The 71,321-nt window shown below is 33.7% G+C and overlaps 7 protein-coding genes across 13 annotated transcripts; 4 read left to right on the forward strand and 3 right to left on the reverse strand.

The window, feature by feature from the left end:
• Positions 1-4,269: 4,269 nt before the first annotated feature.
• Positions 4,270-6,046, reverse strand: LOC18595370 (putative UPF0481 protein At3g02645). Its single transcript, XM_018122757.2, has one exon. It carries the CDS (start codon positions 6,044-6,046, stop codon positions 4,376-4,378), a length of 1,671 nt encoding a protein of 556 aa, XP_017978246.2. The 3' UTR covers positions 4,270-4,375.
• A 3,417-nt stretch (positions 6,047-9,463) lies between these two features.
• On the reverse strand, positions 9,464-12,610 carry LOC18595371 (Pentatricopeptide repeat (PPR) superfamily protein). Of its 5 annotated transcripts, none has more exons than XM_088807042.1 (4): positions 10,691-12,610; positions 10,235-10,374; positions 9,972-10,093; positions 9,464-9,771 (listed from the first exon to the last, which is right to left on the reverse strand). In XM_088807042.1, exon 1 carries the CDS (start codon positions 12,550-12,552, stop codon positions 11,191-11,193), a length of 1,362 nt encoding a protein of 453 aa, XP_088663168.1. In that variant the 5' UTR covers positions 12,553-12,610; the 3' UTR covers positions 9,464-9,771; positions 9,972-10,093; positions 10,235-10,374; positions 10,691-11,190. The 5 variants fall into 5 exon arrangements, with proteins under 5 accessions (XP_088663168.1, XP_088663167.1, XP_088663166.1 ...); XM_088807041.1 differs by having other exon boundaries at positions 10,653-12,610; XM_088807040.1 differs by having other exon boundaries at positions 10,522-12,610.
• Positions 12,611-13,110: 500 nt separating this feature from the next.
• On the forward strand, positions 13,111-19,147 carry LOC18595372 (3-isopropylmalate dehydrogenase, chloroplastic-like). The gene is made up of 11 exons (XM_007023288.3): positions 13,111-13,471; positions 14,307-14,436; positions 14,547-14,658; positions 15,977-16,052; positions 16,154-16,242; positions 16,996-17,082; positions 17,704-17,820; positions 17,941-18,048; positions 18,139-18,192; positions 18,305-18,457; positions 18,907-19,147. The coding sequence occupies exons 1-11, from the start codon at positions 13,252-13,254 to the stop codon at positions 18,979-18,981; spliced, it is 1,221 nt and encodes a 406-aa protein (XP_007023350.1). The 5' UTR covers positions 13,111-13,251; the 3' UTR covers positions 18,982-19,147.
• A 419-nt stretch (positions 19,148-19,566) lies between these two features.
• BRIZ2 (zinc finger (C3HC4-type RING finger) family protein) lies at positions 19,567-24,515 on the forward strand. Of its 3 annotated transcripts, XR_016027056.1 has the most exons (13): positions 19,567-19,804; positions 19,932-20,047; positions 20,273-20,381; positions 20,500-20,623; positions 21,406-21,503; positions 21,662-21,768; positions 21,878-22,124; positions 22,209-22,262; positions 22,343-22,486; positions 22,616-22,680; positions 23,727-23,781; positions 23,890-24,094; positions 24,187-24,515. XR_016027056.1 is itself a non-coding variant. In XM_088807361.1 (12 exons), exons 1-12 carry the CDS (start codon positions 19,616-19,618, stop codon positions 24,040-24,042), a joined length of 1,461 nt encoding a protein of 486 aa, XP_088663487.1. In that variant the 5' UTR covers positions 19,567-19,615; the 3' UTR covers positions 24,043-24,515. The 3 variants fall into 3 exon arrangements, 2 of the variants coding, with proteins under 2 accessions (XP_088663487.1, XP_017979389.1); XM_088807361.1 differs by having other exon boundaries at positions 23,890-24,515; XM_018123900.2 differs by having other exon boundaries at positions 21,878-22,121; positions 23,890-24,515.
• A 1,221-nt stretch (positions 24,516-25,736) lies between these two features.
• WIN1 (HOPW1-1-interacting 1) lies at positions 25,737-28,654 on the forward strand. Its single transcript, XM_007023291.3, has 3 exons — positions 25,737-26,274; positions 26,799-27,233; positions 27,970-28,654. The coding sequence occupies exons 1-3, from the start codon at positions 25,885-25,887 to the stop codon at positions 28,498-28,500; spliced, it is 1,356 nt and encodes a 451-aa protein (XP_007023353.2). The 5' UTR covers positions 25,737-25,884; the 3' UTR covers positions 28,501-28,654.
• A 13,178-nt stretch (positions 28,655-41,832) lies between these two features.
• LOC18595375 (Integrase-type DNA-binding superfamily protein) lies at positions 41,833-42,777 on the forward strand. The gene has a single exon (XM_018122758.1). It carries the CDS (start codon positions 41,833-41,835, stop codon positions 42,775-42,777), a length of 945 nt encoding a protein of 314 aa, XP_017978247.1.
• Positions 42,778-64,959: 22,182 nt separating this feature from the next.
• Positions 64,960-70,074, reverse strand: LOC18595377 (uncharacterized). The gene is made up of 5 exons (XM_007023294.3): positions 69,517-70,074; positions 67,531-67,581; positions 66,995-67,057; positions 66,783-66,899; positions 64,960-65,601 (listed from the first exon to the last, which is right to left on the reverse strand). Exons 1-5 carry the CDS (start codon positions 69,853-69,855, stop codon positions 65,392-65,394), a joined length of 780 nt encoding a protein of 259 aa, XP_007023356.1. The 5' UTR covers positions 69,856-70,074; the 3' UTR covers positions 64,960-65,391.
• Positions 70,075-71,321: the final 1,247 nt, after the last annotated feature.

Consider the following 71,321-nt stretch of genomic DNA (forward strand, 5'->3'; position numbering starts at 1 on the left):
TCGTTCTCGTACGTTGAAGTATAAAGATACTTGGAACTAGCATGTGGGTGCTTTCCATAAGAGAGCGAGTTCACTGAACATCACCCGCCATGAGAAGTGCATTTGGTATTTCACTCAAGTGTCTATGCAATACTTCTCATATGTCAGTTGTGTAAATACTTCCTAGACTTGAGACACCAGGTTGCCTTATGTGTGGAGTGCTATGCTTTGATTTCATCCCTATGGGTGCCTAACCAAAGATGCCAAAACAGGATGCTTTTGGGTATAGCATGAAGCATGTGAAGGCAGATGGTGGTCAAGATAGGAATCATCACGCCAAGTGATTCAAAGGGAAATATCTCATTAGTTCTTGGTTGATATTAGCTTAATCAAATCCTTGACCAAGGTGATTAGGAGATTATGAAATGAGTTTCATAAGTCTCCATAAAGCTAATGATCTAACTGCAAGAACAAATATAAAGATCAATAAGAGTAGGCACTGCACCAAGCTCTTATCATCTTCAAGATATATGATGAGGGAATGAATTACACTAAAAGGTTGTCAAAGAATCCTTTGACTCTCCTAACAATTGGGTGGCCATGATGCATTGCTAGATGCCAATCATGGTCTATGGAATTGAATTAGTTAATTTAAAATTGAATATGGTTCATTTAAATTAATTAATTAATAATATTATAATTCAATTTCATTGCCAATATGTTAGGAACCTAATGGGTCACACACAAAGGTTGCAATTTGGATTAAATTGAGAGTGTGATGATTTAAGTTAGACTTAAATCAAATTCTAGGTTTTAACTATTAAGGACCTAATTAAAAAAATTTAATTAGGTATTGGTTAAATATTATAATTGATATAATATTAAGGACTTATTTTACAAATTTTAATAAGTTAAACCTAGATATAAATATCACATTATAGCCACTCTTTTTTTGTGGAGAAGGATTTGTCTCTTGAATGCTGCCACTCTTGAGACGTTTATTTTCTTTTGAAAACTTCTCCTTTGATTCTTTGTTGGAAATCAAAGAAGAAAATAGGACAAATCGTTGTCCACTTGCTAGCACAAACCCGTGGCATAAAGCTCTCTCCTTGAGAATGATCTGTTGCAATCGTGTGTGCATCATTGGAGGCCAAGCGATTGAGTGGCTGAGATTCTTTCACACCAAAGGTGTTCATGTTTTGTCACCAAAAGGAATTCATTTGATTACGATATCACTTGGAAAGGTACATTCTTTTTCTGATTTTATGTGGTACATAACTTTGCATTAAACAACCAAAGTGATCCAAAGGTAGGATGCATGGTTTTATTTTTATTTCAACCCTTTTTTATTTCGCTACATTGATGCTCTAATCATGCCGTTCCCAGCACATGGGCCTAGTCAGGCCAATAATGACTACAAGTTGGCATCTTTACAATCCAAAATTCCTGGCAGGAATCAAAATGTATGCAAATTGGTGTAATAATAGAGTATATGCAAATTTTAAGAGAAAGAGGAAAGCATACTGCACCTTGACTCTCAAATGTAGAGTTAATCATTATCATTAACTGAGTTAAATCCAAATTGCAGTTTTCTTAATTCAAACATGAAATCCAAGAGCCAAAATAATACAATTTCAACAATAATATTTAGGTAGAGCTTGATGCTTTCAATCATATGATCCAACCTAAGTTGCATTTCTTTTATATTAATCTCATAAATCTTGTCTTTCCCATCCGTAATTCAAATCTCATAAGTTTCATCTCTTCTGGCCATAATTCGAATCTAAAATTTCTAAATTATAATCTTAAATTTTAACAGATGAGATATTCTATCGAAAATAAATCATAATTCACTTTATCCACTCACCAAATCAATTTTCGATTAATTTAAGAACTGTTATATATACAAATTAAAGTCTCACTCCACGCAACAATATATTCAATAAAACAATCAATCAAAAATAAAAAATAAAAATAAAGATTATGGGTACTGCATCTTGGGAAAACTAGGGATTAAGGATAGAAATGCACCAAAGTAAGTCAATCAGAGGTCTGGATACGTAATATTCTGGAGCAGCTATAAATGGAGCAAAAGGCCTGGAATGTCATCAAGATTAGAAGCATAAATGCAGCTAGCTAGCAATGTCAGGAACTGCCAGGAACCATATACATAATGCTAAAAGAAGTTTCTGGCATTAACATCCCATCTGCAATTGTGATACCTGTTAACATCTTCAATCACCTTATCTAAGAACGGGACTTTGGTCAGTCTGATGGATTTACTCATCCCATCCCACAAGTCTGCAGCCTCTTGTCACTCTTTAAATGATTTAAAACTACGCCCCTTTCTCTCAGTAACTTGACATCTTCCATCAAATACTCACTTCTATTAAAAAGTATGCATTCAAACATCCAAATGGGATGTTGGGATTTTAAATCGAAACACATTAGATAAATTTTATTTTAAAAAAATTCAAAATGCATTAGTGTTCTTTCTGCACGTAGACACTGGTCATCATCTTAACGAATTTAACTGATGGCATGATATTTTAAAAAACTATTAAACCATTTAAGAAAATTGAAATAAGTTTTTATTATTTTATTATGTTCAATCAAATCGCTATATTTTTATTTTAAACTAAAGTACTCTCGTGATTAATTATTGATTAATTATTATTAGTTAAAACACCACTTGTCATTTCTTATACCCTTGTAGTGCTAACGTAGATAGTGAAAATGCATGTAGTCATTTCATTATATCATACAAACATGTCATGTCACCATCCATTATGATATATTAGCATGCTACGTAATATAAAATAATAAATGACAATTTGACTTGTAACAATTACTCAACCGATAGTAATAAAGGTCTATTAGACTTAAAATAAAAGTTACAGAACTAGATTGCATGCAAAAACAAAAGTTTATTTGAATTTTTGTGAATAATTTAAGAACTTTTTTAAGTATTGTGCCATAACTGATCTAGCTAAAATACGCTAGAAGTCCCTAATTAACCTTTTTGGACATTTTATTTTGATTCTTAACCTTTTGGTTGTTTCACCTTAATATAATTCAAATCTTTTTAAATTGTTTAATAATATCTTACCACTAATTAAATAACTCCATTAAAATAAATGGATGAAAATTAAGGGTCATTAGTGCATTTACTCTTATAAGTCTAGTTCAATTGAGAAAGTTCCATGTCAAAATACCAAAGTGAAACCATCACAAACCTGATGGTAATTGTCTTTTCCCTTTTGGAAATTTCATGATAGTTAAGCAAATTGTATTTGTACAAAGGCATTTTTAAAAGAGGAAGTAGTAATTGAAAAGGTTAATTACGTATTTGGTATCCGAATTATAATTAAATTGTGAATTCAATATACTTAAAATAAAAACATATGGATTTTGCTAACAAGTACATTTAAAATACTTTTTAATATTAATGTGACGAATTTCAATACATTGATAGAAGATATTACTTAAAATTAAATGAAGAACCAAGCAAAATCATGAATTTAATTGATGTTACAAATTAAAATTAGTCCTAGCAAAAGTGTAGCTAACTGTATTCAAGCAATGATGGAGCAATGTGGTCGATCAGATTTGGGAAGCAAGTTCTGTGTTTATAAGGGCAAGGGATACGATCTTAATTATAAGCTGAGTGAGTTGCTTTTTCAGCTTTAAGCTGGATCTTGTATGATTTAATCTTGCCATTAAACAACAACAAATGTTATCTGGCTCTCTCTTCTATCAATTAAGCTTATATTATTCTGCAATTATGACCCACAGAATATATAGGGAGGTTCCTCAGCAACATAAAGCTGGCAGTAAGGAATTATAATAAAATCCTTGATGATATTTATACTTTCAGAGTTGAGGTGAAAAGAGAAGGAATATATACTGGCAATTATAATAGAGAATAATGACTCCAAGTTGGCATCTTTACAATCCAAAATTCCTGGCAGGAAACAAAATGTGTGCAAAGTGGTATAATAATAGTGTAAATGCAAATGATACACTACTAAGTTTTGGCTAAAGAGAGAGGAAAGCACACAGCTCCTTGACTCTTAAATGTAGAGGTAATCATTTTCATTGACTGAGTTAAATCCAAGTTATTCCATCTCTTTTATCCGAAATTAGAATGTTAGACTTGTAAATTATAATACAAAATTTTAATGGTTGAGATATTTTAATGAAAATAAATCATAATTCACTTTATTCACACACCAAATCAATTTTCAATTAATTAATAACTGTTGTATACAAGTTAAAGTCTCACTCCAGACAACAATATACTCAACAAAACAATCAATCAAAAAAAATAAAAATAAGTATTATGGGTACTGCATCTTGGGCAAACTAAGGATATATATATACGCACCAAAGTAAGTCAATCAGAGGTCTGGGTACCTAATATTCTGAAGCAGCTATAAACGGTGCAAAAGGCCTGGAATGTCATCAAGATTAGTAGCATAATTGCAGCTAGCAATGTCAAAAACTGCCAGGAACCGTATACATAATGCTTAAAGAAGTTTCTGGCTTTAATATTCCATCTGCAATTATGATACCTGTTAACATCTTCAATCGCCTTATCTAAGAACGGGACTTTGGTCAGTCTGATGGACTTACTCATCCCATTCCACAAGTCTGCAGCCTCTTCATCACTCTTTAAATGATTTAAAACTACGCCACTTTCTCTCAGTAACTTGACATCTTCCTCGGTATCGATGATTCCATTCATCAATTCGGTATAGCGAGTGAAAATCAAAGGCCCTGATGCGTTTGATGCTTCATATGCGACCAAGTTCCTCAAGACCACCTCTGTATTAATATCTAAACTGATAGTAGGGAGATATAATGTAACAGTTTTGACATCAAAACTAATGTTTGAAATGCTGCCATTAGTGGGTGAAAAACGGACTCCTGATTTAGAAAGGTCAGCAACGGAGGGAATTGCAATCTCCTCTACCAGGGGTGGCTTGTTGAGGCCAGAACTGGTTTCTGATTTTTCTGCCTCCTTGTCTTGTGAAAAGAGCAGATATTCAATCGGTTGCTTCAGGATTGAAAATCCAGGGAGGTTAGAGAGGATTTTCCAGGGCAATTTAAGAATGACTCTAACAGGTCTGGATAGCAGCACTGCTTTGATGAGACGTAACGGACCTCTCTTTATTTTCGAAAGCAGATTCCAGACCTCACTCAGCAGTTGTTTCAAATAACTTGGATCTGTAGAATCGATGTCACTTTGTTTGTCTTCTGGGGCTTCTTTCTGATCCTCCGCTTCGTTTGTTATGGATGGTTCATCCACCTTCGGCACGATCATGTCGTACAGAAAGTCTAGAACATGAGCACACCTGGAGATATCAATCTTTGGCATGTTCTCCATCATTTTAAAAGGGGAGAGCTCCTGACATAACCCCCTTAACATCGAAAGTAACATATCATCAGCTGTTTCCATTGACGAGTATTGGACTTCTAGCACCTTTTGAAGAATGAACAGAGGAATTTGATTCTCAAGCATCACAATGTCTCTCAGAATTGCATTGTGAGCTGACTTCCTCCCTGTATAATCAACCAAATGTGACATCCTTGAGGAAACTCTTGACAGAGTCTTTCCTTCTTTGAGAGCGTAGATTTGAAGAAACTCAAGCAAGAATGAAGCATCAATGGCCATCATCCAAGCTAACGTTTCACCATTGAAATCCAGATAGCTGTGATAACATGCTCGAATCCGGGGTTCATGCTTTGCCAATTGGTCAACAAGAGTATGAAAATTAGGACTTTGCAGCTGCTTCTGAGTTCTTTTCGCTGCGGCCAATTTGTATCTTTCCATCTCATAAAGCTCCGGACGCCAATAATGGTAAGGACCCAGAGCCACCAATTGAGGGATGTAAGATTCAGGATTACTAGACATTAGTGTTTTGGGAACATTGAAAATGCAAACCGGAACTTCGATATCTCCTTCGACCTCTTCATCCAGGGATCGACGAATGTTGATAACCCATCGACGCTCATCAAAGTTGGATTTGGAAGTGGAGGACGTGGTAGCCTGGAGAGCAGACATGTTTGCTATCTCTGGGGAAAAGCTTTTGGAAGCCTGGCAGTTTAAGTTCTTGGTGTTGGGGTTATGAGAACGAAGCTTTTATGGGAGTATTTAACAGCAGAAACATCATCGCCATTAATGTAAAGTTTGATTCGGTTGCTTTAGCAAGTAGAAAGAAATGAGAAATGCGTTTCTCACGTCAAAATAATGTGTTTCTATGGATGCCATCGGCAAACCTTCGAGCCTCTTCTTTCTCTTATTTTTTGTGTTAATTTATTGAAGCAATCATTGATCAGAGTGCTTGAAAAGTATAGATCTAAGCTTATGTGTGCAAATCATTTTATCCATAAATATAAATTGAAGGTATGGTATCTCAATCAATTGAAAAATGCCTTGTTGGTGACCAATACGATGATTCAACAGTCTTATATGAAATCCCAAGTATACGAGGACATCACTTGTACATGTGAGAATTGAGATATGGAATTCAACACTCCCCATTTTCATTCATTAAACAATGTAACTTATAAGTATTTTTATTGTTTAAATCTCACATGTTCATAGTAAACCTATTTTGATAATCATTGTGTTATCTCGGAAAACACAACCCACAACTGCAGCTGTCGATCTTGATTCACCGATTGCTTATCAATTATAGGCAGTAACATTTCAAATGCATCTTTTTTTTCTTTTCAAATTGAGTTTTTCTCAATCAAAACAACAATTTCAAACTCAGTCTAAAGAGATTATGTTCAAAACAAAAGAGTTAGGAGGGGACTGGAAAGGACGGTATTCCTAAGAAGCCAAAGGAAAAATGGCTTGGAATCTTTCGATCAACTTGGGTTGCACATGGTAAATATAAGTTATTAGTAATACTATATATGGCATGCATGCCAATTGCCAACTCACATTTCAGCTGTTCAGCCAAAAGAAAAAGAACAAAAAAGGTACATTTCAGCTAACTTGTCTCTTTAATGACCCAAAAAAGTAATATCAAATCCTTCTCCTCTAACTTGCCCCCTATCTTTCGTTCAGAAAAATTATATCTTACCTATTTTTCCAAAAAATCCAATTGCTTCCATTACTTTTAAATTTTAATTTACATAATAATTTATTTGAAATAACTCTTCTGTAAAACAAACTTGGGATTGAATTTAAAAGGCTCGTGCTCCAATCCTATCTTGAAGATAAAAATAAAGTTTTCATTTCCATAAATAATAATAATAATAAAATTCTTCAAAAAAAAATTGAATTATTTAAAAAGGTTTAAATAAATTTTTTGTTATATTCGATTAAATTCTTATAATTTTATTTTAAGTCAAATAAGTCATTTTATCTGTTAAAACGTAATTTGTCTTTTCACATCATGCGATATTGACGTGACATGTTATTATAAATAGAAACGTGATATATTGGTGCAATATAATGACATGATCACATATCATTTTTTATTTTTTATTTCAACGTTATATTAATATAAAATAACAAATATTATTTTGATTAATAATAATTAATCAACTGTTAATTAAAAAAATTTATTTAATTCAAAATAAAAATATAGGGATTCGATTAAACGTAATATAAGATTAAACCAAAAACTTTTAAAGCATTACACTTAGAGGCAGAGAGGAGGGGGGCTAATAGGGGCCCTCGCCCCCTTAACAATTTTAAATTTTTTATAACTTATTTTTATTTTTTCTGAAATCTTATAATTTCGTCTTTACAAAACTTTTAAAATTTTTCTAATATATTTTTATTTTTTCAAAATTTTATAATTTTGTCTTTACAATAATTTTTTATTTGATGAGATGTCCACAACAATTAATTAACAATTAATTTTAATAAAATTAAAATAAAACCTATTACAATAGAATTATTCTTAAATTCTTACTCCAAAATTTCACAACTACCATCTCTTATTCTCTTTTCTTTTTACCAAATACTGTAGAAACAAAAAAAAATCATGTTTTACACTTTTTTACTTACCAGCATTCTTTGTGTAGAAAATCTCTAGTCACTAACTCAATTTTTATGTCATAATAATTGATAAGTTTGATTTATTTACTTATTTTATTTTTAATATTTTCAATTTTAAATTTTGAATTAGGATTTATCATCTTAATCCTTTTTTTGTTGAAAGCAACAAAATAAGAATTTGATTAAGCACCAAAAGTTAGTCCTTACTTATTTATTTAGAGATTGCTAAATTGTTTTCCTATGAATTCGTTGTTTTTTTTTTTCTTAACTTTTTCTGAAAATTTAAGTTTTTCATTTTAGATTGCTTCCTCATTGAATTGTTTATTGATATTGTATTTAATTTTTGTAATTAATTTTAGGGAATTGCTTCCTCATTGAATTATTTATTAATAGCCTTTAATATTTTTTAAGCAATTACTTCCCATTGAGATTTTTGTTATTAAATTTGTTAATTTTTGTTATTGTTAAGTTTATCTAGAAATTGATATTATTATCATCATCAAATTAGTAATGATTATACTAATTAATTCTTTTAAGTAAATTATTAAGATTGATTTCTTTAAATAATTTTTAAATTTTATTTATATAATTTTCATATGAACTTTTTTTGTATGAATTGTATTATATTTTTATCAAACACGAAATCCTAATTCTGCCACTAATTATACTAATAATAATTTATTTGAAGAAAAAAAAAGGTTTGGATATTGAAAAAGATGAGCAGGCAACACCCATTGAATAACTCTCCAAAAAGTTTTTAACAGGCGGAGGAAAAAGAAAGGCAGCGAAGGAAAGACAAGAGTTACGCTTGTAAACTAAGAAAGAACGTTACTGGTATTCGGTGGCCTTCAAATTTTACGTTCCAAAGAGCTAAAATGTTCCTAACCAAGGAAAATAAACGAGGAAAACCAAAACAATGGCGCAGTATTTAATAGTCAATGAAGAGCCGATTATACTGACTTTATGCATTCATGCTTTGGTTACAATTACCGCCAATGGAAAGACTAAAACCCTATTCATTTTGCAATAAAAAACAGTGACTACTAACCTATCATTCCCATATAATTAGAGTTGTTGTCAATTACGGTCTCAAGATTTCGCATGAAGAGTGACTAAAGAGTAGTCATACAAGATCATGGATTGAATCAAAAGAGTAGTCATACAAGATTATGGATTGAATCAATAATTCAATTCGGAGCAAAAATTAAAAACTGAAGGTTGACTGCCGCCAACCCACCACCACCTTCAGTCCACCTCTAGTTGTCACGCCGTCCACTTTTCCAATTAGTATAAACCTCAAGCCAAATCTGATATTACACATTTACAATTGATTTTCAGATGTTTTTGCATAGACAAGCTCATATATTAAGGATGAGGGTTGTAAGAGAAAAACCCAGCTAAGGTTATTTCTAGACAAAATCTAGCTACAACCAGTCTGAGCTAATGAAGACCGGACAAGAATTTATTATAACTTAATATGAAAATTCATTAAATGAGTTAAGACTTACATTCTTTTTCAAGATTTTTCATCAATAACCATTACACAATTGTTCAACAAAGGAGGATTGCAACAGAATTTCCACCACACAAACCGCTAGAGAGTTGCTGATTATACAAAAAATGTAAAGCATTTACAGAATGAACCTGCAGATGGATGGGGTTGCCAGAGGAGATCTCAAGAGAGAAGAGGAAGACTTCACACAAGAAAAGCTTCCACGATAAAAGTGCCATTTACATTCTTCTTTCAGACAAGAAAATTGCAGATTCAACTGTGGAGTAATAGTGAGAAAAGCATGTTATTTTACAGAGTATAAAAAGAAGCCCTCAGAAAGGCTATTGTCACATTCATATGCCCTCATACAGGCAGCTGGAAACACAAATGCAAATTTTTTTGAAAGGCACAAATGCAAATTAATATAACATGTTATTTAAAATTGCAAACAGTGTTCAGAAGATATCATACTTATACCTGAAGAACATGACTCAGCGCAAAGAATAAGCCAGTATCTTCTAGTATCCTTCAATTTTTTGGTTGTGCTGTATAGCTTGGAAAACACTGTTGTTTGTGCCAGTGTGTCTTGTATGATGCACCTATGTAAGTCACAATCTCAACAATGAGTTGTTTATGATTACTCAAGTGCAAATATTCTTTTAGAATATTTATACTACTGAAAAAAAATTAAAACAAAAAAGACATAAATATGATTAAGGCAGAGGTAGAAAGGAAAATACCTGAGATGTTTAAATCTCCGTGTATTGAGGAAATTGTTGGAAAAGTAGGTACAATCACACTTATCCTGGTGAGCAGAGTTGAGATGTTGATAAACCAAAAGAGGGTGAAAACTAGAGGGAAGTGCTCGAGACGTCTACATCTTCATGAAAAAGAGGGAAATTTCAGAAAACAAAGCAGAATTACTATGATTTTGGAGATGCAGGACTTGCAGAGCTCCAGATGTTTGTCTGAGCAAGTAGACTAGCAAAAGCGTGAATGCAAGATATTTGATCTGATTAGCACTTACAGATAGGATAGCAGGAGAATGGGGGATAGAGTGATCAAAGAATTATTATAGAGCTAAAAGGAAGAAGGAAAGAGATAGAGAGAAGAGAGACAGTCATTGCAAGGTGATCTAAAGAAGTAAGAACATGCTACCAAATAGAAACTCATGGAACATTTCAAATGCTGGAAACCTATTCCTGGCAGGCTTCAGCCTTTGCGAATCCAACAATTGATAGGAGTTCTTTATACTTCAAGCAGATTTAGAGTTGCCGCTGAAACATGATACTTTCTAGTTTAAAAAGAACTCTCTTTTTCTGAACCATCAACCGTCAGCATTTCTTGTACCAGCTTCATTCCTGCTGTTCTCAGAGCTTAGATGAAAGCATGCAGGCACCATCAGATTCACTTCACCTGGGCATTCAGCGATCCTTTGTCTAGCCAAAAACAAGCTCGCATGCCCTCAAGAGAACATAAGTATAATTTGATACGATAATCCCACATTATTGCCCATCAACTGCTCCACCCTAGCCAACAGCCTCCAGCTAGAAAAACTTGTTATAATTTTTCAACATATCTACAGGCACTTCCCACAGAGCACAATCTAGACTGACAAGCCAACATCCTTCTTTCTGACAACAGAATTTCAGTGGAAACTGCCTCATTTTCAAACTAATTTATAAGCATTGAGCTATCAAGTATCTTCTCCGCCTTGCACCAACTTTGTTCCCAATTCTTCCCTTGGCTTAGATGAAAGGCCCTTTTCTAACATTTCCTCATCATACTTCCTAGCCATATCTAACATGCCCTTTTGAATCAAAGCATCAATCAGAGCATTGTAAGCAAACTCATTTGGACTACTTCCAAGTTCTTCCATCTTCTTCCAGACCATGAAAACCGGTCGAAGAAATCCCCATCTTCCAAACTTCCTCATAAGCATGACATAGGTGTCCATCCTTGGTTGGATCCCATTCATAATCATCAAATCAAACAGCTTAAGAATCTCTCTCGGCTTCTCAAGACACCCAAAGAAACAATGATACGTAATCACATCAGGTGCACAATCCTTCTTTAGCATTTGATCAAGCACCGCGTAAGCTTGCCTCACCCTCCCATTCTCACATAAAAGCTTTATGACCGTATTATAAGTCACAACATTTGGCTCACAACCTAAATCCCTCATCTCCCTAAACAACCCAACACCAAAATCCGCACCTTCTGAAATACCAATAGCACGAATAACTGTATTGTATGCCACAACATCCAACTTCATCCCTTTCTTCTTCATCTCCTTATACAACTTCACCGCCTTCCACGGCTTCCCACTCTTGCACATTATATCCATATAAATAGAATAGGAATGCAAATCTTTTTTAACACCCTTCTTATCCATTTCCTTCCAAAATTCCCTACATTTACTCCACCACCCCATTTTAAACCACCCACGAAGAATCATATTATGAATCTTTGTATCATTCACACTCAAACCAATTTCCTTAATTTTACCAAAAAAACACAATTCTTGCGCCTCAATCACATGCTTATACTCACAAAGTGCATCAACAAGATTACAGAATGAAATTTCATCTTTCAAATTGAACTCTTCTAATCTATCAAAAGTACTTATAGCTTCTTTAACAAGATGAGCAGTAATATAACGCTTAAACATGATGCGAAACGTGGCGTGATCGGGTATCGAACAAGGTTTGTTTTTCATTCTATCAATCAAATCCCACGAAAGATCGAACTCGAAAGACTTACCCAAAATGTCTAACATTTTGTTGAAGGTTTCAGTGGTGTGGGGGAATTGGCATTGGGTTTCGACCCAGTTGAAGAACTCCAACGCACGTTTCCAGTCGTTGGAGTAGCAAGAAAGGGTTTTGCGGACAGTTTGGTGGTCGAAGTTGGGTTGGTCTGGGAGGGGATTTGGGGGTTGAGAGTGGAAATGGGAAGTGGGGTTTAGGAATAAAGAGCGGGAAGTGGAGGAAAAGAGCAGACGAATTGGTGAAAGGAGAGAAAAGGGGGTGAGGCGTTTTGAGGAGATTGAAGAAAGCATTCTTGCGCATGAGTATTCTGCTGAAAAGCTAATTCAGAGCTTTTAGCTGTTGCCGTAAAGTTTGCTCAAATCACCAAAGGAGAGTGAAAGTTTTAGATAAAAATAAATTCATAATATCTCAAAAAACTCTAAAATTATTTTATAAAAAATTAAATAAATATTTATTTTTTATTATATTTAATTAAATTTTTATATTTTTATTTTAAATTAAATAAATTTTTATAATTAATAATTAATTAAAATTTCACTTATTATTTTATTTACATAAACTTGATGTGTTGATAATTATATAATTCGTGAGTTTAAAATGATAAATGATATTTTAATTAATTATAATTAATTAATTATTAATTATAAAAAAATAAAATATATGTATTAAGAGAAAATATTCTTAATTTTTTTCATATAGGAACTATTAAATCAAATTCTTTAAAACATTTTAAATATAAAAATAACTTATAAACTCAATCACTTATTATTATGAGTTACTCTCGCTTCCGATGTGAAATAGTTATTACAGCTTATTTTTGTTCTGTAACATATCGCATGAAATAGACGTTCTGTGTTTGTTGACACAAATCTTCAAAAAATAATATTTAGCCAAGCAAACAAACTCGTCACGACCAAACTATGTAACCCGTACACTCAAAATTGACTGCTCTGCAAGAGAGCTCTCTCTATTCTTATTTTCTCCACCAAATGGCGGCTTCTATTCAGCTTAATGTCCGGTCCATCAAAGCTCCGTTCAACCTAACACCCGTTCCCAAACAGTGCCCGAAACCGAGCAGGATCAGTTGCGCCGCCGCAGCCGCCACACCAACCAAACGCTACAGCATCACTCTCCTTCCCGGCGATGGCATCGGCCCTGAAATCATCTTCGTTACCAAAAATGTCCTCAAACTCGCTGGCTCTCTCGAAGGTTCCCTTTCTTTTCTCCCTTTCTCTCTTATCCGTTTCTATTTGCTTTCTGTTTGGTTACTGAGAAAGTGAATCAAAATTACGGAAAAGAAAAAGGCAATGGTTATGGTATTATAGCAGTATCAAAGTTTCTGCTTTTTGAAATGCCTTTAGCGGTTGTTGCTTTGGAATTAATATTTGTTGAATATTTCAAAATTTAACTAATAATTATTTTTGAATGTGTATTACTAAATTTCAGTTATTTATTATTTTTAATCAAATATAATTTTTTCTTGTGGTGGAGCGTTGTTGTACAATTGCTCGCAGATGTGGCAAACTGAAATTCTCGATAAAATATGGATTTGAACTGTGAATTGAACTAAGACAATGAAATCTAAGCAAAAGATTACTGATAGGCCCAAAACTCAGAAATACACTTATATTGGTTTAGATATATAACAGTATAAGTATTTGAGTGTTTGTGCTGGCCAAGAAAATGAAAAGTTTATTGATTATGATTTTTCTTTTTTTATAAATGCAATATATAATATGAATAACAGCTGATTTTTAGTAGTAGTAGTTAATTTTGTTTCATGATGTTTAGATTTATCAGTAATTGAAGAAATACTATGTCGTTGTTTTTCTTTCCTTCTGCTCTCATCTATTCCATTGCTGATAAAATAGAGGCCGAATAAAACATAAATAAGTTTTTACCTAATATTCTCCCAATTAAGTTGCTTGATTTAGTTTTTTTTTTTTTTCCAATAGTTTCTGAGTTTGTGTATTTATTAAGAAAAGATTTTGATTTGATAAGGTGGACTTTCTTCATTAACTATATTTGTTTTGGCATGTATTAGGGATTGAATTTAGCTTCCAAGAGATGCCCATGGGTGGAGCTGCTTTGGATTTGACTGGTGTTCCGCTGCCAGAGGAAACCCTTTCAGCAGCAAAAAAGGCTGATGCCATTCTCCTGGGAGCCATTGGAGGGTATACCTGTATAAAATATATTATCAATTATTTTCTGGTGTTTATTTGGCCTTCTCTTCTTGCTGCAATTTCTTTCAATTAATTAACTTGTTAATTCATTTGGCTTTAAGGTATAAGTGGGATAAAAATGAAAAACACTTGAAGCCTGAGACTGGTCTTCTTCAGCTTCGAGAAGGGCTTAAAGTCTTTGCAAATTTGAGACCAGCTACTGTTTTACCACAGGTAATGGTGTTTTAGTTTATTTTTCTGAATTTGTCTTTATACAGCGCATAATCACTTCATTTTTTTTCATACTTAATGAGTTTAATAAAATTTTGGGATAGAACTTGCAATTTTCCATCAAAAAATATATTCTTCACTTGTATGATGCAGCATATATATATATATATTTATATTTGTCTTTGTTGAAATTCCACTCATTTGCCTTCTATTTTTGGCCTTCATGCTAAGAGCTTTTAATTATTCTGTACAAGTGGCTCCTTGTTCAATTGTTCCCAAAGTGTTATTTGTAAGCCAAGTCTCCATGATTAGTCTGCACTCTCTTTTCTGGAGCTATATAAGTTAGTAGCAAAAATTTAGACAATCCCTTAGCCAAGCAACTATTATTATCTTTTGAAAGAGTCATCTTCAACAGTTGGCTCCTGGAATTTTGTGAGTTCATAACGGTTATTCATGAGCATAAAAAATGCTATTGATACATGCTGTGCATGAAACAGAAAAGTTAACGTAATTAAAATGGCTACTTAACAACTCCTTATAGTGTGTTTTGAAGTTTGATGGGAAAAAATGAGTATAGTAAACAAGTGAAGAGATGAGTAGAGTAGAGTAAACATCTCTCTTCTACCTTGTCTGGTTGCGCAAAGGAGTGTAATGTAATGAGTGTGGATGCTATTACCATTACATCCCATTTAAGACCAAAGTGGAATACTCTGCTCTTAAATCCCCCTGATTTGAGGAAATGTAAAAAGTGAGGTCTTAAGGGGTTTGTTTTACCGGCAACCCTGCTCCCATCCCTTTAAAAGAATCCCAAACATGATGCAGTTAACCTTTACCCTACACTCTTTCTACTCCCCTTCCATCCAAAAACACCATTAGTGACATAGCATAAATCCAGTTTCCCTCAAGTTTTTCCAAATATACTCTTTTCTCGATATGGTGAATGTTATAGCATTTAATCCCCACCACACATTTTTTATGGGAATGAAGTGTATACTTTTAGCGGGTTCAAAGGGGAAAGTGATTTTTTTTTTTTATGAATTTGGAAGAAATTTTAATTATAGGATGTTAATAGGGGACTTGATACATTTACCCCAATAAAAATGACACTATGGGTTGATTCAAGAGAAACATGCACAAAACCTATTGTAATTGTTTCATTCTGTGCTTTTATACAGTGCAGAATGAAATGCTTATTTCCAAGAAAAAGTCATTGCTCTTTCTAAATTTCTGTGCATGCATGGAAGCTGGTGTAGCACATGTTTCTTTAATTTGAAAACTATGGATGATGAAATTTCTCCTTCCATGTTATTTGCTATTTTAGTTAGTGGACTCTTCAACTTTGAAGAAAGATGTTGCTGAAGGTGTTGACTTAATGGTTGTAAGGGAGCTTACTGGAGGTCAGTAAATAAAATCAAGCAAGTTGCTTTTATTCCGTTTTTTCTGCTGCCCCTCCTATTTTCTATGTCAATAATTAGCATTAATATTCTGCTGCAATCAGGTATTTATTTTGGAAAACCAAGGGGATTTGGTATTAATGAAAAGGGTGAGGATATTGGCTTCAATACTGAGGTGTATGCTACTCATGAGGTAGAATTTCAACAAGCAATTGATCTCTTTTATTGTCCCTTTCTTTATTTAGTTTTTGCAAAATGGTATACATCCTTCAGTTGTGATGTCTTGAGTTTTGGTGATTGAGAAGATTAAATTAAACATCATTCTTTCAACTACAGATTGAATGGTGGATGGAATTGTGATCATTTAGTGAAGATAATCTTAAATGCTCATATTCTTGAAGGACTTTATAGATAATAATTCTCCAATTTGTTGTCTTTTTTTCATTTCCTTTTTTTCTAAAAAATATTTCCCTGATATTGGGATCAGATTAAACATCCACTCAATGGATAGTTTGATGACATGCATGTATGTTTATACTTTCATGTATAATTGATCATCGACTGAAAAATAAAAGAATTCTAAATCTGCTTTTAGGCTTGCATTTACTTAGTAATACCCAAAATTTGTTTGGTTGAAGAGTGATAATGGTAATTAAAACTTTATAATAATCTTCTGTAATAACATATAGTTTGAGATTGAATGGATAAGGAGCACTATGATCTACCTTTTATGGTTATAATCTAGAAGAAGCTGAAAATTGTCATATCATTTTTTTTATCAATAGAATGTAAGATTATAACATATTATCTAGTTGTTTAGTTTATCTGCAAATCCTAGGTTTGACTTGTGGAGTGCCTGTTATGTCCTTTTCATTAAGTTTGTTCCTATGATTTTCTTTTCCATGTAAGTAGTTATTAAATGTTGAAATAAACAAATGGATGCCAGATTGATCGTATTGCTCGTGTTGCGTTTGAGATTGCTCGGAAGCGGCGTGGACAACTCTGTTCTGTTGACAAAGCTAATGTTTTGGAGGTTTGTTGTGTTGATAACTGTTTTTCACTGTGTTTCCTTTTATCAATCTTGGCTATTGCATCTTCTTGTACAAAAAAAGGAAAAGACGCTAACTCTTGGCTATTGCATCATAATGTGCCGTTTGGTATCTATAGGTTTTTAGTGTTATTGTCAAGTTTTACTGTATTTTTTAACTGTTTATATCTGATAAATTATTTGAGGGATTGTGGATATCTCATTCTTTTAACTCATAAGATGCACTGCAACCTGCCTTAATTTTAATGAATGGAACATATCTCCTTTCATGGGCTTACTGCAGTTTAGTATAGGCACCAAGTATCATGAGGAAACTGCTGCCAAGCTAGTATGGAAAAGATCATTATTGCATTTTTTGGATGGAAATTGAAGTTTTCCTAAATTAGGGTGCTGTGAGCATATTTCAACTTAATCCTTGGCAGTGATGAACTTCTAAGGCAGTATGAATTTTGCTGTAGCTGTAAATCCAGCTTATGCAGGGACTTGGGTGATTCTGGCCTTATGATGTAAACCAATATGCAGAAAGTGAAGTTTATCTGTGAATTATAGTTGCATTGTCCTTTTCTCTTGTAACATACCTGTCAATTTTTCTGCTCCATTGGCTAGGCATCAATGTTATGGAGGAAAAGAGTTACAGCGATAGCTTCTGAATATCCTGATGTTGAGCTCTCACACATGTATGTTGACAATGCAGCAATGCAGCTTGTTCGTTACCCAAAACAGGTTTGTTTTGAAAAGAAAAAGACATAATCTTCCATTTCACTTGTGAGGCCCAAGAAAAGCTGTATAGCCCCATTGTTTATACTGCAAGAGCTTACAATACTTGAAAATGAAATGGTGCAGTTCGACACAATTGTGACCAACAACATATTCGGTGATATTTTGTCCGATGAGGCGTCAATGATCACTGGAAGCATTGGGATGCTTCCATCTGCTAGTCTTGGTGAATCAGTATGACGACTCAATAGTCTCTTTGCAGATTGGTCTGAGAATATTGGTGTTTGTATATATTTGAATGTATCGGTATTTCCATTTGCACAGGGACCTGGACTTTTTGAACCTATACATGGTTCTGCTCCTGATATCGCTGGACAGGTTGGAATTACTTTTTTTCTTTTTACCTTTTAACGCTTATATATCATCTTCCCGTAAAACTGAATATGGTGAAACTCGATTATAATGCGGAATATTATGCTCTGACTGGCAGGACAAGGCGAACCCACTTGCAACAATTCTTAGTGCTGCAATGCTTTTGAAGTATGGCCTAGGGGAAGAGAATGCTGCAAAGAGAATTGAGAATGCAGTTCTGGATACTCTTAATAGGGGTTTCCGGACAGGCGATATATATTCAGCTGGAAATGTACAAGCTCCTTATCCCCAAACACCTCTTTCTTTTGTTGCTTTCTTCTCTTCTAATTTTGACCCAAAGAACCTAACTTATCTTAATGCTCTGGTGAATACTTATGGAGGCAAATGAAGTTTAATTAAAAAATGGAATACGGAGCTGTAGTGAAATTTTTACCTACACCTGACCTGATTGTAGCACCTTAATCTCAACCTCAGTTTTCTTGGGTAGTTAAACAATTTAGGAGATGAATCAGCAAGACCATTTAACACTGTTTAGAGTCTGGCGACAATACATAATTTTGGCTGACTGATTTTCTACTGCTTTTCTTGCTTTTTCCTACACAAAAAATTTTTTTTGGGTCACTTTGTTTAATCATTTGTCCCTTATATTCATGGGATATTTCAGTTTCTTCATGTCAATTACACTTGTAAATGTTGTTTGCTGCTACACTCCTTGTGCAGAAACTAGTGGGCTGCAAGGAGATGGGTGAGGAGGTGCTCAAATCAGTTGACTCCCCAGTTCTTGCTGCCATCTGAGTCAAATGCAGCTGGAGTACCAATTCAGGAGGCCTCCATGTGGTTAACCTTTTTCTTCATTTTTCTTTTGTCACTTTCAAAGTTTAGCAGACTCTGCATAGTGAAAAAAGGGTTGACTTTGTTGTATTTCTATCTCAAGATAAATAAAACCCAAGATTTTGGATGCTCTTAGGAGATATGAAATTACAATTTCTTTTTTTTTTTTTTTGAATTTTCTCGAGTGCCATTTAAAGATACTTCCTCAGAGTTTGGAACTTGAAAACACTCTCTCTCTCTCTCTTCTAAGATCAAAATTAAAGAAGAACATTTGCCTCTTACAAAAGCTTTAAGGTACAATATTCATTAAAATTAATAGTTATTAATAAAGATTTAATTTTTTTATTAGGCTTAGAAATGTGGTCAACGCTACAGTAAGTCTAACCATGCTGTAAAGTATCTAAGGTATAAAAAAATAAAAAGAGACAATTTTTGGCGGTTGTTCTGACGTGGCGTTTCTTGATTGCGTCCTGTAACACGCCACACGAAGTTCATCGCACGTAACCAGTCCTTTCACCTTTCCTATATAAACCCCTCAATTTCATTTTCCATCCTTAATTTTGAAACCCAAAAAATTTAACGTTAATGAAACAAAGCCATGTCATCAAGCTCAAGCACAGTCACCGGGGACGATAAGTTCCGGCAATCGGAGACGGTCATCGCCGGCGATCTCTCGGCTCCCAACATGAGCACGGAAGCCATCTCTTTCTCCTCTGGAAACCCTAGAATCGAAGAGACACGTGGAGTTATGCATCTCTTCTCTAATGACGCTGTTTCCACCCTTCCCGTAAGCTCTTCATTTAAAGTTCTATTTCAATCTTTGAGAAATCTATATAATTCTTTTATTTATTTAGGAGAGTTTGGCGCAGTTACTGTTATTTCTGTAATTTGAAAAACGTTTTAAATGTTTCTAGGTTGAAAGGAAACCCCTTGTATGTGTGCTGGGGGTGCCAAACCACATGACATATGCTGATTTCTGTCAATTTTGTGCTTCATTTATCCATCATATATTGGAGATGAGAATCGTCAGGTAAATATGTTGAAATTTTCCAGCATGGTCATCCATTTGGAAGGGATCGTTTAGTAAACGCTTTATGGTGTTCGTTGGCGTTGAAATGCATCCAATCGTGTTTATTTAGAAAATGTTCTCATTTTTTGTTTGTGGAATTGTTTCTGTCTTTCTGTAATTGAAGTTGGTTATGCTCATTGACTGAGATTTTAAATTTTTGTTGCTGTCTTGGATGTTGATGATTAGGAATGATGGCATGGAGGATCGCTATAGTGTTTTAATAAGATTTGATAGCCAAGACTCTACAGATAAATTCTACCAGCATTTTAACAACAGACAATTTAATTCTCTTGAGGTACGGCTTCCTTTTCTTAAAATTGGAACACTATAGTGTTGAGGAAATCATCCGGTTTTATGATGTTGTCATTGTTTATTGTTTGGAAAGTTATTGTACTGATTTTGGATTTGTTTAGGAAGAAGTCTGCCGTGTGCTTTTTACAGTGGATGTGCAGTTCACGGGCTATAGCGGTTCTCTTGACCATGTACAGTCTCCCCCTGCAAGTTCAACTGAGCAGCCTTCATGTCCAGTTTGTCTTGGTATGTGCTTCATCTATGCTTTACAAATTTCTTGTTGTATTCCTTTTCTCTGTATGGTATCCTTTCTTGTGAGTACTTTGTCATAAAACTTGATAGATTAGAGCAATATCATTGACATTTTCTGAAAAAAAAAAAAGTATAAATTGTGAAACAGAAATGACTTTAACTCTGGTTTTATATTTAGCTTCGCCATCCTTTTTAAGGACTTCTTCAGTTAGAGCATCCAAGCCTTTGCCAACCAGACACACTAAAATAACAAGGACAACCCATGTGGTTCTCTTTTTGGCCTGTTTAATGGCCAACTGGATCTGCTATGCAAAGTTATGTGTTATGAGTCAAACTGCATTGATCAGACCTGAATTTTCCTCTGAGCCAAGTGTTAAGTAGATAAAGCAGTGGTAGTCTAAGTTGAGTGCATACCAGTTCAAACCAAGGTTGTTAGTACTGTATTGGTACTGAATGTGCTCTCCGGTGAACACCAACTTCCTTCTACCGCTACAGAATACCCTCACTGCTGTACTGCATCTCTGTACCAGGATGCCCCAGATATATAACATAACACCCTCAATGCTGTTATCCTTTGTTCTCTATTTTCTTGTTCCATCATCAGTCTATATGTTTCCTTTCTTCCTTGCATAGTCTTCTCTTTAAGTTGTTTCTGTGCCTAAAGTGAGATTAGCATATGTAGTAAGTTTATGCAAGCCTAGTGCATATTTTTGTGGGACAGTTAACTGTAGATGGTATCATGTTCTTCTTCTTTTTTTTTTTGCCTTCTGTTACAGAGAGATTAGACCAGGACACAAGTGGAATTCTCACAACCATCTGTAATCATTCTTTCCATTGCTCCTGTATTTCAAAATGGACAGATTCTTCTTGTCCAGTAAGTGACTCAGATTGTTTTTGCTTTTTTTTTTTTTTGTCATTGTGCCGGCATGCATACTGGTGTAGGGCCTTATGAAAGTGATTCCAAAATACCTGCTCCCAATATAGAGTAAGCAGTTGGGAGTATATTGAATGTTCTTCACTATTTTGTTGCAGGTATGCCGATATTGCCAGCAGCAGCCCGAAACATCGACATGTTTCATATGTCAGACTTCTGAGAATCTTTGGATTTGTGTTCTTTGTGGTTTTGTTGGCTGTGGAAGGTAAAAGTTTTCTTCTCTCTATCAGCTGGGCAGGAACTTTATTTTAGCCCGCCCTTCCTCTTTTCTTATGTCAGTTGCATTATTTCTTAAGATCAAAATATTAATGTAGGTATAAAAGGGGACATGCTATAATACATTGGAAAGAAACGCAACACTGCTATTCTCTTGAATTGGAAACGCAGCGTGTCTGGGATTATGTTGGTGACAATTATGTCCACCGACTAATTCAATCCAAAACTGATGGCAAGCTGGTCGAATTGAATTCACATTGTCTGCATGCTAATGATGGCTGTGGAAGCTGTGACTGTGCAGATTCTGGAATTAGTGAGGCTATTTTGAGCTGCAAAGCTGAGGTTGTGAGTTTTCTATTATTTTATTTGAACTTGTGTTTTTTGGTGCTATTGTAAAACACTCTGGTCTTACTTTTAGTATTTTCTCAGATTGTTAATGAATACAATGAACTACTCCGCACCCAACTTGAGAACCAAAAATTGGTAAGTGTCTGCTTCCCCCCTTTTTAACTGTGAAAAACTTACCTTTTTAGCTTATGACTAATGCAAGCTTATGATTATAGTATTATGAGACTTTGCTTCAACAAGTCAATGAAGAAACTGAGAGGGAAATTGCAGATGCTGTTAATAAGGCTGTCATGCAAAAACGACAGAAGATGCAGGCCAAGCTTGAAAGATGTGTGAAGGAAAAGAAATTTCTTGAGGATGTGAGTACTGAGATCTTGATCTCAAGAGTATGCACAGTTCATGTTAGATGATTTCAAAAGTGATTGTTCTTTCTTTTTTTTTCCTTTAACGTATTAATTAAGTACAAATTTCATTGTTTCTGTCTATAGCTCAACGAGAATCTTTTGAAAAATCAGGAGATATGGAAAGCAAAGCTATTGGAAGTTGAAGAGAGGTATGGCTAGTGTATAGCAAGTTTTGTAGGTTATAGCAAAAATCTTTTACATTCTATTGTCTTTGACATGTTTGGATGTGTATTAATTTGAAACGGTCCTTTGTAACTTTACAATGAACTTTTGGAAAGTTAAGAGTATTTACCAAAAATAATGCTATCAGACAAATTATTTCTGCCTATGTTAACACTTCAGTTATTTGCCATGACATGCCTTGCACTTTGTTTTTTGGGTGGATGTCTGTCCCTTTACGATGAAAGGTAATAATGTAAATTGCAATTAGAATGCATGAAATGGATGTTGGTAGTGGTTATGGCTGTCTGCGCTCTTTTGCCTTTTTTCTTTCTCCAGTGGAGCAAAAGACTGTAATTGGAGTTTTATAGTCTTCGAAGTTGTATATGACATTTTAGATAAACATTTTTAATTTAGAAATGCCTGAATTCTGATATTATAGGTTGTAAGCAATTTTATTGGACCTATCACTGTAACTGAGAAAAGGAAAGGTCTCAATTCACTAGATTGATGGTGGCAAAAACAGATCAAATTAAAATTGGAAGAACTAGACCATTAAGCAGTAACTTTCAATGTAACAAGCTGGCATCTTTGAAAGTCTTATTTGCTCCTGGGCTCTTTATATTTTGATTGTTTGGTGATGGTGAATGGACCTAAGGTTTGACTGCAAATTTGTGCAACGTGATGGGATTTTATCCCCTGTGAGTTGGATTTTAGGTGCAAATAAAATGTTGTGATCCTGGATGTTGCTGGGACATAACCCAAGTGTTACAAAAGCTTTCCCTTTTGGTGACATCCCTGACATATGAATCTATAGATGGAACCATGTACAATGTCTTCCTGATCAACCATAGATGCATAGTTTTAACCATATGCATTCTGATTCTATGCAAAAATGGTAACTTGATCCTTATTCCTTTGTTGAGAGTGATGATCAGTGATGCTACGCCTAATGAACTAGTACTGTGTGGCAAATGACAGGTTCATTTCTGTTTTACTTTATTTGATGTACTGCTAAGGTTGAACTTTTTTCCAGGGAAAAGAAGGCTTTGAGGATGAAGAATGATAAAATCCAGGCCTTGGATGAACAGGTCAGGCATTATTTGGATTTTTTATGAGCTTCAGTGCACTGTTGTTGTAAGCAAGTTCGCATCTTAAACCTAGCAAATATTCAGTAGCTATTTTCCATGCACTTGCAGCTTAGAGATTTGATGGCACACCTTGAAGCAGGCAAGGCAGTGGAGCAATTGTCAATATCCGATGAAATCAATGATACCACTGTCTTGCCAAAAGCACTAGAGTCTTCCTCGAGGAAGGAAGAAAAAGATTCTAAAAATGAAACGAGCAGCTAGAAGGGTGGATGAACAATGAGAAAAGCCGCTTCCAGAAACTTGTGCTTCTTGTGTAAGAATTCCTTGTTCCTGCTCTACTTTACAGGCCGGGGGTTTATTGGTGAGGGCTTAGGCCATGTGTTTAGGCACTGTTTTGGGTCTTAGGTTACAGATGGATCAAGGGAAGTCGCTGTAAAAAGTTGGGGGTTTCAAGCTAAGGAAAGAGTTAGAGCAGTGATTTAGTTTAATTGGATGGTGAGATGGGTGGGACCCAATTTTTGTTACTTGGAATTTTGTTTGGGGGGAAGAAGTGGCGAGTGACGAAAGAGAAAAGAGAAGGCAATGGAAAGAATAAGAAATGCATTGTAAGAGGTCATTGCATACGGTTATGTACGCAGATGCTGCTCAACGTCAATGGTTGTGGTTTGAAAAAGTTGGTTTAGAGTTTGGACAGTTGTGTTGGGGTGGAGCTCATACCTTTTTATTTTCTCTAATCTCGACGGTCTGCACCTTACGTTTTCCCTATCCTTTTCCAACTCAAAAAGAAAGAAAGAAATTGAATATCATGGTTATTTGTACTCTAAAGATGATATTAATGTGACGAATGACGCAGCCCCATTTAACTCATTGTTTGATTAGTCAAAAAAGTACTGCGGCCAGCCAGACCTACTTTAGAACTTTGATTAATGTAAGTCAAATTGAAAAATAAATCGATTAGAAGGTAAAGGGAGAGGGAGACGTGAGGAATTGAAAAATAAGATTTTTTTTATTTATGTCTAGGTTTGACGGACCACAGATAGCGATCGGTGGCGACAATGGCTAGATTTTGAGTAGACACTAGATAGGACAGGGAAGGTGAGGATACAGAGAGACAGGGAAAGCAGATAACAGTAGCCTTCTTCTCCGAATGACATCGTCGAAAAGAAAAAATATATATATATATATATCATATCAGTTATTGTTACGTAATTACATTATCAAATTATGCTGTATATCATATAAATATAAACTATTAATTGATATTAATTAATTTTTCATTAAAGTTAAAAGTGTTTTTAAATACGGTTAAAGTCTTGTTTCCATAGAAATCAATATTTAAAGATTCGTTTGAATATAATAAAAGAGTGACTTAATTGACAAAATAACTACAATTAAGTACTTTTTACTATTTATTATTATGATCTTAAGTACGTTTAGATGATTTTTGAAATTAAATTAAAATTGCTTGACTCGTGATATCGTGATACCAAACTCAACAAATTCTCTTTATATAATAATATAGATAGATGTTTCTAAAAGAAAATAAAATAGGTAGATGCTTGAATATTAAATATTTAAACTTACATTTTGAACCAAAAAAAAAAAAGAAAAAAGCAACCGTAAACGGAAAACTAAAACCCTAAAACGAAAAAAGGCAACGAACCCTAAGCCCAGCTATGCAACAACATTTCAAAAACCGACCCGGTATCCCAAGACCCGTGACCAATCAACGGGTTCGACGGGTCAATCTTCGGGTCGGGTCTAAGAACACTAGCAGAGGAAAAAGAACAAGAATTTTAATCCTAGCCTCCTCTTTGCCTCCAACTTGCTGCAATCAATCACTACTGGAATCAGTTCATTTGTGGAATTATTAATAATCATTTAATCTTTGTGTCCGAAACGCCACCTTTTTCATTATTCCCCCACGAAACAAAATTCTTTAGTTTTTTTCCATTGCTTCTATCTTTTTTCAGGTAGAAGTAAACCAAATTTTCCCCTTTGCTATATAAACCCTCCTCACACCCCACCCCAAAACCAGAACCCAACAGAACAAAATCAAAGCTTTACCAAGACCCAACAAAGAGAATAACAAAATTTAAAAAAATGGGTTCTCTCCAGCTTTTTCACAGCTTCTCAGTTTCAGTTTCCCCGGCGACGAATCTCCGCCGTCCGTTGAACAATGGGAGAGTGAGTGCATGTCTAAACGTGGACGTGGAAGCACCGAATCCGTTGAAAATGAAGTCGGGTGGAAGCAAGGAAGTGATAGAGGAAGAAGGGAAGGTTCTTGTTGGGACGTATGCAAGAGCTCCGGTGGTGCTGTCCCGTGGCAAAGGCTGCAAATTGTACGATCCTGAAGGGCGAGAGTTTCTTGACTGTGCAGCTGGGATTGCTGTCAATGCGCTTGGTCATGGGGATCCTGATTGGGTCAGGGCGGTTACAGAGCAAGCTAATGTGCTTACTCATGTTAGTAATGCCTACTATTCCATTCCTCAGGTGAGAGTTTTTTTTTTTCATTTATGGGTAAGTTTTGTTTTTTATTTTATTGAAAGGGTAAGTCTTTTTTATTTTTAGTTTAATTTAATTTCGTGTTTTTTTGTTGGATTGTTGAATTTTAGCTGTGCTTGCATTTTGATTCTAATATAATTGTCCTATAAAAAAGTAATATCAGGCATGTTGTTATCTAATAAAATTACATTATTTTTAATTAAATATTTATTTGCTTTTTTTGTAGCAAAAGCAATTACCGAAACAATGCTGAAATAAACAGAATCATTTCATTCCTACATAATGATTTCTATTTTGATGCTATACTAGTGAAGCAAGCACAGAATTTTGCATATTCTTCTTATGGGAAAATAAAAAACCTATTATCATTCCTGTGTTAATTAGAAATTCCTTTCTTTCTCTTGAATGGCTAATAAATGATTGGTTTGATTAGCATGAGAGATATACAAAATTAGCTAATGTTTTATGTTTTTTGACCTGTTTATCAGATGGGATATGTTTTGTTGTTGTAGGTGGAGCTTGCAAAACGTCTTGTGGCTAATTCTTTTGCTGATCGTGTATTTTTCTCAAACTCTGGAACGGAAGCAAATGAGGCTGCTATTAAGTTTTCCAGGAAGTTTCAAAGATTTACACATCCTGATGATAAACAGCCTGCCACTGGTTTTATCTCTTTTACTAATAGCTTCCATGGTAGGACCTTGGGAGCCCTTGCTTTGACAAGTAAAGAGCATTATCGTTCACCATTTGAGCCTGTTATGCCCGGAGTTACTTTCCTGGAGTATGGCAATAAACAAACTGCAAAAGATCTTATCCAGCAGGGAAAAATTGCTGCTGTATTTGTTGAACCCATTCAGGGCGAAGGTGGAATATACAGTGCAAAAAAAGAATTCCTGCAAGCTTTGCGAAAGGCATGTGATGATGCTGGATGCCTCCTGGTTTTTGATGAGGTACACAGCTTCCTCCTGTTTTAGAGATAAGTTTAATTCAGATGTTAGATCAAATATTGTCTAAATGTCTTGAGCAGATTTGATTTATGGTTGATCTCTTGCTACCTTATTGTAATGGACTTGGGTGTAACTGTGATTAATCATCATTAAGTTGAAAAAAGAAATAAACTGAAGCCTCTTAACTTTGCTTGAAACAAAATTATAAGATATCCTCAGATTACGTTAAAGTCATAAATTTATTAGAATAGAGTAAGATCAACGATATTGTTTTGTCACTATGATCACCAATTTAGACTTTACGAGTAAACTTTAATATGATAGTAGAGTACTGGGCCTTAGACGATAAGTAAAAGTAGTTAATCCTATTTTCTTCTTCACAGGTAACAGAGAATTAGTAATAGACTAGTTCCAAGTTTAAATCATACTTTGAAGACAATCCTTTGGTAGCTTTCTTTTTTCTTCTAGGTTTTTGGAGACTTTGGTGGCTTCTTTGGTATAATATAACAAGGAAAGCCTTTCAATTGGTACAAGTGATAGGATAGTTTTCCTCGGTGCTAAAGAGATGTCAAAGGAGCTCTGGCATAAGATGTGTAGGTTAGGTCATTATAGAATTTATGCTGATTTATGAGATGTAGAACAGTAGCTCTGTTTTGGTTCATTTATTCCTAAATTCATCTTATGCGAGAAAGGATTCTAACATTTGCTATCATTGTTACAATTACTCTTATATTCATAGGTTCAATGTGGATTGGGTCGAACTGGTTATCTCTGGGCACATGAAGTATACGGTGTATACCCAGATATAATGACACTTGCCAAGCCTCTTGCGGGAGGTCTTCCAATAGGTGCTACTTTAGTAACAGAAAGAGTTGCTTCTGCTGTAGCCCATGGAGACCATGGAAGTACCTTTGCTGGTTCACCTCTTGTTTGTAGTGCTGCTATTGCTGTTTTAGATAAAATTGCAAATCCCAGTTTCTTGTCCAGCGTCTCAAAGAAAGGTCATTACTTCAAAGAATTGTTGATCAAAAAGCTTGGAGGAAATGCACACGTGAAAGAAGTGCGTGGTTTGGGTCTTATAATTGGAATAGAGCTAGATGTATCAGCTTCACCCCTTGTAGATGCCTGTCGAAATTCTGGTCTTATAGTATTAACCGCGGGAAAAGGAAATGTTGTGAGATTGGTGCCACCATTGATCATCTCAGAGAAAGAGTTGGAGCATGCAGCTGATGTTCTACATGAATGTTTACCAGCACTTGATAGTAACTGAGAACGGGAGAATTGGTGACAACAGTTGGTCCCAAATGAGACATGTAGAATGTTTAATTATGAAATTTGCAGCTGTAATGTTGAACTAAGAGAACAATCAAAATCCCATAATTATTCTAAAATTTATGTCAGTCCACATATGTATTGTCTTGTCTTTTTTAGTGTTCAAATAGGCTTGCTTCTTCTTTTCTTTTTCCTTTTTAAATTTTAATCAAGCTACAACTTGAAGTATTGTATGTAATGCATTGAAAGTCATAAAGCTAGGAAATTATAGCTTACAAATTTCCCCCTTTTTATTTATTTTCCTTTTTGTATTTGGTTTCGGCTTGATTCTTTGATTCTTTCGAAGTTGGATGGTACAGAGTAGAGACTACTTGATTCGATTTTGGGCCGACACAGCCTGTTTCTTTTTCTTCTTATCTTCTCTTCTTTTTTTTTTTTTTCTTATCCTCCAAAACTATGTCTGTTGAAGTCAAATATTTAAGAGTAAAATATTTTTATTTTTTAAAAATTTTATTCATAATTTCATGTGGATTCATAGTATTCGAAATAGACAATACACTTCAAAAGAATATTTGTCATTAAATATATAAGTCTAACCACTAGTCAATCATTATTGTTTCTGTTAATTTGATAATGTGATAATTTTTTTAGAACAATTTTACCCTTCATTAATTTTAAAACTTACCAAACTATATAAATTATATTTTTTATTTTTTATTTTTTTTCTCTCCTATTTAAAAAAAAAAATCTCTCTACCTTTTTCTGTCAAATCCATCTCGTGATTGGAGGGGAGCTTAAGGGAACGTTGGCCGACCTAGGGGGAATGTGCTTCCTTGAGCTCTGAGCTCCTCCTCCCTAAAGGAGCGTCAAAATTGCGCTCTTCCAAGACAATTTTAAGGGTAAAATACCTTAACCCTCTTAAATTTTAGTCATAATTTCACATAGATCATTATTATTCAAAATGAATAATCCGTCCCAAAGGAATATCTTTTATTGGACACATAAATTCAGCCGTTAATCAATCGTTATTGTTTACGTTAGTTTGATGATGTGGTAATTTTTCTCAAATAATTTTATTATTCATTAATTTTAAAAATTACCATATTATATAAACTATAATTTTTCATTTTTAAAATTTTTTTTCTTCTATTCAAAAAAAATCTCTTTATCTTTTTTCTCTCTATCACAACCTAGTTTACGGGCCATTACCGACGCATGGGCCCAATGGGCATAGCCCACTAAGCCCAAACAAATCTATTTATATGACCTATTCATCATTCAATCAAAAGTTCTTAAAGTCACATTTCGTAATTCCAATTCAAGATAATGCTAACCCTTGCCAACTCATAGTGGCATTACCAATCAAAATATACATGTATTGTCTAAAACATACATCTTAATAATTTACATCCAGTTTGTCTATACATAACAAAAGGGATACTCGACTTCCAACGGAGAGACCCGGACAAAAGTACAGCTATTGAATGCCGAGATACCTACCAAGAAGACGAATCTACGAGGACACCTCAACCTAGTTACCGACTGCCTCTTGATCTGAAAATATGTAGTTGAAAACAGTGAGTATAAACTCAATGAATGAACAACGGAAGGGAACAACCAAGCGATACGAAAAGTTTAAAGAAATCATGATGCACTTATTTTCAAAAAAATGCAATTTAGTTTAGTTCTTATTAAACACCCTTCATTAAAACCCTTAATTGGTTAATCACTTGATGATAAAGGATTCATGTACAATAAAGAATTTAAAGAGTGAAAACTTTAGTAGCATTCAAGTAAGTCGAGCGAAATGATTGATCCTCGCTACAGTGGAAAGGCATTCTCGCTGCAGCGAAATTTGGGCTCAAATCATTAGCTGGCCGAGGGTTTCTCACTAAAACCCCTCATTTCAAACTTAATTAATTAATTCTTGATGTTGGAAGTCCATGATCAACTATGATGTTAAAGAAGTGGAAAATAGGGCAGAAACCAAACAAGGTAGCAAGCACGATAGAATGTTTCTCGCTGCAGCGAAACCACTTGTAGACATCTCGTTGCAGCGAGAATGTATTCTCGTTGCAGCAAGTTACAAGACTGTAGCTAGCCTCCCAACCCGAGAGTTTCTCACTGCAGCGAGAAACAGAACACCAAGAAGAAAGTTCTCATTATATAAAAAAAAAAAAACCATTTTGCTGCAATGACAAAATTAACTTGAAAATACTTAACAATTTCCAAGGTTCAACATGTAAGATTTCACATACATTACAACCATACACCATATTCATGAACTTTCTATTGCATAAGTATATATATATAAACACCAATACCACCACCGCCTCACCCAGCTCATGTGCAACCCCCACATCGCGCACATAGCTGGAGTCATCGTGTACATCCCCCACATCATGCACAGCTAATACCTGTCGTAACGTGCGGGTCCGAAAATCCGACCATCAGACGTCGGCGTTTATAAAGTGTTTAAGAGTCGCCACCAATCTTTTTTATTATTTAGGTGTGATTGCCCACTTATTAACTCGATTCTAATCAACGAAGTCCTAAACTAATTTTAGGTCTGTCGAAAGAATGAGAACTGATCTACGTTTTTAGAGATGGGTTCAGGAGTGCGGTTACGCATGGAGTAGGGTTAGCATCTCCTTGGCACCCGTTCCTTAAACGGTACCATTTAATCTTAAGTTATCCTATTATAGCCTACTTTCGATTTTAATCCCCGCTTATTAACTAAATTTATTATTAAATCGACTGATTGGGTCTTTTATCCTATTTTACGTATGCACATGATGCAAGCGTAAAATGATGTCATGACTTTTTTATTTAAATAATGGGATTGGTAGTCTTTTATTGAAAAATTATTCAAAGACCATCCCAACGCTTTGGTGAAGTCTCGAAATTTTTCTCACCTAGAGATATCCCCGGAAGAACTCATCTCCACAAGCTCTTCGGGGAAATCCCATCATCGGAACTCCTGCACCATTTGCAAGATAAATGAGGCATGCTATGACAGAATAAAATGATGATATCTACATGCACGGGTTTATTGACTTAGGTGGTTCATAATTCACCCAATTATGTGTTTAATAATTTTTTTTATGGATTATTTATTATTTTTTATATTTTTTGTTTTCTATTTAAATCCATATCCTTTAATTAAATTTGTTGATTAATATTTTACTTGATTATAAAGCTTATCAAATAAATAATTAATTAATTTTTAAACAATTAAATTAACTTTATTTAGTAATATTTATTTAAATTCAAATGCAACATTATATAAATTTTTTTATATATATTATTTTTTAACAATGACTATTTGACTTAACGGGTATTGGAGTTTAGAGTTCGGATTCATCCCGACGCTTCGGTGAAAATCCGTCTCGAACTTTGCATCCAAAAAAATCCACTTAAAAAAAAGGCAACTCTTTGCCTTTCTTAGGTGGAATTTCTCAAATAATCATTTTATTTTTTTCATTTTTTTTATATTTGTATCATGCATTTTTATATGTATATTATATTTACAACTATCTAAATATATTTATAATATAACTATTTCTTTCTCTTTTTTTATTTTATTCTTCTCATTCACTTATCATTGTTATTATTATTATTATTATTATTTAATTATTTATTTGATTTCTTAAATATATTTTTTCTTATTTATTATTTTATAAATACATTTATAATTTTGTAAAACTACATTGAATGTTAATAAAATTAATACTAATAATAATATATAAACCCAAATAACAAAAGATGCAAAACTTACCTAATTTTGAGTCCAATGAAGCCCAGATGAATTCAATCCACAAGAGCCCACAACTTCTTTTTCTTGTCTTATTTCTTGGTCGGCTTGCTTTGTCTTCTTTTTTCTTTTTTTTCTTCCCTTTCTTTCCTTTTTTTCTCTCTTTTCCTTTTCTCTTTCTTTTCTTCTCCTTCCCTGCGGGTCTCCCTTCTCTTTTTCTTTTTCTTCTTTCTTCTTTTCCTTCTCTTTGTCCTTTTTCTCCCCGGTGTCGCCTCTCTCACACCGGTGTATCTCTCCTCTCTCTTCGTCGGCCAGAATACGGCATCATCCACTTTCTCTCTCTCTTCCAACGCCGAAGAGATCTCGCTCTCTCACTCCCTCTCTACGTCGCCAGCTACTCCTACCCGGATCTCTCCAAATATATCACAAATCCGAACCCAAAAATACTAAGCCACTACCATCTCTCTTGTTTTTATTATTTTTTTATTTTTTTTATTGTGGCTAGGGTAGTTAGTTGCTAGATTTAGGATTTTTTTTTGTATGTTTCTGTTTCTCTTTATTTTTGAAGAAGATGGGTTTTTCTTATTGGATCTGTTTTTTTTTTTTTTTGCTTGGCTGCCTTGTTTTGCTTTTTTTTTTTTTTTTAAATCTCGATTTGTATTTGCTCCTCTCCCCCCCCCAGCTCTAGAGTTTTTAAGGGTTCTTATAGAACCCAATTGTCCAAATTTTTAGACAATCAGAGAGGGCAATCGTGCTTTTCAGCATGGATCTCGGATGAGTGCCTTTAAGTCAAAACCAAATCTGCCGGATTGATCTCCAAATCTAGGCTGTCGGAGGAGCATTTAATGCTTCGTATTTGTTGACTATGGAGGCCAAGTCTCCAGATTCTTCTTTCTTTCTTTTTATTTATTTATTTATTCCTATAAGATTTATTTTTTTTATTTTTTTATTTTTATTTTTATTAAATGGGTGTCTACAATACCGCCATGTGCATCCTCCACATCGCGCACATGAACGGTTATATTTATTATACAATATTAACTATCGATACACAACATATATATATATATATATATATATATATATATATATATATATATATCAGCATCCTATAAGAGCACAAGGATTCATCATATTGCACATTCACCACATAAAACGTTTTAATAAAGGCTTGTTCCCATACAAAATCTTTAAGGAAAAATCAAATAAAAACAATTTACATGCTTCATCCAAATACCAATACATTTTCCAAAATATTTTAAATGTAATTTCACTCACTTCGGTGGGTTTGTAATTAAATTTCTTTTAAAAATTCTACCAAGCTAATAAGAGAAATCACTCCCTCTCTCTCTACATGTCCAACTAGTGAGTGAATGTACTTAAGAAAGACTTTTGAAGGCTGTTGAGGTGTAAAAGTGGAAGAGCATGGAAAATCCTATGAAAGGGTGTAGAAAAGCATGAGAAATAAAGCTAATTTGGGAAAGTTTTAAAGGTTTCAAAGGATACTTCCATGAAATGTGCAAAGAAACATAGAATGGAGAAGAGGATAGGAGGAAGACAAAGAAGAGAAGCTACTGGAAAACTGAAGAAAAGTTGCTGAAGATTAGATATTTATAATTAAAGTTTATCCAATCTTCATGCAATTTACAATAATGCCCTTAACAAGGCCACTTGTATTCCTCCTTTCCTTTATGCACTCTTTTTACTCCTTTAACACTGAGACAAAGTCCATAATAGTTTAAAAGTACTCGAGTTCACGAAAACTTAAAAATTTAGGCTCGAGGTGCAAAATGACCATTTTACCCCTACCGTGGAAATTATCAGTATTTATATCTTCTTCATTTGTTTTACTCTCATTCATTTATTTCTTAAGCCTACTTAGACCTTAAAAATGATAGAAAGCCTACTTCTAGGGGCTCACTAAAGAAATGACAAAATTACCCTTAGTCAGTGATATCGCGTCTACTTCTAGTTACGAGTTTATAAAGATCAAGGTCTCACGTCTCACACTCTCGATGGCTGACCACCTTGCAACTAGAGAGGAGCCTAGGGAAGCGCTGACCAACTAGAGGGGAGTGTGCTCCCTTAAGGTCTACACTCCCCTTCCCCAAGGGAGCGGTGAGATTGTACTCCCCTGATAATTTTAAAGGTGAAATATTTAAAGGTAAAATATTTTGACTTTCCTAAATTTTAGTCATAATTTGATGTGGATTCATTAGTATTTGAAATGGACAATCCGTTCTTAAAGAATATATTTCGTTAGACACATAAGTCTAAACGTTAATCAACCGTTATTATTTCTATTAGTTTGATGATGTGGTAATTTTTTTTAGATAATTTTACATTTCTTTAATTTTAAAAATTACCACACTATATAAATTACAATTTTTTATTTTTAAAATTTCTTTCTCTGATATTCAAAAAAAAAATCACTTTACCCTTTCCTTTCGACAACCAGCCACCTTTCAATTAAAGGGGAGCACCAGTTGATCAAATAGGAGTGTGCTCCCTTAAGGTTTGCGCTCCCCTTCCTCAAGGGAGCATCTAGATTTCGCTCCCCAACAGAGCATGATTTTGGGGAATGCGAAATTAGGCTAAATCTGACATTACCAGATTTGATCATAGGGTGACTAGTTGACGTAAAGAAACATTGCCGGTCGGTTTCAAAGAAAGGAAAATAGTGCAAAAAAAGGGAAAAAAAAGATATTGTTGACATTTTACATTTACTTGTTAATATCGTTTATGACGAACTGTCTATTTTGAATATTTTTAAACCTGCTTGAAATTATGACTGAAACTTAAAAAAATCAAGATATTTTATCTAATATTTAAATAAAACCCTACACTTAAGTTTCTCTTCCTTTTTCTCTTTCATAGCTTCTGGCGCCACTGTCACTATTGGTGGTTCCACCTATGGCTGCCAGCAGCTTCCTCCCCCTTTTCCCTGTTCTTTCTTCCTTGTAAATTTTCTATCCTTTCAACTAATCTCTCTCTCTCTCTCTCCTGTCGTCACAGTGAACACCATTGCTAGAATGACAAACTGAACAATCTGTCTTTCCTGCTTGACATATAGGTGCTGTGAAAATGGTTAAGATTACATAAATCTACGTAGTTTAGAATGAACAAGTGGTTCCATGTTACAACTAACCCATGCACAGCTGATTTACCTACTTCAACATTACCACATCGCTTGCAACCTTCCTCAGCACACAATAATATTAGTTGCCTCCTCTGTTTCACATCAGAGCTTGAGTTGAACATATTAACTTTCGCCATTTATTTCTAACTTATTAAAAATTGTTATGAAGCAACAGTATATGGTAAAAGAAAAAATTATAAATTGATTAGAAATGAGCATTAATTGTAACATTTATATAATTAGTCTAAGGATGCGTTTTGACACCACGGCGCCGCAGAGGAAGCCCCTCCCCAGTTTTTGCCTATAACTTTTCTCCAGATACTATTATTGTTTCCAACAATGGGATGGATTTAATAAAGGTTAAATTATGTAATTAATTTTTGTACGGTATAAAAAATGTGAATTTAATTTTTGTATAACTATTTATGTAAATTGAATTTTTATATTTTTTAATTTATTAATTTTAATGTAAATTGACATTGTATGGATTGAAGGTTTATGCTTATGCAACACTTGCTAATTGAAGTAAAATGTTGACGTGGCAATTGCTGACAAGCTACTCCACTTTGTCCATTGCTAACCATGTTAGTAAATGTCACATCAGTATTTTGTTGCCAAGTTAGCAAGTGCCACGTCAACATAAAGTTATTAGTCTGTTCAATTAATGTCATATTAACACATAATCAATACCACATCATTAAGAATCAACACTATGTCAATTTGGTCAAAATATTATGCCACATATTCAATAGTGTTAGGGTTTTGATTGAAATTAATAAGTTAAAAAAGTATAAAAACTAATTATATAATTGGACAGTTTATAAGAATTAAAAACTAATTATATAATTGGACAGTTTATAAGAATTTCATGTGAGTAGTAAGATCATTTGATCATGGAACACTTTAGTAAGTTCATTATTTTGAAAAGAATTGTCTTGGAAGGTTGGATAGAATGAGCAAAGGATTTTTTTCCTTACCCTTAAAGGTAAACTGTTGAAAAAGGGGAATGAAGAAGAGGAATGATGGACAATATCTCGGATGATATAACTTGAAGCGCAACCTACGCGATTCCAGTATTTACTTTAGAGGACATCCTTAATCCTTCAAAAGATTTGCAGGGTAGGGGTCTCCCCCTTTTTCTCCCCCTGTTAGCGTTCTTGCATGTGCCTCTGCATTCCTCCCTGGAGTGTCATCATTGAGCCTACGCTAATCACACGTTTGTAGCGGTCCAGTCCAGGTTGAGTCATGCTATGGACTCACCAGTAACCGTCTTGGAAATTAAGTACTCTACTACATAATTTATATGCTTAATTATTATCTTCATCAGATATGAGAACCAAATATTTTAAGTAAACCCTAACCCAGTTCTAGTACTGAACTAGAAACTCGCATTCGTTAAACATAGTCCAAGCCCAGCGTTCACTTCTAGGCTCGAATACTGACAAGACCGGTTCTGGGGGGCTGAACCAATGAAGCAAATCCACCTTTTTCTTTGACCACTATTCATCTTCTGCTTCAAGACTCCTATTCTTGTGAAAAGGGAACATGGGTAATGGAAGAATATTCATAAGTGGCCCTATCAATTGACTCAAAGGAGGAAAATACTACGAAAGTTTGTAGCATCTGATCTGAGCAGGATTCTACATTTCCCCACACAAGCAAAAGCAATGGAAATTATCAAAATCTGCCCAAAAAACAAAAGAAAAAGAAAACACAGAGGCTAGAGTTTTACTTGACACAAAAAAACACAGTTTCGAAGTACAAGAACCATAAAGATATCATAATGGCATACTTTCTTTGTCTTCTTTCTTCTTGGGATTTTCTCACTAATCTTTTTCCCACTCTCTCTCTCTCTGTTTCTTTCTCAAAACCCCAAGTTCTAATATAAAACTGGCCTCATTGCAGTTGAAGAACTCTCAGTCCAATGAGTGTTAAAAACTAACACACTAATAAAAGCCATCGCGTGCTTCAGTACCCACTTTCTCTTGGGAACAACATCCCCATCCCTCCCTCTCTCTCCATAGATAGAGCTGTTTAGAGACTTATAGACCGACATTCTTTTTTGTTCCTAGCGAATGTTTCTTCAAATATCAAAGTGAGGGTATCCCAATTCCACTACCACCTTGAAAAATGCCCAAAATAAAGCCAACAACTTCAATCTGTGCAGCTATTCTCTTGCATGTGTTAGTGTCTTCTCGGAGGGAGAAAGATTTGAGTTTTTTGCATGGACTATTTGCCGAAGTATAATCGAAGAATAATATTGACTTCAAACATAGTTCAGCCTGATGTCTTTGATGGACCACTGATCATTTGTTTGTGCTTTGCTACATACAGTTTCTATTTTGTTTCTCTTAGTCAAAGCCAAACTAAACTATACGAGACAGCAAAAGTTGCATTGATTTTGCTTCTAACATGGGAATTTTAATAACCTCGGTTTTCTTATTGTCTCGGCTTTTGTTTTTGCATGAAGATGAGGGAAAATCTTTAACTATAAACCTCTTTTAAGATGATTTTTTTTTTTATGTTTTACACTTACCAAAGAGGAATCTGGCATAGAGGACAAATTTCAACACATAAACTTGGTTAGAAAGGAGGGAAGAAGGGTAGCATGCATGGATCCACTATCACATGAAACCAAAACATTACTGTTCTATCAGTCAAACATATTGTTAATTATATGCATATTAATGTCTCATTTCGACATAGTTTTTGCTGTGAGTTATTGATCTTGCATCTTCGGACTTGAGTAAATAAATGTAGTGATGAATCTCGAAAGAATATAGCTGCTTCATGGGTAGATGTTGGGGTATAATAATATTGTTTGCCTTTGTCTTGTTGCTGTCAAACTATTGAGACTTTGAGCATGCAAATTTTTTATTAACATCACTCTTTCAAGAAAGCATATATAATTATCATAATAAAATGTTTAACCACTAGAGCATGTAGAGCATCGCTCGATAGTAGATGTACATATCTCTTTGTTTAAAGAACCGTTCGAAATTTTTATTTGTTAAAATAAAAACATAAAATTGTTAATATATAATAATATTTTAAGATGTTATCAACACATTCAACAAAAATTAGCATTATCTTTGATGTAGGGCTCGAAATGTTGGATATTAGAGGTTCCCATTTATTTATTTTTCCCATAGCACAATTGATTTCCATGAAATTATCAAAGTCTCATGGAAATTCACGGATTTATCAAAATATAGATTGAGGAAATATATTGCCTAAAAAGTTCAACAATTTTTACAATCTTTTAACAATTTCACCAATATATAATTATCCCTAAAATAGAATTTTCAGTTCTACACTCTTTGTGAATTCAACATTTTCACCTAACATCTTATGGTTTCTTTTTTCCAAACTAACATCATGTGGATAATTTCTATTTTCATAAGAGGTTATGTTGTTAATTTTACTCAATACAATTATAAAAATATTTTAAAGTGTAAATAAATAAGTAAACTTTGAATTGAGGGTTTTTTGGTTGTCCTCTCTATTTGCTGCTCCATTTTTTCCAACGTGTGTTTGTCGTCCATGGTCCCTTTCACAATCGAGATCTTTATGCCTGTAATAGCCACTCTGTGCATTGCTTCATGGACAGTAGTCGGCTAACCTAGATGTCATGTACAGATTTTTTAAGCACTGAAATATTTCAATCTTTCAAAATAAAAAATTTGGATTGAGGGTATTTTGATAATTTTAATAAACAAAATTAATGGTTTAACCCTTTCTTATTATAGAAGTTCTTTTCTTTTTTTTTTTGAAAGATTTTTATAATAGAAGTTATTTATAGGGTGTTAATTGAAAAAAAAAATTACAAGAGTATCATATGAAAAAAATTAAAATTACATAAAAATGTAAGTGGATTATTTTTTTTTTAAAAAATAGTCATTATATATAAATCTATAATCCATTTTGTATCGTCAATTTGTCTAAAATATTGTTGATTATAAGTACCTTGTGATCTAACTTTTATTAAGAACATCAAGTTGTATATATTAGCCAAGGTAAAGTAGCACATTTATTTTGAACTAACAATACGTAGTGGTGGGAACAAAAATAAGCTTATATTATGCAAACAATTTAAGTTTTGATACCAATCACAAGCACATATTTAGGCGCAATCAATGAAATTAAACTAGTATTATATGTGCAACAGATAAATAGAACTAAGAATTTTATACTAAATTGATGTATTTTCAACAGGACATACTGAAATTTGAGAAATTCATTTTGAACTTGAAAATGATCAAAAATATAAAATTCAAATCTGAAAACCATCCAAATTTAATCTGACGTGACCAATCAAATTGCCACCTATATATCAACACTTTATTCATTAACCTCAATTAAAAAAGGGGGAAAAAAGTTATAAATGCATTAGCAAGAGCTCAGTTCACCACTGTTAGAATTATCACAAGAGACTTGGCAGTGGTTTCATTATTGTCTTGGCACACGCTTCCCTTTTTGTCAAAAAATTTAATTTGATAAGATATGAAGTGCTTATATTTTCACGTTTACGATCCTTTTCTTATTTATTCGGCGTAAAATTTTATAATATTTTTTTATTTAAATTCATGTCATCTTCATCATGGGTCAAATCACCATATTTACTTTACTTGAAGTTAAGTTTGAATTGATTTTGATATCATTTTATAACAAGATAATTATTTGTTATAAAATGGATTAATTTGATAAGATATGCAATGTTCGTACTTACAAACTTAAAATAATTTTTTTCCGACATAAGATTTGGTAATATACGAAGTAACCTTCTTACGTTAATTTCCAACAAAATCTTTTCTTTTAACTTATCAAAATGTATCAAATTAATTTGAATTTTATCTATTTGAGATGATGTTCCAACCATCTTTCAAGGTAAGCATTTAAAGGATATTGTAATAAGATATCTTACATTTTCATAATTTTTTGTTTTACTCTTAACGTACTAGTATTTGTTGATTTCTCTTTTGTTATATTTAATTTTACCGAGCGTGCTATTTATTTTTAGACAAAAAATAGTAAACTATGGTAGAAACGGCTCGATTGAAAGGACACCTTCAATCAAATGATTTAGACCTTAGTAAAATGATTAAAATATTAAAATGAAGCTACAATAAAGTTTAAAATATTAAAATGAAGCTACAATAAAGTTTAAAATATTAAAATGATTAAAATACCACAAATGTTAAGATAATAAATCTGATAAAAAAAATGAGTAAAAATAAATGAATTACTCAAATGAGTGAGGTTTAAAAAGCTGAAAGCTTTACAATTATGATAATCAATGTCACATTAGGCTTTGATTGATTGAGTGAATAAATGCTTCCAAATATATCAAATAATGAAAAAATTGTAGCAAATTAACAGAAAAAGTAACTGTTGTAGCTAGGGAAAACAATATAAAGCTAAGGGTTTGGGTTGTTTAATGTAGTTGAAATATTTCAATTTCAATAGATTATGCCTCAAGTAAATCCAAAACAAGAGGAAAAGACTTATAAAGTAAGAAATGGTATGTGATTGACAGCATCCGGACCTTTCATACGCCAAAGGGCCTCTCAACCCTCACCACCATCATCACCACCATCATCATCAAGATGGTACCATCCTTCCAATTGCACATCGGTTCTTCAACTGTCTCCGCACGGTTACTCAGCTGAACCTCTCTTACACCAAATCCCTTCTCCGTAATAAACCGTCGACATCTATCTCTAGTCAAAAGCGTCAAACAATCTAATCCTTTGATGCCAACCTGACGTCACGCAATCCGACGGCTACTAGCCCATCATCACCCTCGAGATTACGCACTCTTTAATAGCCATTATACTCTATGATTTCCTCCCCCCAAGTTCTAGACTGCCCATCATCTTTTACTTTATTGACTATCATGTCCCTCCTCTAATTCATCCAGACTGGAATCTAGAGATTCCAATGGGGTAGGGCTATTTCTGACCTTTCAAGTCCTTAATCTCCCCCGTCAAATCACCTTGGTCACACTTCTAGTTTAATGACATTCTCATCCCTTAAATAAGTTTACTTGAATTTCCATAATAGGGGTTTTTCCGTAATTTTAAGCCTAAATCCTCCTTTCTTTGTCGTAGGACGTTTTGGACCTCTCCTTGAGAGAGCGGTTCCATTACAATTGGTTGTATATTAGAACAAAATATAAGGGCAAAATGGGTAATCTGGGAAGGAATATCCCACTGCTACTGGCAATGTAAATATTACGGATTACGGTCTCATCGAAATTGACAAGAATATCTTCAATTTCTAAATAAAATCTTTTTTGTTAAAATAGACAATTAATTAATTATTATATAATAATTTAATAATAATATTTTATTTTTCTCTATAAATATGGTTAACACCGCACTCATTGATCAAATTCCATGAATGTCTCATTTTGCCACTCTCTCTTCAGCCTAACAATGCAAAGCTCTGCCATCGTCAACAACCATCCTTTACAAACCGTTTCCGTCTTCTGTAGGCCAGAGACGTCTGAAACAAACGAAACGCCATGCCTTTACAAGCCTCTTGGTGCTTCTTCTTCTCACTTGTCTTCTTGTTCCTCAACGATAGCCCCTACCCATTTCTACAGGCAAAACTATCTACCCATTTACGCTGATGTCTCCGGCGTTTTTTCATCACTTAATGCCCTTGATAAGATTCATGAAACTGAACTTGAAACCATAATGGAAACTCGTCCAGAAACGCCTCCAGTTCTTGATGGGATAGCTGCTGTGGTTGGCCAACACGTTCTCTTTGGTAACAAAACCAACCCCACCGCTCCCACCACCACAACCGAACTCAGCAACAGTGTAATTCTATCGGATGCTACCAGTAGTAAACTAGAAGTGCCAGGTTTCCTTTCGGCGTCTCAACGTTTCGGGTCTAACAAGAGAAATGTCAGTCCTGCTGTTGCTGTTTCAGTGCAGAAAAGCTATAGAGGGGTACGAAAGAGGCCATGGGGAAGGTGGTCAGCGGAAATACGTGACCGTATTGGGCGGTGCCGGCACTGGCTAGGCACGTTCGACACGGCTGAGGAGGCTGCGCGTGCGTATGACTCGGCCGCGAGGCGGCTGAGAGGGTCAAAAGCCAAGACCAACTTTGAAATTCCATCGGTTTTGCCTCTCGCATCACCCTCTACTTCATCTTCATCTACGGAGGCAAAGAAGAAGGTCAAAGGTAAAGTTAAAACTGAGAGGAAATGCGCAGTGGTTACCTCCGTGGCTCATTTGTTCAGTCCAAGTAGCTTTGGTGGCAGTGAAGGGAAAGGGAATGTGGAGTTGGAGTTGAAATTGGGTGTGGGACTTAATAGCAAGGGTACTGCATCAAATACTAGTTTAGTGAAACAGGCAATTCCTCTCTGTTAGTAGTTTCTTTTTACCTTTTTGGTTTTAACTTTCTTTTTTGAGGCTTCTAGCTACTAAAAATCATGGTGTGGGAAGAAACTTTTTGTTTTGCATGTGCATGGAAGCAAAGGAAAAGTGCTTCTCTTTGGGCTGTAAGTAGTCTAAATCTACGAAGATATATATGAATATAAGGAAAGAAACTGATAGTATTGTGGTAAATTAATCTTCTCCGCCTGTTTGAATGATTATCTTGCTTTTTCTTTTTGGTTCTTGGTTATTGTTTGGGTTGAACTGAGAGAGATAGAGAGGGTTCTTTAATTCAAGCAAGTTTGGTGGTGGAGTACACGATTTGCATATAAACAGTGACTTAATAGTGGGCTTTTTTTAGTATATTTTCAGCAATATTTAGCTTTCTTGAATGTAGTCACAGAGAGATGGCAGATGGTTTCTTGTTGCATGATGAAATGAATCTTTTACTTTGAGTTTACTCCCTCTTAATCTGTTTGTCTATGTCTGCACTTCCAAGACTGGGTAATTAGTTTCTTTTTAAAGCAATTTTGATGTTACAGTGTTTGAGTAAACAATGCACATTTTAAGTTAATCATCTGCTGCACTCAAAACCCCCATGAGGGAGGAGGAGATTCTAATAATTTCTCCTTGTGTCTTTGCCTTGTAATAGATCTGAGTGATAAGATTCAAAAAATAAAAAAAGAAAGAATTGTACTAGTCCAAAATGCATACAAGTCATAATTGCTGAACAACTTTTGGAAAGCAAACAAAATCCAAGACACTGCTAACCCTTTGCACTGACGTACGTGGCCTATCTTAGCTGAGTGTGGAGAGAGGGGTGGTGGCCTTTTTCCCAACCTGATTTCATGCAAGTAGTAGCTAGACTATATAAACCTAGTTTCAACAAAAAGCTGAAAGATTGGAAAAGAAGATCATCATGAATAATCAAGTAGCGGTACAAATGTAGCTTACAACCAAACTAATGAAGGCTATTTTATTTCAAAGCTTTGATGGGGTTTTTCTAGGGTTTTCAAAAGTAGTCGCCCTGGAAAGACGCGGGTGAGACTTGAGAGAGAGAGAGACAGAGAGAGAGAGAGGGATGTTACTGATAGTTACTCGATCCAGCTTTTACTGCTGACTAATGGGGGCAAATGGTGGCAGAGTACCGATTGGTTGGGTGTGGCGAGGATAAGAAGCAGAGTGAGGACAGTACAGTACGCCAACCCTGAGAAAGAGTGAAGACTGAAGAGAGTGAAAGATGTGCTAATTATCCCATCTCATCTCTATTGTCTATCTGGGTGCAAAATCCAATACATATCATTTCCTTCTTATTACTATGCGTCAGGGAAGATACAGCTCCAAAACACTTCCAGTTTGCTTCAGTAATTATGACTCAGTGCTCCTTTTAAGAGATTTAATTGAAACAGGAGTAGATGACATGTACTCTTTGGCAGCTCGGAGCATCCTTTATAGGTACATAATCTAAGTCAAGTAATTATCTCATAGACCGAATCCATGGAATTATCGTTGGGCTCGTGGCCCCTGACACATGCAATGGTCAGGATTTGTCACCAAAAGTAAGGGTTTCTTTCTTTCTCAAATATAACCCAAAATTGCCCACAAAAGGGAAAGGGAGAGGCAAAAAAGATTTGGAGCTACAAAAGAGATTTACATTTGGACACTAAGTGTCTTCTAGTGTGATCGGGGAATGCATTAATCACCAAGAATTAATGTGTTTCAGTCTCCAAGTAGTGAGATTTTGCAGGGTAATCCCTGTATATATATATACACTCTTGATATTGTTCCAAATTGTTCTAAGTTTGGCAAATAAAATTTAGACAAGAACATTATATCATTGATTTTGACAGTTTGTCCTTGATTTTTTTCTTCACATTGTAGGGTTCTTTTAGGTATATTTAGTGAATGACTTGGATTAATTATTGTCATTATTTTATACTTGAGTTGTGCAATTGATATGTAATTGGTATCGTGATATTGTATTGATGTGTTGCTTGAGGTCCGACAAATGGTAAAAGCAGTTATTGTTTTGGATCATGGAGGTTGATTAGGTTCCACATATGAAATTGACAGTTTCAAATTATTCAATTTGTAGGCCATTGATGGAAGAATACTTATACTGCAAGGATATTTTTATTTGCTATTGGGTGATTTTGCTAAGTCAAAGAACATGTCTAATGACACTAGAAAAAATTAAGCCAAAAGACGTTGGGTATAATTAAAAAATGGGTTGATCTCAATTTTTTTCACCATATAATATTAGAAGTTGAAGTTGATGTTTAAACTCAAAACAGAATTTTTAAGTATTGAAAGTTACTGCTGAATCAAAAGAGAATAGAGGACTAAATGTACACGTGTATTATTTATAGTAGACAGTATATTTTTAGGATTTATAGTTTACTACACTATAAATAGTAATTCTATGAGTTAGTTGTTAGTTAGTTAAATCTCTTCTCTCATTGGCTGAAGAGTTTTGTATATAAACACTTGTAATAACTGATTTCAGTAACAGAATACAGTTTTTCGAATTCACTAACTTACTTCTCAGCGACTTCATTCTTGTTCCTCTGGTTTTATCAAGCATCTTCACGATTGATTCTCTAGTTTTATCATGGTATCAGAGCAATCAAGTTAGGGATTCTGAATCTTTCTTATTTGGTTCTGATTGATAGTTGATTAGATTTCAGTACTTGTGGAATATCAATTGGATTTTGTGTTTCTTGGAGCTTGAGATTATTTCGATGAAGGAAAATACAGTTTCTAGGAATATAATTTCACCAACTCTAGATCCACAATCACCTTACTTTTTGCATCATTCAGATTATCCTAGTTCAGTTGTTATAACTCCCAAGCTTAACACAACCAATTATGTTCCATGGAGCAGATCCTTTATCCTAGCCATTTCAATTAGAAATAAACTAGGTTTTCTTAATGGTACCATTACCAAACCCTCTGTGACATATCCATTATTCGAGCCATGGACTAGATGTAACAATTTAATTGTGGCCTAGATCTTGGAATCAGTCATTCCACCGCTAGCTTCAACCATTTTTTATATGGACTCTGCTGCTGAAATTTGGAGTACTTTTAAACTAAACTTTTCACAACCAGATGACACTAGGGTTTGCAATTTATAGTTTGCTCTACGAAATGTGACTTAAGGAACAAAATCTGTAGACACTTACTTTATAGAATTGAAAGGGATTTAGGAAAAAATGAGGAACTATAGGCCATTGCCTCAATGTGAGTGTGGTTAGTGCAATCCTAGTTGCTTCAAAAAATACTCAGATCAGTACCAGAAAGATATGATTTTTAGGTTCTTAAATGGGCTTAATGACTCTTATTCTGCTACAAGGTCACAAATTATAATGACGGATCCTATACCTACCCTGGACAAGGTTTATAGTTTAGTTCTCAGGGAGGAAACACAAAAAAATCTCCTGATACAAAGTCAACCAGTTTTGAAATCTGTTGTTATGGCAGTGATGTCTGATGAAAAGAAGAAATATAAAAAAGAGGTGATTACTCCCATTGTAACAAAAAGGGTCATCCAAAGGAAAAATGTTATAGATTGATAGGATTTTCAGAGGATTTCAAATTCAATAAGGGTAAAAATGCCTATAAGAAAGGCAAGTTAGTGAATTGTGTTGCAACAGTAAAAGAGAAACAATTTGCACAAGAAAATGAGGCTGCTAGTAACAACACCATGTTTCAAATGTCTCTCATTAAGCAACAAGTAAGCAAGCTGATGAATCTTTTAAATGAGAGTGGTATTAGCATTGATGAAGGTAAGGATGGTTCTACTTTTGCTTCTGCATCTGTTCCTGCATCAAATCAGCAAAACAAACACTCTCTAGTAAATTTTGCTTTCTCAGGTATCATTTTTGGTCATGTTTGTTTCAATACTTAGAATAATCTTCCATCTAAGTTTCAAAATATGACAAGTCTCATGATTAAACACAATTCTTGGATTATAGACATAGGAGCAACAGATCATATTTCTTATACCTTGGATAATTTTGTTTCTGCAAAACTAGTGTTCAATTGTTTTGTTGAGCTTCCAAACAAAGTTAAAGCCTTAATGTCTCACATAGGAACTGTCAAACTTACACCATTTCTCACTTTAACAAATGTTTTGTGTGTTCCTAGTTTTAGGTTTAATCTTATTTCAGAAAGTCAACTTACTGGCTTAAAGAAAAATTGTATTTGGTTCACTGATGAATTGTGTGTTGTTCAGGATTTTGTTTCATGGAAGGTGATTAGGGTAGCTAAGGTCATCTCAGGTCTATACTTCATGCAGATTAATGTAGATGAACAAGCCCTATTAAAACATAGTATTGACAAGATCATAAAACCAGTCAGTGTTTATTCCATTCATAGTTGTAGAGCTGTACATTCTAGTTTTGACCTTTGGCATTTTAGATTAGGTCATGCACCATTAGAAAGAATAAATGTAATCAATAAACATTGTTTTGAAGTTCATAATTCTGGCAGTTTACTTTTTAAAGTTTATCCTATGGCTAAACAGAAGAAAATGCCAATTCCTACTCATGTACAAACAAGTGTTAGTCCTTTTGAAATTGTTCATGCAAACATATGGGGTCCTTATGAGGTACTTACTGTTTCAAATCAAAGATACTTTCTTCCTTTAGTTGATGATTTTTCTCGTTTCACTTGGATATTCTTGATGAAGTGTAAATCTGATGTTTCAACTATTATTTCCAATTTTTACAATTTTGTTAAAACTCAATTCAACACTTGCATCAAAAATTTAAGAACAGACAATGGAAAAGAATTTGAACTTACTGATTTTCATGCCAAGACAGGGATTGTTCATCATTTAACTTGTGTTGAAACTCCTCAATAGAATGGTAAAGTGGAAAGAGAGCATCAAGATATTTTAGTTGTCACAAGAGCATTGTTAAATCAGTCTAAAGTACCTTTTCATTTTTTGGGGTATGCAGCTCTCACTGCTGTTCATATCATAAACAAAATGCCTAGTAAAGTTCTTCATAATTATACACCTTATGAATTGTTGTTTAAAAGACCTCCCTCATATGATCACCTCAGAGTTTTTGGTAGTCTGTGTTTTGTGTCTACTCTTAGTCAGCATAGGAAGAAATTTGATAAACGAGCCAGTAAATGCATATTTTTAGGTTATCCTAATGGTGTCAAAGGTTATAAGGTTTATGATCTTTTTGCTAACAAGGTATTCATATCAAGAAATGTGATTTTTCATGAACATGTCTTTCCTTTTCATTCTTTCAAGCAGAATTCCTATGATCATACATTTTATCAAACACCTTATGTGCATGAGTCTGATTCTGATTTCTTGGATTCTGTTGTTGTTCCTTCTTCAATTCATGCACTTATTAATATGTCTACACCTTCAATTTCACCTTCTGTTCCTTCAAACATATCTAAAACATTAGATTCTTTGAATTCTTCATCAAATTCACATGAACAGTCTATTTCTAGTAGTCTTGTTGACTTTACTATTGACTTTTTTGAGTCTATTTCTTCTGAACCTTTTTCTGTTCCTAGTGATTCTTTGCCTACTAGAAGAAGTGACAGACCTAGGAAATTGCCTAAATATCTAGAAGTTTATGATGTTTAATTACCATCCTCCTCAACTTCTATCACATCTTATCCCATTGCAAATTTTCTATCTTCTAGTCAACTGTTTTCTTAACATAAGTCCTTTACTACTTCCTTGTCTCATATTCATGAACCTACTACCTATCATCAAGCTATGCAACATGATCATTGGAGAGATGCTATGGCTGCGGAACTAGCAGCTTTAGAGGATAATGGCACATGGAGTATAGTTCCACTGCCTGTTGATTCCCATGCAATTAGTTATAAGTGGGTTTTCAAAACTAAAATGAGGGTTGATGGCAGTATAGAGAGGTTCAAAGCTCGTTTGGTTGCAAAAGGCTATAGTCAAATTAAAGGGTTTGATTATCAGGAAACTTTTAATCCTGTTGTTAAGCATGTTACTGTCAGAGTTTTTTGGCACTAGTTGCAGCTCAAGGATGGTATTTGTCTCAACTAGATATTAACAATGCTTTTCTTAATGGTGATCTTGATGAAGAAGTGTATATGTCATTGCCACCTAGTTATCAGGTTAAGGGGGAGTATCCATCTAATGTCCAGCTAGTTTGCATATTACACAAATCTCTATATGGCTTGAAGCAAGCTCTATATTTCTTAAAGCAAGCTTCCAGACAATGGAATGCTAAGTTCACAGCAGTTCTAATAGAGTATGGTTTCAAACAGTCTTTATCATATTATTGTCTATTCACCATGAATTCAGACAATGGTGGTTTTATAGCACCGCTGGTTTATGTTGATGACATTATAATTGGATCTAGTTCTCCTCAGTTATCTCATGATGTTAAAAGTTTTTTGAGTTCGCATTTTAAGCTAAAAAGACCTTGGAGAGGTTAAATATTTCCTAGGGTTAGAAGTAGCAAGGTCAACAGAAGGTATTTCCATTTGCCAAAGGAAGTATACTTTGGATATGTTGGAAGAACATGGACTCCTTGGAGCAAAACCAATGTCAACTCCCATTGACTACAATCATAAGCTGGAAAAGGCTACTGATGAAGAAAGATTGGCAAATGCAATAGTTTATAGACAACTTATTGGGAAGTTTTTATACTTAACATTTACAAGACCTGATATATCTTATGCAGCTCAGATTTTGTCTCAGTTTATGGACAAACCAGGTCATGTACATATGATGGGAGCATATAGAATACTGAAATACTTGAAAGGATTACCAGGGCAAGGAATTTTGTTAAATTCCAAGTCTAATTTACAACTTTCTGCCTATTCAGACAATGATTGGGTTGGCTGTCCCATTACAAGAAGGTCAGTGACAAGTTTTTTTTATTTTTCTTGGTGACTCCTTGGTAAGTTGGAAGTGCAAGAAACAATTTGTGGTAGCTAGAAGTTCTGCAGAAGCAAAATATCGTTCCATGTCAACTACATGTTGTGAAGTGATGTGGCTGAAATATCTACTTATTGATTTTGAAATTGATAGTTCAAGAGTAGTAAAGTTGTATACAGACAACCAATCTGCATTCATATATGTAGAAATCTAGTATTACATGAAAGGACCAAGCATGTTGAAATGGATTGTCATTTTATAAAAGAGAAAGTAAAAGCTGGTTTGATTGAACCTGTTCATGTTTCAACAGTTTTGCAAATTGCAAACTTGTTCACAAAGGCTTTACAACCGAGAGTATTCCAAAGACTTTTAAGCAAGTTGAATGTGCATAACATACACAGTTCAACTTGAGGGGGAGTATCAGAAGTTGAAGTTGATGTTTAAACTCAAAACAAAGTTTTTAAGTATTGAAAGCTACTGCTGAATCAAAAGAGAATAGAGGACTGAATGTACACGTGTATTATTTATAGTAGATAGTATATTTTTAGGATTTATAGTTTACTGCACTGTAAATAGTAATTCTGTGAGTTAGTTATTAGTTAGTTAAATCTCTTCTCTCATTGGCTGAAGAGTTTTGTATATAAACACTTGTAATAACTGATTTCAGTAACAAAATACAGTTTTTCCAATTCACTGACTTGCTTCTCAGTGACTTCATTGTTGTTCCTTTGGTTTTATCAAGCATCTTCACAATTGATTCTCTGGTTTTATCAGATAGCAAGAGAGACAAATGTCCATAATATTTAGGTAAAGTTAATTACACTGTATGAGAGGAATATTATTTAAAACTAAAGCTTTTGTGATTGAAAGCTTGTTAATTTAAAATACAAGGGACAATATATTATAAAGCACTCAAGTGATTTTCCAGATTTGTTGAATCAATTGTCAACTATGAAAAATTGACCTAGATGATGAATTACAAGCATTGCCTCTTCTAAGGTTTTTTGCAAGACAATTAGGAAAAGACAATATGTTCAACGAAGAAGCAAGGTGACAAGATATAGAATCCCAAACTAATCAAAGCTATTATCATAGAGAATAGAATCAAAACCAAGAATACAGGCCAAGACATTAGAAGCCGCAAGAAGTCCATGTCCAGAGATAATAAGACTTGTTATCATTGTGGCAAACTTGGTCAGATTATGCAGAATTGTATCGTCTTGAAGCAAGAGCAGAAAGATGAAAAAGGCAAGAAGAATTCAAATGAGAATAATGTTGCAGCAACGGATTCTCATGATGAAGTAGTTCTTCGGTTTGTACACATGATCATTGCAACCATATGCTGGTAACCAAGCACTAAATGATTAATTAGGTTGACACTGATGCTACATATCATTGTGTTTTCAAGAAGATGTTCACAACTTACAAAGCAAGAGACTTTGGTTATACTAAGATGGGAAACAAAAACGTATCACTGATTGCAAGAATCGGTGATATCGTTGTACAACCAAGTATACGAGTAACACATTTATTTTGAAAGATGAGAGGCACATTCTACATCTGTGGTGAGAAAAGGTTGCAGATATTTGTGAGACAGTCCCTCAATTTCTCGGCCAAAGGTATGTCTTTTTAGACTATTGTGATCATTGTTTACTTGGTAAGTGTCATAGAGTTTCATTTTGTAAGGCTTCTAAAGGGAAAGAAAATAGATTGGAATTAATTTTTTTTTTATGTATGCGGTACACTAAGGTTAGGCATTAGGTGGTAGTAGATATTTTGTCACTGGCCATATTAAGTTTCTACCTTGAAAGGCAGAACACTCTAATGGTATTGAATGAACCAGTGAGGATGAGAGAATTTGTACATCTATCAAAAAGAGCCAGCTACTTACAAAATATTGCTGTAGCATCAAAAGCTAAAGGGTCAAGACTGCAAACCCACATCAAAAGATAAAAACATGAGAGTTTGCTCATAATCCATCACTGTAAGAAAGAAAACAAAAGCTCAGCCTCTCAAAGAACAGAAAAAAAGCTTAATTCCTTTTGTTTATTTTTAAAAATTTTATGTCACGGTGGAAATAATGATAATATTATTCTTAAAATATCTTCACAGTGATAATGACGGAGATTACACATTTAATAACTTTGAAGATTATTAATTAAAACACGAGAAGTCAAAACTCGAAACATTATAACATAATTATGTACCTGAAACGATGGAGTGCGCATCATTAGGGAGAGAGCTAAATATATGTGGAGGATGGCTAAATGGTCAGGCATGTTAAGAGTGAAGTGATTATTAACACTAACTGTCACATAATTAACAAATCCACCTCAATTTCTTATGTTTTTCATATTCTAAAAAGGGTTTGAAAATTTTTAAAAGAAAAGGAAAAAAATTGTTGATTCCAAGATGTTGAAACGTTTGTGAACAGTGGTAATTTTAATGCTAAAATACGAAAGAAATCCACCAAAATTGATAGTTGAAAGAATCAAAGCTAGCAGGCCAGTTTTCCTTGTGGATTCTTGTGATCAAATTTCCAAGTTGTAAAGCATAAAAAACAAAATCGTGCAAAGAAAAGATACAGCCAAAACTTTAGATACGTACACATGGAGAGTGGACAAACATAGAGTGCAGTGCATCCGTTTGGCTTGGTCTGACTGTCATTGCCATCAGAGTATCTCTAATCTTAGCTTTCACTGATCAGAAACCTGAGTCTGACTAAAAGTACAGAAAGATTTGCAGTGAGTTGGCAGATGTTCACACTCCGCTCCACCTCTACAAGGAAAAGAAGCCCCTGAATCCTGATAAGATGCAAGAATTTTAAATATGTGGAGGGCTGTTCGCAGTTTTCTTCTCCGGGTCTTGTCTGAAGATACTCTTCGCACCATGCAATCTAACTTCATAACTTGCCATTAACTTACACCTACAAATGTACACTTGACTTGCCACTTGTACATTAAAGCAGCTTCATTGGAAAATTAATGTTGCATTTATTGACCCCTTCTGGGATAATATCAGGGCTCATGGTAGAAGTTAGAAGGATTCCCAGTATGCTCACTAACTCCTACAATCCATCATATACACTTCATTTTTCTATGATTATATAAATATTCAATGGGAAATGTTTGACATTAATTAAGATGATATTTATACAAGAAAAAAAAATAATAATTAATGTAATGCTTCGTTTTAAATTGGACAAAAAGCAATGAGTTAAATGAGAAAGTGGTATGCACCCAAACATTTAGTTTATTAGTTAGTGCATAATCTCCTGCCTAAAGAGAAGGGTTCGAATTCCACCTTCCCCAATTATAAAAAAAATGAGAAAGCGGTTTTTTTTTTTAAATTAATAATATCTTAAACCATATATATATATATACATTATTTAATAAAATCATATTCTAATTTTTTTTAAGAGAACTTCAACAGCAATAATTTAAATTTTCAAATTCAAAGTTTAAGAATGAGTAAAGTTTATGAGACGAGAAAATAAATACTTAAAAATATATATTTTGTTATGAAATAAATTTTAAGAGAACAACTATAAGACAAATATAATTGAAAGTATTTAGAGGGAGAGAAAGTGTTTAGGAGTAAAAGGATCATATTCAAGTGTGTATTTACAAATGAAGTGAAATGGCCTATTTATAACCTAGTAACTGATTTTCTAGATTGATTTTACAAGATGAAAATAATACTAAGAGATTAGATGGATTAAATCCTAATGTTGATCCAATCTAATTTACATCCAAATCTAGATATACATAGTATAAATGGATATTCATAAAAATATTTGTAACACTCCCCCTTGAATATCCATTGTATTAAGAATATACCTCGTTAAAATCTTACTAGGAAAAAACCTCATGAGAAAAAAATCTGAGTGAAGGTAAAAAAGTACAAAATTCTTTTCAAGAATATGCTTTTGAAATACTGCCTCATTAAAAACCTTATCAAGAAAAACCCAGTGAGAAAAGACCTTGATGAAGGAAAAGATTACAGTGTGGATTTTACTCCCATTGATGACTGCATTGTAGAGATCTCTAAAATGATGCATTCCAATATTTTATACCAACTTTTCAAATGTTGCAATAGGAATGACTTCGGTGAACAAATTTGCTAAGTTGTCACTTGTTTGAACTTGTTAAACATTAATATCACCATTTTCTTGGAGATCATAAGTAAAGAAAAATTTTGACGAAATATATTTTGTCTTATCGCCTTTAATGTATCCTTCCTTTAACTAGACTATGCAAATAGCATTATCTTCATATAATGTTGTTAGCATTTCCTTTTTAGTTGACAAGCCATATGTTTCTCAAATATATTGAGTTACAGATCTTAACTAGACATATTCATGACTTGCCTCATGAATTATTAAAATTTCTATAGGGTTAGAGGAAGTAACAACTATAGTTTGTTTTATAAAACATTATGAAATAGTTATACCTCCGCATATGAGTAAGAAACCTACTTGGCATTGAGCCTCGTGTGGATCAGATGAATATTCTGCATCTGCGTAATCAATTAAATTTGATTTTAATGCATTTGAATAATATAAGCCCATATCCATTGTTCCTCGGAGACATCGAAGTATATGTTTAATTCCACTCTAATGTCTTTGAGTTGGATAAGAATTATATCTTGTTAATAAATTTAAAACAAATGATATATCAAGTTATGTATTGCTAGCAAGATACATTAGTGCTCCAATTGCAATAAAATATGGTATTTTAGGACCAAAAAGTTCTTTATTATCCTCATGAGGTTGAAAAAGGCTTTTTTTTTTTCACATCTAATGACCTTACAACCATTGGGGAACTCAATTGTTATGTTTTATCCATATAAAATTGTTTTAGTACTTTTGCTATATAATTAGATTGATGAACAAAAATTCCATTTGTCAAGTGTTCAATCTGAAGACCTAAACAAAATTTTGTTTTTCCAAGGTCTTTCATTTCAAATATTTTCTTTAAGTAATCCACAGCTTTTGATAACTCTTTAAGAGTTTCAATAATATTTAGGGTATCAACATAAATAGCAATTATCACAAATTCAAATATGAATTTTTTTATGAAAACACATAAGCATATAGGGTTATTTCTATAACATTTTTTTAACAAATATTCACTAAAGCGATTACACCACCTGTGTTTGAATTGCTTTAATTTATATACATATTTATTTAATTTAATCAAATAAATTTTTTAAAAATTCAAATTTTGTGCTTTATGCAATTTAAATCCTTCAAAATTTTTCATATAGATATCGATATTAAATGAGCCATATAAATAGGCTATAGCTACATTCATTATACGTATTTTAATCTTCTCATATAGTGCCAGACTAGTAATGTAGAATTGTAATTGCATCTACCACAGAGAATATATCTCTTAATATTCAATAGCAAATCTTTAGGTAAAACCTTGTGTGACAAATCGTGCTTTATATCTCATAATCTTAATTTTCTCATTTCATTATATCACTAGTTTTACACCTTTTGGTGTACGGACTATAAGTCTATAAACTTCATGTTTTGCAAGCAAATTCAATCCTCCTTAGTTGCATCTTTCCACATTAGCCAATCATTTCTATGTTTACATTCTTCAATAAATATAAGTTCAAGATTCTCGTTTTTTTTTCATAATATTGAGTGTTATATTATATATAAAAATATCGTCGACGTTTATTTATCGGTTCTGTCTTTTCCCATAATTTTTTGAGATCTCTTTATTTTCAATGATTTCAAGTACTTGAATTTTTTCTGAAATTTTTATCAATTATGTCAAGGGTCTCTTCTAGAGTTTCTATTACCTCTTTCTGACCATTTTGAATATTTACTCATTTTCTTTTTTGAAAATTTTATCTTTGGAATTGATTGGTCTCCACGCTTTTAGCGTGCATTGTCCTAAAGGGACATCAATGCTAATAAGAGCATTTGTAGCTGGTATGTAAGATTTAGATATTCTCTTTAGGTCAATAAATACGTCTGACAACTGATTTATTATATTTTACAAAAGAATTATCTTTTGAATTTCAAGTTCATATTAATTTGTGCGATGATCAAAACTAGATAATGATAATTAATTTTAAGAAATTTCCTTTTTCAACTGCTTATTTTCTCCCCCTAATGTTGAAAAAATTGTTTCATCAAAATCACAATCAACAAACTTTGTCGTGAATAAATCTCTTATTGATAATTCTAAATATTTAATTATTGATGATTTGTATTCAATATACATTCTTAACCTCCTTTGAGGACTCATCTTTGTGCATTGTGGTAGAGCAATTGGAATATATACCACACATTCAAAAATTATGAGATGGGAAATATTTGATTTATGATCATAAACCAATTGTATAGGGGAGAATTTATGATAACTCGTTGCCCTGATACATATAAATGCTGCTGCATGCAAAGTGGCATGCCTCCAAACAAAAATTGAGAGTTTAGATTTCATAAGCAATGGCCTTACAATCAGTTGGAAGTGTTTAATAAATGATTTTATTAGATCATTTTGTGTATGAACATGAGCAATAGGTTGTTCAATAATTATTCCAACTAATATATAGTATTAATTAAAAGCTTGAAATGTAAATTCACCAACATTGTAAAGATGAATAGTCTTAATTACATAATCAAGAAAATGTGCTTGCAAATGTATGATAGCAAATGTCAAATTGCAAGTTGATAAGAAACACACATGTGATCATCTAGTTGATGCATCCAGTAAAACTATAAAATATCTAAATGGCCCATATGATGGATGTATGAATCCACATATATCACCCTGAATATGTTTAAAAAAATATAGGGATTCAGTCCCAACTTTAACTAGTGATGGCCTTATAATTAATTTGCCTTCAAAGTAAGCAGCACATGAAAATTCATTAGATTGAAAAATCTTTTAGTTTTTCAATGGATGATCACATTAATTTTCAATAATTTTTTACATCATTATTGATTCAGAATGGTCCAACTGGTCATGCCAAACATTAAAATCATTAGTAAACTTTAAGTTTACTAGAGTATAAGTTTCAATCATTCTAATATTTGTATAGTACAATCCATAGAACAAAATAGATAATTTTTTTTAACACACACTACTTACTAGAAATAATTGATGTAATATAGAGGTATTAATTGTCTCTTTCATTTATTGTCTTAATATAATATCTATTCAAATGAATATATTTAAAACTTAATAAATTTCTTTAAGACATTGAAAATAATATATTCTCTATTTTAAACTTTGTTCCTCGGGGTAGTAAAATATTGGCTCTTCCGGAACCTTCAATTAATCTTGTATTACTAGATATTGCATTAACATTAGTTTTTTCCGTTATCAAGTGAGAAAAATATTTCTTGTCTTCAAATATAGTGTGTGTTATAGCAATATGTAAAGCCCGACCTTATAAAATACTATTCATGACATACATGTGATGATAGCATGATTGCATGCTATGAGAGTCCCGAAAAATTTACAAAAGTCGGTATTGTACCTAGAAGTACAATAAAGTTTATTTAATCCTCGAACTAGATCAAATAGGAATTTTAAGGTGAGATTAAGAGTTTCACAGTTCATGGATGACTTAAAATGGTAATTTGGAGTTTGAAGATCAATTTGGAGTCAAATCGGAATTTTCACTAACTAGGGGCAAAATGGTCATTTGCCACCTAGGGACAAAATTGGAATTTTAGAAAAGATTTTTTTTTACCCCATTTGACTTATTTGAGTATAATTTGACTTATTGGAGTATGATTTGAGGTTTAGAAGTGAAAAATTTTAATTTCGGTATAATTTGGAGTAAAAAGGTAAAATGGTAATTTCGCCACCTCAGGGGTAAAATTGTAATTTTCCACCACCAGGATATTTTTTCAGCACATGGTCTTCCTTTATCTTCATCTTTGACCCTTGACTAATCATGTGGTGGAGATAAAATGTTTAAATTTTTAAAATTTTAAAAACGGACCAATGACATGATGCCACGTGTCATACCTTTATTAATTTATTATTTTCCTTTTTAAAAGGCACAAAAATCAGCTCATCTTCCACCCCATGGCCGGCCAAACTAGAAAGAAGAGAGAGAAAACAAAAACAAAACCCTAGAGAGAGAAAATCAAAGAAAAAGTGTGAATTTTCAAGGAAATTAAGTGAAAAAGGTGAGATTTTTCTATTAAGCTTGAGTTTTCTTATTCCCAAGCATTTCTCTTTATTTTTCATGATTAAATTACATGTTTTCATGATGAATTCAATTCTGAAAAAATGGGTTAGGAGAGAGAAAGTTGTTGGATTTATTTGATTTTAATTTATGTTAGTGTTTTTAGTTAGTTTAGCATATTTAGAAACAAAACAACAAGAAAAGAATTTATTTTCTCCCCCAACCATTAATGGCTGAATTTACCATGTAGTGAGTGAGGATGAGTTTGATTTTATTCTAGGAGAATTGGTTAAGGAATAATGAATTATGAGCCTAGAAAAATAATGGGAATTTTCAGAGCAAAAATACGAATTTTTACCCACTAGGGGTATTTTTGTAATTTACTATCGAGACTGATAATTTGCACCACACTGAGGGACATTAAGCTAATTTGGGTGCAATTGAGGTATAGAAACTGAAAAGAATTAAATTGGAGTTTAAACGGACGCGTTAGGAATTTAATCGGGTGATAAGACGAATTAGGCCAATACTGAGTTTAGATAGTTACCAGTGCATTTTTGCATTCCATATCATGCATTGGTAGTCAAAATTAGTTTAATTTTGATTTAGTACCAACTTGGTGAAATTCTCGATTTTGTACTGTGTCAAGGTGGTGAGTCCTCCGATAAAGACAAGGAAATTGCATCCGAGGACCAGGAGACAAAGTGCTTCGAAAGTCTGCATTCTAGACATTATGAGTAAACTTACTGTCATTTTAATTATCTAGGGTGGCTTTTAGATGCTTTCATGAATTCTATGGAAAAAGAAATTTAAAAAGGTAAATTTCATGTTTTATGAATAAATGACTTTCAATGAAATTAATTTATAAATTATTTTGGAATTAATAATGATTTTGAAAAATAGAGTACACGGAGATTGTTAATTGTGACAATTTGATTGTTTAAATTGATTGGCTTATGATAAATCGAGCATGATTGGCTAGTTGGCAATTGTATTGAAATGCGAATTGTTTGGTTGCCTTGAAAAACTACGAATTACAAAATTGCCATATCATGTTATTGAGTTTATTTATATGGTGGATTATATATTAATTAATCACTACAGTAGGGGGTTTCTGTAGACCAGCCTTTTAGAGGGGCACGGTAAACCCCATTATATTCTTACCTTGAACGGAGAGGCGCGTAGGGTATCTCCTGGGGTAAAGCTTAGGGTTCACTTCACGTCAAACCACCACGTGAAGGGGAACTCAGCCAACGCCAAGGAACGACTATGTTTTCAAAACAAAAATATGATTTATGTGAAATGTGAATTTTAATAGCCTTGACGGTCTCGGTAGGATGCCTCGGCCAAGGTGTCCCCGAGAATAGATTTATGGCACAAGCCTAGATTTTTGTGAGATTCATAAGCCTTTTTACGTATTTTGAATGAGATGTGTTCTAATTGTATAACCCAGTTTATGATGATTTACTTTATTGTCTCCATGTACTCAACTCTAGATGTTTATGATGATGTCTGTTTACTCATTGGGATTTTATAATCTCACCACCCTCCTTTCCACCCATTTCAGGTTCAGTATAGACTATAGATAACTGATCTCATCGAGAACTACAGTGGGATCTGCATTTTCCAAACCGTAGGTTCACAGTCCTCTTTACTTTTGTTTATTTGGGGGCACTCTTGTTATTGTAAATTAAATTAAATATTTTGGCTTACTGTATTTAAGTATGTATAAATTTATTTAGCTTTTACGCTATAAAAATTATTCACGTATAACTCTATAAATATTGTTTTATAAGAAAATAGAATATTTTACTTAATATTTCTTTTATTTTCTTATTATATTCAAATAACCATAATTTCGTTTTAAATGAAGATTTTAGACTTTTAAACTCATTTTGAATATGAATTATGTGTTTTGTACTTGTATATTACGTTTTAGCCAGTTTCGAAATTTTTGAGAAAAATGATCAAAATACCCTTGTGAGACGAAAAATTAATATTTTATTTATTTAAAGTTAGAAATAGCTTAAAATCTTTTAGAACACAATATTTGACAATGGTTGCTCACAAAGGAATAGAGAAACTGATAGTAAAGCCTTGAGGGGTTTCGGATTGACATCCTGGGCAATAAGTGTCTACCGGGACACCGCGACGGTTGTCACGAGCTCGAGGGGAGTACCGGGTCGTAACACAATATCTACTAGACATATATTTACATCATAGATCTTGAATCTAACAAGATGAATATCCATATTTTTCTTCAATAAAAAAAAGAATATATACAATAAGAAACTTGCAAGTTAACATAAAAAACATTTAATGCATAATTAAAACTCATAACAAGAATATATCATCTAAATATAATAAGAACATACTGAAGAATCTTCATAATATAGTTATACTAAAATATATCAATTACTATTAAGTTCATTCTTGGATATTTCCATAATCATTCAAATCATGAATTCCTTTTCCGGACAAAAAAATCAACAATGGATATTTCCATTATCAATCATATAATCAATTCTTTTTAGGGTGGACAAACATCTTAATGTGTTATATCAACTTGGTCATGGTTAAAATCATCACAAGATGTTTTAGTTTTCCTAGTAATACTTGATTACAACAAGTACGTGACTAATGGTCTTTTATGCCACATCAATGATAATACATTTTCTATATTCTTTTTATTCTTTCCATTTTTATCTTTTCGTTATTCATCCACTTCTAGTGGGTTGAAAGTATTCATCTACGTTTGGCAGGTTACAAGTACCCATTCACTTTTGGTGGGTGATCCACTTATAATGGGTTATCCACTTCTAGTGGATTATCAATTTTTAGTGGGTTAGTGGGTTAGTGGGTTAAGGCATTTGTCCACTTCACTTCTAGTGGTAAAAAAATTCTTAGATTTTGATGGTAAAATTATACATCTATTTCTGATGGTTCTTAGATTCTGATGGTAAAATTATCCATTCACTTATGCTGATAAAATTAGAGGAAATTGTGAGAAATAACCTTCCTCATAAGCCCAATTCAAAAATACCATTTTTTGTAATTTTAACTATTTTTGGTCAAATTTTGGTATGACTTGACAATAATACCCTTTAAACAATTTCAGACAAATTAAAATAGTTTCAGTTTTCTCTCTCCCGCCATCCAGATAAAAATTTCAAAATTAAATCTTGATTTCTCACTCTGCTCAAATATGTCTATCTCGCCATCCAATTCACAGATATGACATCAAGCTCTTTCTTATTTTGTTTAATTTTTTTGGATGGTGGATCTTAGGGTTTTTAAGGGAGATAAACTACGATTTTGCTCTTTGTAAGCAGTGATTTTGCTCAAGGAGAAAGAACAGCTAAAACATGTTTGATGGGTTTTATGGTGGTTCACGGTTTTGTTGTGTTTGGGATTGGGATGATTGTTAAGCATGTTTGCTAAGGATTTTGATTTTTTTTTATAGGATTTTGAGTTGAAATTGTTCAGGAAATATTTTGTAAAAAGGGTAAATTTTGTTTTTGTATAAGGGGAGTGAGCAAGACCTTTCGATAAGGATATATTTTCTCTTGCTTTGGAGGATTATGGAGTTTTGTAACCTATATTTTATGAAATGCACAATTTCATGGCTTAGCAAAAAAAAAAATGTGTTTTAGGTTCTTGAGTTTATTGATTTATTTATGGAACCCCAAAATTGAGTTTACTGATTTTTAGGTTTTGCGTGACTTAATCACCGTGTGACTAGTTTTTTGTCATTAAGTGATTAGTTTTAGGCATTATGTGACTAATTTTTATACATTGCGTGACTGATTTTTAAGCAATGCCTAAGTCACACAATGCTTTACTAACTAGTCACACAATGCCTTACTAACAAGTCACGCAATGCCCATCAACTAGTCATGTAATGCCTTATCAAAAACTAGTCACGCAATGCCCAAAGTTAGTCACGCAATGCCTATCAACTAGTCACGCAATGCCTTATCAAAAACTAGTCACACAATGCCTATTAACTAGTCACGCAATGCCTAAAAACTAGTCACATAATTTTCAAAAATCACTAAAACTACTGAATTCCATTTAACAAGATCAACAACTTCAAACGATGCACCATATTCCATTTAACAACATAATTAACAAATATGAATGTTCAAAATGTTCGAAAGTTTTTCTTCATATATAAAAAATCACTCTAAAATGTTTAAAAATGCTCAAAACGCTCACAAGTTTTCTTCGTGTATCAAAAACTACTTAAAAATGCTCAAAATGCTTAAACGTTTTTCTTTCTAGTAAGAAATACTCTAGAGATGAATAGTCAGGTGAGGAAAGCTCAAAAAATATGAGTCAGTTTGAGGCGCAAACCTAAACATACTTGACCCGTTAATAGGTTTCGGGTCGAGGCGCGGAGCCTGGAGAATAGGTCAGTTTTATTAAGGATAATTTTGTCTAATTTTTTTTTCTCTTGGCTAAAAACAGATAAAATTATAGGGATGACCATTCTTAAAAACGCCTTATGCCTCAGGCCCATTTATGAAAAATAATCATAAAATTATTCATCCACTTATGGTGGTAAACTTATCATTTGAATTAAAACAGTGATAGTGTAAATTATTATAATGACCTCTTCCATGTTCATGATCATAATTATTAAATGATGTTGCATTTATTTTAGGGAATGGATGGATTCATGACCATGACCATAATTATTAAATGATATCACATTCACTTCAGGGAATCAACGGATTTATGATTTTTTTATTAGTAGCTCGTTTGTTGCATTCACTTCAGGGAATGAACATTTATGATTTTTTATTAATAGCTATATAATAGCAAATTCACTTTCCAATCAAAGAACAAAATATAACATATAATACATTATAGCAAAATTCATATTAAAGTTGAATTTTAGGGAATGAAAACACCGAAAAGATATCAAATCACTTACTTGATTTGCTACAACTAGAAGTTAAAGGCCAATCATTGAAATCCTTTTAAAGCTTGGAGATGATGAAAACAAAATAATACCAACACTTACCTAATTTGCTAAAACCAGATATCAAAACAGATGATAAAAACAAAATAATTTCAAAACTTAAGAGATCTAAGAATCATGTTGATAACGTATTATAAAATAAATCTTAAGAGAACAACTATAAGATAAATATAAGAGAAAGTATTTAGAAAGAAAGAAAGCATTTAGATGGAGTTAAAAGATCTTATTTAAGTGTGTATTTACAAATGAAGTGAAAGAGCCTATTTATAGCCTAATAACCCCTTATCTAGATTGATTTTACAAGATGAAAATAATATTAAAAGATTAGATGGATTAAATCCTGATGTTGATCCAATCTAATTTACATTTAAATCTAGATATACGTAGCATAAATGGATATTCACAAAAATATTCATAATTTTTTTTACTTTTACAATTTTGTAATTTTAATATTTTAAACATTTGACTTTATATATTTATTAGCATAAAAGTTCAAAATAAAAAAAAATCATATTTAACATAATTGTTGTTATCCCTTTTTATTGAAGTTAATTACAATTCAAAATTTGAATCTTCACTCTCCCACAGATTTCTTTGTATACATGTTACACATCACTCATTGGCCCATCGTCAATAATAACATGGGTTGAAATTATTGAATTTTTAGTAGAAACTTCCAACTTAAAATCAATTGACTATAAGTGTTTATTTAGCTTGGTTTTTTTTTTTCAATTTATTTACCTCTTAAAAATGGAAGTGAGGTCAAATAGGATTTTTAAAAAACTCTAAAAAAAATAACTTTTTTAGAACAAAACTAAAAAAAAAATTAAAGAAAAGCTTTAAAAAGGAGCTTCTTCTTCTCTTCTCTTAAACACGTTAATTTTTCAGGAAATACCTCTCTTTCTCAATCAACCTCCCTCTCCTCTCCCTTCCTCTGCAAATCACCCTTCTCCAACGCATTTGCAATCTCCCTCTCTTCTACCTCTTTCTACAAATACTACTAGAAAAAAAAAAACAAAAGACCTAATAATAGAATAGCAAAATTTAGGACTTTTTTGTTTAGATTAAAGAAAAAGAAGATTCAAAATTCAAAGTTGCATCCAGATATTATTTAAGTGTTCTCTCTTCTTCACTAAAGGATTTTAATGTCAAATACATGATTTCCTCTTTTCTCTTCTTTCTTGAGAAATTGAAGCATCATAGTCTTTTTGCTTGCTAAATTAACAAAAGTCTAGTACTATTACCACTACTATCTAAGTTTGAGAGTTATTCTGTATCTTTATAAATATGTTTGATTTTAATATTTGAAATCATATATAAACCTATCACATGACATAAATCAATTGAAGGAGATCCACAAATGAAATAGTGTCAGCTTTGATAACATACTAAATTTTTTATATGGATATCCAATCTAAAACCAATTAAGATAAACTTCTATTATATTTTATGTCCAAATTATGCTTAATTTGACATATATTGAAATTTCTTTTATATCGTGGATTCAATAAACATTGTTTTGAAAATATTATTTTAGGACTAGACTTTAGTGGATCTGAATCCTAACATATTATACTAGTTAGGGAAACTTTGAGGTGGAAACAATCAATGAAGGCGAAAAGAGAGAAAAATGAGGAAAAGAGGACATACTTAAGCTGTAAAATCCTGCAAAATGTACACAACACAGGACAGCACTCACTCTCTCTCAAATGTTTCAAGCTTTTATTTATTGTTATTCAAGTAGGTACTTATTCTTCTTCTAATGTCATAAATTTGTTTTGTATATTCACTTAATTATGAAGTTGATTATTTTTGGTATCCATTCTTTTGCTTCCATTTTAACCTACTGCAGGTTCAACTATACATGTGCATTGACCAAGGCTAATCACAGTGATACTGGTTGATAGGTCAGAGGTCTTCCAACTCTCAAGCCAATGAATGAGCCAGTTTATGGCGGCGCACGCCTGTTTTACTTAGCAGTAGCTAGTAGCATGCTGACGTCCCGTTACTCCCTTGAGCCAGATAACTAAAGCAAGACTTGGCACAAACAAAAGCCAATGACACAGTAGCTAGATATATATAATATATATATAGATGAAACCTTAAAGCAGCTTACATAACAAATGAGTAAACAGAAAAGGAGACCATTAAATTAGATTATTGAAAAAAGAAAAGGTACCCACTCATGCAATTATCTATCGAATAATTACAGTTAATTATATCAGTTAAAACATTTCCTGGAAGAGAAGGGATGAGGGTTAGCCCCAACGAATTTTGGACAAAGGTAGAAGAAACCTGAAAAGAAAAGAATCTGACTTCGTATCTAATGTGTTATGATCTCTACACTGCCCTCAATACCTTCATTAGAGAAAATAGGCTTCCGCAGCAAGGTCAAGAAGCGGTGAAGGAATTGATTTTACTACTTACAAGAAATGGCAAATGCAGTTAGGACTATTAACCATAAATCCCGCTGGCGATCTTTAACTCCACTTTAATCTTGGGGGGAAAAAGAATTATCAATTTACATCTCTCAGCTAATTCCATAAACAACTTCACTACCTCAATCGTCTCCAATAGGAAGATTCAGATCTGGCAGCATAAAGGAAGCCTCACAACTTGCCACGTCCAGTACAGATACTTCTCTTTTGTTGCACCCAACACTAGAGGGTTGATAAGCTACTTCTCTTTGCTGGGATAACTCTGAAATAGTATTCTCTGGTTCAGGACAAGCCGTAGTTGTTTTGGTTGCCTGATGTGATTGATATTCAAGCTGTAGAGAGAAATTGGAGAAACAGTTAGGTCTTATTCAGCATCTCGCCTCCATATTTAGCTACTTGCAAATATAAAACAACTCAGAGAAGGAGATAGCACAGGTTCATTTTTTAACAATTAAGGACCCCTTACTGTCACTGCATCCTCATCAACATTATACAGCTAGAATCAAATAAAAATGATTTATCATATAAATATATGTATATAACTACAATTATTATCAGTATACACCATTAACACCATAGTTACCAGTGAATGTGGATGAACCCATAGTTGGAAGCATATGCAGAAATGCTGCTAACTTTACCAGCCAAGTATTTTGATTACAATTCTCCATACAAAATTATAATAACAGTAACATAGACCAACCAGCTGTCTTAAAACAGCATACATTCCACACACCAAAAAGCACAACTAAGAAATTCTATGCAAAACTCAAAAACATTCACAAGAAATGCGGGCCTCTCTAAATGAATATCAGCAAGATGCATACAAATCTTTTCTTAAGATCAAAAGCATTTTTTCTGCTATAGCACAAAAAATTACATTCAAAAGTACCATTCCATGAACATTAGACTCAAGTGACAAATTAACACTTGTGACAGATCATAAAAAAGTTCATTACTGTAAGACCATGAAGATTCAAGGGCCCAAATTTTGCTAGCAGACAATTGCAATGTCTATCTGGGACTTCTCTACACTAGCTGCTAATGCCATAGCATTACAACAGCTATAATTTGGATTATTATGCCAAATTTCAAAGAACCATAGATATCAAAATACAAATTTTCATTCAAAGTTTAATGAGTGCATTTCAGCCATGAAAATAAGCTCTGATCCTATTACAAGTTCACAAACCAAACACATAAGAAATAAATGAGATTGGTTGTTTTAGTCTAACTATAAAGAAATAAAACCATGCACTACAAGATAAACAAAGCGATTCTGAAATATTCATTATCCTATGAAGCTTAAATTTGTGGTATATACTGCAAACCATAAAGGAATTATAAGAAAATAAAATGCTGAACTGTGTTGAAGTATTGCCAATGAAGTTATGTAGACAAACTTTTGTCTGTCATCAGCATCCTCACTTATGTCCAACACAAAAAGGCATCCATGCAAAATGGCAAATGCACTAGCAGCCACACTTGCTGAAAGAGGAAGAGAACTCTTCACCTTTATTCTCTTAGAGCTCTCATTTGTGGCTTTCTCTTTCTCGAATTTGAGCTTTCTGCTCAAAGTTTCATTTGTGGCTCTCAGACTCTCAAATTTGAGTTTGACCATGTCTAATTCCTGCTCAATTAGCATAAAGTTAGATATTCCAAAATAGAAATATCCAACTATAAAGGGGGATAGGGAAGACTGTAAGTAGAAGTTAAAGAACCTACACTTTTCAAACTCTTATTTTCCTTTAAGTGCGAACTCATCTCCTCTTTAAGTTCAGGTAACGTCTGCATACAACCAGAATTTCAAACCATTATCAGAAATAAATATAGGAAAAGAAGATTCTAAGTGAACTTGTCCTCTTTGATAACACGTCCGCACATATAATTCAACTACATTAATCTATTTTCAAGCTATTAGAGTAGAACTTTGGTCTCCAAAGTTCCTGCTATTGCCATCAAGGCAAAAAATTAAATGCTAAATATGGTGACAATCAATTTGGAAAGCATTTAATACTAGAAATGACGTGATAAGACCGTAAAAACATGCTAAATTAGTCACACTCCACATGTCAATTTTCATACAATAATCTGAACAGGACAAATCTATTATGCAGTCAATTACGGTCCATAGAACAGTGGGTTAGAACTTAGAAGAATATATATATATATATATATACTAGACAACATCAATAAGGCCCCAAGCCTATTGTTCCATGCAATGTCTAGAAAGAGCAGGTCATAATGTTGAAAATCTTTACCTTTTTCCTTCTAGACCTCTTGGGGGGAGTTGTCTCGTTCGTAGCCGAAACCTGAATTATATCACACGTGGGGGAACATATAATAGTCAATAATCTTATTCCTTGTGAAATTTAATTATTTATACAAATTCGGGACGGGGAAACTTCTGTCCAAAAATCACAGGCGTAATGAAGATATGGGGACATATAAAACAATAGCGACTATTCTTGAAAACGTTGTTGTGAAACATTGAAAATCAAAGTCATTTTCAAGAAGAAAAGCCAAAAGTAGGCAAAGATGAAGGAAATATACCAGAAGAGGAACATTCCTACGAAAGTTCCCCCCACCCACCAAAAATACATTCCTAAAGCAAGTGGCAAGCGTTTACATTTATAAAAATACGACGTAGCAGCATGCCGCGGTTGTATAAGAAAAAACCAATAGCTTGCTGCCACTTCAATACCCCAAAAAGAGTCACATGGGATGCTCGTGACCGACTTTGCCCCTCTGGCCCTTTACCACGTGCATTCAAAACTTGACCCTTTCAAAACCATAAGAAGCCCACCCCCCACACACACAGTTCAAATGCAAAGGTAAGACCCCGCACAATCCCAAGTCCCCATCCCTAGACTTCGGTTGCTTCTTTATCCACACCTTTTCTTTAAATAAATAAATAAAAAGAGGATATGATTTTAAGGGTTTGGTAAAACCAATAACCAACAAGTCAGCTTATGCCATAAATTTGGTGACAAAGTGGTCCCCACTTCAATGAACTTATAACACAAAAGAGTCCTCCCAGTTTGCACCTAAAAAGGGCTTTTGTCTTCATTTTCCCACAGCCGGGTGTTTTTTCTTTTTTTTTTTTCAAGTCTCTCAATTCAATGGCTCCTACTTGAAACATTAATTTGACCGGAATTTCACCCTTTTTGGACCCAAAGCTCCCTCGACAGGCTGTCACTTGTGGGAATCACTGCCCAATCAATAAATGTTTTTTCCCCTACAAATATGGGACTTTGTTTTTGCGATCAAAGCTGTCATGCAGATCCAATGATGACACCTGAGATCTAAGAAGAAAATGCTGGGTGCGATCACACTGAATCATTCCCCTTTGATGAAAACACCCAAAAAGAACGCATCAAAGTGCATAGCCACTAACAACACTACACCAAACTACACGCAGACCTATTTTGCCACGAAAACACGCCACCGATAATTCGGGCCACCATATTATTTTTCTTGACCACGTTGCCCCTCCACAACTCCGAGGAGTTTGACCAATGTTGGGGAGAATTTCGTCATTTTAACGGAACCATTTAAGGTATTGACTCCGACAAGGAACTTCGATTTCGGGACACTAAGGACAGACAGTTGATGGGGAAAGCTGAAGACACCGGAATGACGAAAATGTCCATTAAGGGAAGGGTGTTCTAGTCTTTTTCAAAAGTAGATATGACACGCGGAGCTTTGTAATAGTAATGAAAGTGAAGGGAGAAGAAAACGTGACTGTCTATGCGTTGAATGGAAGTCACCACAATTTCTCTTCGAAGCATAAAAGAAATTCTAAAAAGATTATTTGAACAAAAAAGAAAAAAAAAAGGACAGTCATAAGTTTAAAAGTAAAGGGCATTTCAGTCAACGCAGTTTGAAGACAAAATCCCGTCCGGTGGCCGGAGAGCATGCCCGATCTGACGTTAACGTCCTTGGAGATGCACGAGAAATCCCCATGCAAAAAGGGCATAATCGTCCTTTAAAAAATCTTACACATAAAAAGAAAACAAAAACTCCGAAAAGAAATGAAGCCCTAAAACGGAAAATCGAGCTGACAATTGCCAAAACAAGAGTCACCTAAAACGACGCAAATTTCGCACTTTTCTAAGGGCAATTCCGTCAAAAACAAAAAAAAAACGGCGACTACAAGAAAAACCACCAAAATGAAAAAACCGAGTCAACGACACGACTCACTGAGTCGTAAAAAAGAAAAAAAAAGAGGTAACACGTAAACGAACCTTAGATCTAGCGTTACCAACCGGCTTTAAAGAAGGACGGCTAGACCCCTCGGAGCCGTCAGCACCGCCGCCTCCGCTAACCGATGTGCCACTGCTCCATGAAAGTGGAGTGGTGGGGCTGGCTCGTGCCGGCTCGCCTTTCTTCCTAAGCGCCTGCTTAGACCGACGTTGACGGACACTCCACTCGAGTTGCAAAGCGGGCGAGCCACAGTTGTTCTTCGCTGACTGATTCGGCGGAGGTGGCGGTGGCGGAGGCTCCGCTTGGGCGAGGCTCAGTAACACCTCAGCCACCAACATGTCATTGGTTATCGCTTCTTTGACCCACTCTTCTTCACTCATACTCCAACTTGGTTGAGTTTCCAACAAATAAAAAGCCAAAGGCAAAGAAAGAAAGAAAAGAAAGATGGTGGCGAAGAAGAGAACGAAAATAAATAGGGGGGTTTTGAATTTATATGTGAGAGAAAGAGAAGAGATGCTATGTTGACAATCTTCGCTTTTTTCAATTTTGTTATTTATTTATTTTCCCTTATTGGGGAGAAGGGGTTCGGTCTCAAAGTTGTGCGGATCGATTTTTTCTTCTTTTTCAGTTTCTTTTTCATCTTCCTCTATCCATCAAAAATTGTTTTTGAGGTGGGGCCAATCTGACACGTGGCAGGGACCGTCCAGTGCGCGAGGTTTTGTGCTTCATGTTTTAGATTAGTTGGGAGAGCGGGGGTAAGGGTCAAAGACTCAACCCCAAAGGCTTCAATGGTGGTCCCATGCACGCTCGTCTAAGGCGCGTGCAATGTGCTGCACCGCTCGCATGATTATTATTATTATTATTATTATTTTTAGGTTTATTCTAAAATTGTAGAGCCTAACTTAGGTAAAAGATGTATTTATATAAAGTGGTGGAGTATAAACTAGTTACCACATAAGGTACATACTTGTCCCTTTATTGATCGAAATTCGATGTAGTAATTGAAAATATCATTTATGGTAGCAGTAAATTAATCAATGTTGTGCCTCAGCCCACAGCTTCTTAGCTCCTTGCCTTTATATATACATACACCTACTCTTCTTTGGTAACTACCAAAAATACTCTAATTTTTAACTAGGATGATTACTCTAAAAAGAAATCTATTGTCCATAAATTATATTACCTTGGAAGAAAGCTTGTTATGTGTTGACTCACCTCGAATTATTTATGAGTATAATTAATCTTTTAAGGAGCATTTTGATTATTGAAACAATTAGGATGAATTGATAGTAGTGATTGAAACTACGGTCATCACTTTTTAATTTTATATTTTTATTTTAAATTAAATTATTGACGTAATTCATAATTTTATTATTTATTATTTATATAAAAATTTGAATCCATTAATATACATTACTCACAAGGTAATTTTTTAAAAAAAGAAAGAAATCCATTAATTTTTCTTATAACTTTATTTCTACATATCTTAGTTGCCAACTCCCTTTATAGGCACAAGAGGGCAGAGGTGGCCCTACATTGTAGAGAACTATCGCACTCACCTCAACGTAAGTCCTGTCATTTGCACTAAAAGTTCTAATTTGAAGCTTCTTTATTATTTTATTATGTGTTTTAAGTACAAAATAATTTTAAAAAAATTAAAATTACTTTAAACAATAAATTTTATAGTTATGGTCTCACTCTCCATTTATATTTTATGTGAAATGCATTGAATTTTTATTTTGAATTTTCAAAACATTTGAATTATTAAAGAGGTAATTTTGTAATAAAAAAAATTAAAAATAAGTGTTTTGATCATTCAAAAATGTGTTTGGCAATCATAAAAGCG

Source organism: Theobroma cacao, chromosome 6 (assembly GCF_053813885.1).
Source record: "Theobroma cacao isolate CCN51 chromosome 6, ASM5381388v1, whole genome shotgun sequence".
NCBI lineage: Eukaryota > Viridiplantae > Streptophyta > Magnoliopsida > Malvales > Malvaceae > Theobroma > Theobroma cacao.

Coding starts and splice junctions, on each gene's coding strand:
- LOC18595370 (XM_018122757.2), bottom strand. CDS start 6,046: ATGTCTGCTCTCCAGGCTACCACGTCCTCCACTTCCAAATCCAACTTT.
- LOC18595371 (XM_088807042.1), bottom strand. CDS start 12,552: ATGCTTTCTTCAATCTCCTCAAAACGCCTCACCCCCTTTTCTCTCCTT.
- LOC18595372 (XM_007023288.3), top strand. CDS start 13,252: ATGGCGGCTTCTATTCAGCTTAATGTCCGGTCCATCAAAGCTCCGTTC. Junction 14,437..14,546: donor CTCCTGGGAGCCATTGGAGG/GTATACCTGTAT, acceptor TTTGGCTTTAAG/GTATAAGTGGGATAAAAATG. Junction 17,083..17,703: donor ACAAAGCTAATGTTTTGGAG/GTTTGTTGTGTT, acceptor TCCATTGGCTAG/GCATCAATGTTATGGAGGAA.
- BRIZ2 (XM_088807361.1), top strand. CDS start 19,616: ATGTCATCAAGCTCAAGCACAGTCACCGGGGACGATAAGTTCCGGCAA. Junction 19,805..19,931: donor ACGCTGTTTCCACCCTTCCC/GTAAGCTCTTCA, acceptor AAATGTTTCTAG/GTTGAAAGGAAACCCCTTGT. Junction 23,782..23,889: donor TCCAGGCCTTGGATGAACAG/GTCAGGCATTAT, acceptor ATGCACTTGCAG/CTTAGAGATTTGATGGCACA.
- WIN1 (XM_007023291.3), top strand. CDS start 25,885: ATGGGTTCTCTCCAGCTTTTTCACAGCTTCTCAGTTTCAGTTTCCCCG. Junction 26,275..26,798: donor CCTACTATTCCATTCCTCAG/GTGAGAGTTTTT, acceptor TTGTTGTTGTAG/GTGGAGCTTGCAAAACGTCT. Junction 27,234..27,969: donor GCCTCCTGGTTTTTGATGAG/GTACACAGCTTC, acceptor TTATATTCATAG/GTTCAATGTGGATTGGGTCG.
- LOC18595375 (XM_018122758.1), top strand. CDS start 41,833: ATGCAAAGCTCTGCCATCGTCAACAACCATCCTTTACAAACCGTTTCC.
- LOC18595377 (XM_007023294.3), bottom strand. CDS start 69,855: ATGAGTGAAGAAGAGTGGGTCAAAGAAGCGATAACCAATGACATGTTG. Junction 67,582..69,516: donor TTGGTAACGCTAGATCTAAG/GTTCGTTTACGT, acceptor GATATAATTCAG/GTTTCGGCTACGAACGAGAC. Junction 67,058..67,530: donor AGAGGTCTAGAAGGAAAAAG/GTAAAGATTTTC, acceptor GGTTGTATGCAG/ACGTTACCTGAACTTAAAGA.